This window comes from Lathyrus oleraceus, chromosome 6, assembly GCF_024323335.1.
Source record: "Lathyrus oleraceus cultivar Zhongwan6 chromosome 6, CAAS_Psat_ZW6_1.0, whole genome shotgun sequence".
Lineage (NCBI taxonomy): Eukaryota > Viridiplantae > Streptophyta > Magnoliopsida > Fabales > Fabaceae > Lathyrus > Lathyrus oleraceus.
Genome location: NC_066584.1, coordinates 208,596,200 through 208,668,288, shown reverse-complemented (window position 1 = coordinate 208,668,288; position 72,089 = coordinate 208,596,200). Strand labels below are relative to the sequence as shown.

General features: G+C 39.3%; 1 protein-coding gene and 1 long non-coding RNA gene across 3 annotated transcripts; both read left to right on the top strand.

Annotated features, from left to right (window-relative positions):
• Nucleotides 1-14,056: 14,056 nt before the first annotated feature.
• Nucleotides 14,057-17,429, top strand: LOC127094805 (uncharacterized). 2 transcript variants are annotated; one of them, XR_007792651.1, is made up of 6 exons: nucleotides 14,057-14,436; nucleotides 15,364-15,589; nucleotides 15,718-15,888; nucleotides 16,008-16,165; nucleotides 16,273-16,472; nucleotides 16,879-17,429. It is a non-coding gene; the product is annotated as an uncharacterized LOC127094805 (long non-coding RNA). The 2 variants fall into 2 exon arrangements; XR_007792650.1 differs by having other exon boundaries at nucleotides 14,060-14,436; nucleotides 16,008-16,148.
• A 23,153-nt stretch (nucleotides 17,430-40,582) lies between these two features.
• On the top strand, nucleotides 40,583-41,077 carry LOC127094806 (uncharacterized). Its single transcript, XM_051033583.1, has one exon. The coding sequence runs from the start codon at nucleotides 40,583-40,585 to the stop codon at nucleotides 41,075-41,077; it is 495 nt and encodes a 164-aa protein (XP_050889540.1).
• Nucleotides 41,078-72,089: the final 31,012 nt, after the last annotated feature.

Sequence of the window (72,089 nt, the reverse complement as noted above, 5' to 3'; positions counted from 1 at the left end):
GGAGGACTTCAGACAGGTGCCTGCCCAAGTAACAGGACAGGTCTTCCAGACTACATGAAGTCGGAGAAGTTATACCTCAATGCTTAAGCTATCAAGCAAAGCAAAAGCAAGTTCACAATGAACTATAGAAACTAAGGTACCTGAAAACAATCCAACACAATCAGTATACAATCCAAAAGTCAAACAGTTAATGGTCAACAGTCAACAGACAACTCAGACAAACAAGCAAAGCAATGCATCAAGCACCAATGTGCAAGCCACAAGCTTAATTCAAATGAGCTAAAAGCAACCTACAAAACAAGTCATGGTTAGTCAAGATAAACCAAATAGTCAACTCAAGCAATGTGAATCAATTCCTCAAGGCCATATGCTTCTTAACTTGCAAACCAAGCTCAAACATGAGAAGCAAACCACTAGGACAAGGCCTAGGGTCAAAATTGGAGAAATAATTCAAAACAGAACATGAAAATTGACATGAATCAAATTAAACCAATCAAGAACACAATCCAAGTGATCCCATATCAATAGCATCAATCAAGTTCATTTCATAAATCACATAAGGCAAAGCATGCAAGTTGAAAGCTCATCGAAGCAAACAGAATGAACCAATCCACATCAACTCAAAACTGATTCAATAAATCCCCAGAAAAATCATGGCTAAACAGAACACACCACATGATCAACATACCAAAAATCAAGGCATTTGGACAAGTATAAGTATGGCAAATAAATTCCATAAGGCAAGGCAAACACAAACAAGCTCAATTAGGGCACAAATAGATGCATCAACTTCACACAAGCCTAAAACAGAATCCAAACATGATAAATGTCTCAAACCAAAGGCACAATAAACTTCAAAGTGTCTAGAATCAATGTGCAAAATTCCAAGTTCATATGATAAACATCAAGCATTTCACAAATCATCTAAGTTCATGACTCATCAAAAGTCTAAACATGACCAATCAGCAAAGAAAATCTCAAACAAATTGGAAATGCACTCAAAAATTCTACAAAAATTCATGGTCAAACTTAACATCCAGAAGAATCATTACACAAAAACGCAGATAATTTGGCATTGAAATGGCATGGCAATGAAAATCAGAAAGTCAAGCAAGCAAAGGTGTGACACACATTGTCACACCTACATTAACCAGATCATAACTCAACAACCAGAAATGAGAAAAATACAAACTCTATACCAAAATGTCCATTAGGATGTCTATTTTAAGCACACAAAATTTCACAATCATTGGAGCAACACTCATCATTTCATGAAGTAAATGGCAACCAAGGTACAAGATAGCACATGTATACACATTCCCTAAGCAAAATTAAAATCCATGCAAGCACAATTTCTGGAAAAATCATCAAAATATAGTAGACATGATAAGGAACACAGTTCAAAAAATCTCAGGCCAATTGGATTAATATTCATGGAGATATGAATTTTTGAATGAATGAAAAAAATAAAAAACATGGAAGCATGGTACATGAATAGCATGGAACATATGAAATAAAATGCAAAAGGATTATGGATTTGGCTGAGCCAGGATTCGAAGTGAAGACGATTTTGAATTGAGGCGCCAGGTTAAATGCTGCGTTTCATTTAATTGAAACGCTGGCCAATGAGAAGCCGACACTTGGACCAACGCATGAAGAAAAACACCCAAACACATGCAGAGTACGCGGTGAGAGGATCAAACACGATTTCTGGACAGAAACCCTAACATTCATCAATGTTCATGCATGTTCTTGAGCTCAAGAACAAAAGTTCACAGAAATTGACAAAACTTATACCATTGGATAGATCCTTCTACGTACATTAACATGCTATCATCAATTTGACCTAATTCTCATTATCATGCACGGATCGAGCAAAAGAAATTTCAATCATCAAACTTAAATCCAACATAACTTGCTCATTTCTTGATGAAATTTAATGCCACAAAGCTCAGCATATTCAGCATGGAGAGATCTACAACATGCATATCATAATTTCATGAATTATGAGATTCAAATCCTAACCTTACTGAAATTGCAGAAATGAAACAGAGTGATTCAGGTCCTGTAAAGTCCAAACAGTTGCTCTCCAATGCTCATGTGAATGAATGGATGAAAAATCGATGCTCAATTGTGCTTGATAGTGCTGAAACCTTCAACTGCCATTGATGTGCATATGCTTCAACAGCTCCAAAAACAGCTCGAAAATGGATGAATCCTTGCTTCAATCTGGTTCAACTATGCTTATGAATGATGATTCAACCAAGAACAAGGCAATGGATTTGAAGAAATTTACAGAAAAAAGTGAGAGAGCAAAATGGTGAAAATTGCAAGTAGATCTAGATCTGAACCAAAATGAAATGTTAATCGTGTTTCTGTTATGATTATGCTATATATATGGTGGACTAATGAAGCTCTTAATCATAATTAACCAAATGCAAGTGTTATGCAAATTGTCCAATTCACCCTTATGCATGAAATGTAATGCTACAGTACACGAAATTTGTGCCAAATCCACTCAAAAGTCTGTTTTGGAGCCAAGGCAAGTGATTGGAAGTGAAAGCAATGCCTATTTTTCAAATTGTAATTTTCCCTCCAATTTTCAAATGAAAAATGCCAAAATTTTGTGATGGAAATGCATGGTTTTTTATGCATGTATTGGATAGTAGAGGTCAAAGCATGAATGTTTCAAAAAGAACCACTCCAATTGGCCTTATGGTTTAAAAGTTATGCATGTTTGAAGTTCAAAATCACTTAGCAAAGATTGATCCATATCTTTTCAACCACACATGAGAAATTCATGTTCTTGGACTTTTTGGAAAGGTGAGAGCAAGATCTTCAACTTTCATGTTGGACAAAATTTCATTTGAAGCTTGCTTGAAGATGTAAACTTGAGGAGAAGACCTTTCCATTTATGGCAATTTCAAATTACAGGTCACTTACTATTTTTGGAAACTTTTCATCTGACCTCAAATTCTTCATTGTTGATGTTTGAAATGTCAAATGAGACTTGTATGGACATGAATGAGGCCTCTCTAACCATCTCCCACCTTCAAATCCATGATTGAATTCACAGTTGACTTTGGTTGACTTTCTAGGGTTTCAGATGAATTGCATCTTGACTGATGACTTCTGAACGTCCAATCTTTGGTCAAACCACTTAAAAATGATCCCTAGGTCATATGAGCTCAATGAACCAACCCTAGGGCTTTGCCTCAATAGAAAATGCACTTGCTTGCTTGCACAACTGGATCTCCTGACCAGTCTTGACTAATGACTTGCACTAGGCAATGGACAATGCAATGCTATGCAGTGGACAATGCAATGCTAATGACCTAAAATGAAAATGTATGTACAAAATGGGAGGTGCAAATTTGAGGTGCTACAGGTATGACCCTAGTGAAGATAAATCTTCCACTAATGACAAACCTAAATCTCCGTTTTCTTATCACTACACACATACACAAGCACAACGTTTTAATAATGCTAGAAAACCCAAAGTTCCAAGAAACTCTGGAAAAATTAATCATAAAGGACCCAAAAGATTTTGGGTACCAAAGGATAAGATTGTTTATGTTGCAAATATCTTATGCAGCAGAGTTAAGACACCAGTCATGGTACCTGGACTCAGGATGCTCGCGACACATGACATGAAGAAAGTATATGTTCCAAAGCCTGGAACTTAAAGATGTTGGCTTCGTAGGTTTCGGAGGAAATCAGAAAGGAAGGATCAGAGGCTCCGGAACTATTGAACTCCACAACAAAATGGAGTTATATAAAGGAAGAATAGGACACTCCAAGAGATGGCCAGAACCATGATCAATGAAACAAATGTGGCTAAGCACTTTTGGGCTGAAGCAGTAAATACAACGTGTTATATTCAGAATAGAATCTCTATAAGACCTATTCTGGAGAAGACTCCATATGAACTGTGTAAGGGAAGAAAACCCAACATTTCTTATTTTCATCCTTTCGGATGCTCTTGCTTTATTCTGAATACTAAAGAACATCTGAACAAGTTTGATTCAAAAGCACAAAAAGGTATTATGTTAGGATACTCAGAACGATCTAAAGGCTACAGAGTATACAACACAGAAACCAAAATTGTGGAAGAATTCATTCATGTTAGATTTGATGATAAGCTTGACCCTGAAAAGTCAAAGCTAGTTGAGAAACTTGCAGATCTGGAGATTACTATTGCAGGTTCTGATGAAAAGACCAAAGCACCAAAAGTATCTGATAAATAAAGTCTAGATGGAACTAAAGCCCCAGCTATCCAAAAGAAATCAAGAAGTCACCCCAACATCTCTGAAGATTTGATTCTGGGAAACAAGGATGAACCTATCCGAACTAGGTCAACATTCAAGGTACCTGAAGAAATTCCTCTAGGACTAGTATCTCTGATTGAGCCTACTTCCTGTGATGAGGCACTTCAAGACGACGACTGGGTTCTAGCTATGCAAGAAGAGCTAGATCAATTCTCAAATAATGACGTTTGGGATCTTGTTCCTAAGCCCAAAGGCACTCACATTATTGGAACCAGATGGGTGTTCAGAAACAAATTAAATGAAAAAGGTGAAGTTGTCAGAAATAAAGCTCGACTGGTGGCACAAGGGTATAGTCAACAAGAAGGCATTGACTACAATGAAACCTTTTCCCTAGTCTCCAGGTTAGAATCTATTCGCTTACTTGTTTCATTTGCTATAAATCATTCAATCAAACTATATCAAATGGATGTCAAGAGTGCATTCCTTAATGGATATATATATATCAGAAGAAGTGTATGTCAATCAACCTCCAGGTTTTGAAAACTCAAATTGTCCAGAATATGTTTTTAAACTTAAGAAATCATTATACGGTTTAAAACAAGCTCCTAGAGCTTGGTATGAAAGACTAAGCAATTTTCTTCTGGAACATGACATTATTATAGGAAAAGTTGACTCTACACTCTTCTGTAAAAACATTAGTAATGACCTCATGATATGCCAAATATATGTTGATGACATTATTTTTGGTTCAGCTAACCCTTCTGTATGTCAAGAATTCTCTAAGCTAATGCAGGCAGAATTCAGAATGAGCTTAATGCAAGAACTAAAGTTCTTTCTAGGAATTCAAATCGATCAAGCTTCAGAAGCCACCTATGTTCATCAAAGTAAATACATTAAAGACATTCTGAAGAAATTCGAAATGACAGAATGCAAACCTGCTAAGACACCTATGCATCCAACTTGCATTCTGGAAAAAGAAGAAGTTAGCCAAAAGGTTTGTCAGAAGCTCTATCGTGGTATGATAGGCTCTCTTCTCTATCTGACTGCTACTCGTCCTGATATTTTGTTTAGTGTATGTCTCTGTGCCAGATTCCAATCAGATCCTAGAGAATCTCATTTAATAGTTGTTAAAAGAATACTTAGGTATTTGAAAGGAACTCCCAACATGGGCCCGATGTATGAGAAAACATCAGAGTATAGACTTTCTGGTTACTGTGATGTAGATTATGCAGGGGACAGAATGGAACGTAAAAGTACATCTGGGAACTGTCAGCTCTTTGGAAAGAACCTGATATCCTGAGCCAGCAAAAGGCAATCAACCATAGCTCTGTCCACTGCAGAAGCAGAATATATTTCAGCATCACTTTGTACTACTCAGATGCTTTGGATGAAGAATCAACTAGAAGATCTTCAAATCTTTGAGAGTAACATTCCTATCTTTTGTGACAATACTGCTGCCATCTGTTTAAGTAAGAATCCTATTTTGCATTCCAGAGCTAAGCACATAGAAATAAAACATCATTTCATTAGAGACTATGTTCAGAAAGGGATAGTAACTTTAAAATTTATTGATACAGACCATCAATGGGCTGATATTTTTACCAAACCCCTTGCTGAAGATATATTCTCTTTTATCTTAAAAAATCTAAACATTCAAAATTGTCCTGAACGAAATGTGCCTCTGAGATAGCAAAATAAGACTCTGAAGTAAACAACAAGATTCTGTATCTGACTCTGATGCTACTACCAGTTAGAAGTCATCAGAGTTAGAAATCTCTAGGAACCAACCCTTTGGTATTCCTGAAGATCAGATAAAGTAACACGTGGTACATCATGCGTCTGACCTTGGAACTTCTAGATAACTGTCTAGCAGTAATCAAGAAATAGACTCTTGATATCTCCTCGAGCAGTGTGCTGATTTTGGGATTAGACATCATTTATGAGCTATAATCATTCTCCTCCCTAACGTGCGTACTTGGTTAATGTGTTATTTGTTAAACTCTCATTTATGTGTCGTTTTGCATGCACCCTAATTTGTGTATATATATTTTTCACTAGCTACAATTGCACACTTTTACACTCACGAACTCACATAACCCTTTCTCTCAGTTCTCTCCTCTTTCAAAGGTTTTCTCTGCAGTTTTTTTACCAAAGTTCTTCAACTTCATCATCATCTTCAACCTTCTTCGTGGATTCTCAGCAATAGTCAGTATACAACTTCTCTCAACAGATGAACTCAACTGAGCAAGCACCAAGTTCCAGTCAACATAACCCTGCAACCACCGGCGTCGTTTCCACTCCTATCTACAAAGAACCTCACATTCTTGATCGTGAGCCTCACATTCATCTTGCAACTCCGTTTGACAAGCTGGAAGTTCTTTGTGAAACCTTGGTGGATTTTGACAACATGAAGCGCAATGGCGTCGACCACACTGATGAACTGAAGAAGCAAGGGTGGGAAAATTACTTTCAACGCCTCTATGGCCCAGTGTACACGAATCTGGTGAAGGAGTTCTGGTGGTTCACAGACTCTGATGATCACTACATTGTCTCCTACATTCTGGGAGTCAAGATAGTTATCACAGAGAAATCGATTGCTTCTCTTCTAAACATGGAGAAGACTGGAGGAAGACGCATCTACAACATCAACCCTAGGGCAAAGTATCTGTCCCAGGAGATAAACCCTACCATCTTCCAAAAGAATGTTGAAGGCAAGCATTCCAAGAACAAGGAACATCATCAGAACCTCGGGGTATGACTGAAGATTATCTTAGGCACCATCCATCATCGTCCAGCTTCAAACTCCTCTTACTACATCAGCACAGACCAGAAGTGCATCCTCTACTGCATTCACAAGGGTCTGAAGCTCTGCCTACCTGCACTCTTATTCAAATATCTCAGAGATTCCGTGAAAGATACCAGAAACAATATGAAGACAAGGAACTACATCCCTCTGCGGAGACTGATCTCTGATGTGCTGATCGAAAGTGGCCTCGTGGACCATCTTATTCAGCTCAGACTCATGGGAGACGTCATGATTAACACTGGCAGACCCCTGAATGCTCGCAATCTGAAGAGCATGGGAATCATTGAGCAAGTGAGAGCCAAACCAACACTTGACACCTCCTGGGAAGCACTTAAAGATCAGAGGGAGATTCCAAATGGACTCTACTTATTCTCCAAGATCGACCCTCCAGAGGTGATTTCTTACTATCTAGAGGATCTGTACAAGCAAGGGGTGGACATCACAGAATTCCAAGTGGACTGGTTGCCTGAGTTTCCACCAGACTTCCAGAAGAGGACGCGAGAGCCCTATGAGAAGACCAAGTAGGCGAAGAAAGCTAAGTTGGGAGAAACATCTAGATCAAGACCCCAGTGCCTTTGGTTGGCTCTCCAGGTAAGTATGTATCTTTCCCTCCCTCTGTAAAAATTAAGCCAATTGCTTCTTCTCCCCCTCAAACAAACCCCATATACACCACTGTTGACACTCCCCCCTCAACCACCAGACCCTCTAACCCACCATCTGAAAAATTCAATCTTGCCACCACAACTCCACTTGTTTCAGAAGCAGAAATGCTAAATGAAACCACTTCATCATCTTCATCACCATCTCCACAATCCCCACCTTACTACGACCTTTTATCTGACACTGAACCTTCTGACCCTCACTCCCCCACTCTGGCTCATCTCCAAGACCGTGCTCTGGCCTCTAAAAAGCCATCACATTCTAACCCTGAACCTGAAGTCACTTCTCCACCTCCGGAAAATCCAAACACAACCACTTCTGAACCTCCACCGTCAGAACCAACTCACCCTGAACCACAACCCTCAGAACCAACCCACTCTGAATCACAACCATCTGAACCACCACACTCTGAAATACCACAACCCATCACTTCCGCTGACCCAACAACTCCAACACTTAACCTAAGTGCCCCCACCTCACCCTCCCAAGCCTCTGCCAATGAACCAGAAACCACCATTCTAACCCTTGAAGAAGCAATTATGGTTTTTGCAGAGTCTTCAGTTGACAAGGTCAAGTCTCTGACCATCAACTCTAGTATCAGTGATGATCCCTCTGCTGTAAGGACTCATTGGAACAGAGTGATAAGTTGGATGACCTCTGAAGCCTTCAAGCTGAAAGACCTCACTGAGCAAGTCCGCAACGACTTCATCAGAGACGTTGAGATCAGACTTCAAGAGCGTCTAGCCAGAGAAGCTGAGGAACGGGTAAGACAGGAAGCTGAAGAGAAAGCGCGCCAAGAAGAACTTCAGAGGATCAGGGAAGCTGAAGCCAAAGCTTTTGCTGGTGCTGGTGATGAAGCTGAGGCAAAAGCCAAAGCTGACGCTGAATAAGCAGCACGCCTTGCTGATGAGTCTGCTGCCAAAGCCAGAGCTAATGAACTGACTTAGGGGGAGTCCTCCAATTCTGGATTCGTCCCTCTGGTCCTGAAGACTCTCAAAGAGCTGCAGAAAGAACAATAGGTAGTTTGAGCCAGACTGGATCAACAGGACCCTGTCAATGTAAACATTCAGAACATGTTGTCCTAGTTGCTCCAGAGGATGCCTCCACCTCCAAACCCTTAGGCACCTAGGATATTTTTGCTTGTTGCTTTCTATGATTTGCTTGTTGCTTTCCCTGCTTTGCTTATTGCTTTCTGTGTTTCGATGTTTGTTTCTTGCCTTCTTGCTTTCTGCTTTTTGTCTTATGTAAATGCTTATTTATATCAATATCAACTTTTTGCTATGTCTTTTTGATTCTGACAAAAAGAGGGAGAACTAAAATAACTCTGACGAAAACATATCTAATTCCTTTCAAGCACTGCAAACAATTTTCTCTAAAATCAATGACTTAAGATATGCAGGAAAGTAGCTAAAAAGCACCAAACCATGGAAGGTCCGGTAAGAACTTTTGAACTATCCAAAGATCTAACTCAGGGGGAGCCCACTGAAATATCTGATCTAAAAGTTCTTTAAATGTTTCATCTTCAATCTGAACTATTTTTTCATCATCAAAAAGGGGGAGATTGTAAGAACAAATTTGGTTCTACAATATATCTCTAAGATTTTGATGATAACAAAGGATGAAACCAAAATGGCACTCTAACAAGAATTTTTCTTAGTGTGCAAGACTCTGAACATTTACGCAGGATTCTGACCATACATCAGATACAAAATCACATTAGATACAAAGTATTAGATGATCAGATGCCACTCAGAAAGGAATACGTCCAGAAAGTTCTGATTCTGATCAATGCAGATACCAGCGCAACAGTAAGAAGTCAGAAGCTCTAACAAAAGACCACTCGATTCAGACTCTGATACTTAAGAAGTCTAGAGCACTGAGAAGCTCTGATGAAGTTAGACATAATCATCCTCTGAAGACAAACTCTGGTATATCAAGACTCTGATGCAGACTCACCAGTACAGAACGCGTAACCGAAAAGAAATCTCATTATGGAAAGAAAGTATTTAAAGAAAGAAATAATGAGGCAGACACAATGGTTTTAGAAAGAAACAATAGAAGTAATGACATTAATTATTCTTCAATGACCAAGATTCTGTCATCACTCCAACGGTCCTTCACCACAAGTATATAAAGGACGGATTACTTCTCTAGAGAGACACACCTGAGACACACAAAAATATCATTCATTCTCTCTCTTTTTCACGAGCTGCTGCTCTTACGTGAAAAACTCTTGCTCTCATATTTTCTGTAATACTTGCTTGTTGTTAGAAGCACTTTACATTATATTTACTTTTGCTTAAACTATTTCCTCAAGTGACTCTGCGTAGTCTGAATACTTGAGAGGGCTAAGAGATTATTCTCTTAGACGATTGGTTGTGTAATCTTTCAAGATTAGTGGATTAAGTCCTTTTTGAAGGCGAAATCACCTTGGCCGGGTGGACTGGAGTAACTTTGTTTTTCAAGCGAACCAGTATAAAATTTTGTGTGTGTTTTGATTTCTGAAAAAGTTTTTATTTCCAAAACAATTCAAACCCCCCTTTCTTGTTTTTCTCAACCTTCATGTGGTTCTCGTGACACCCAACGCGCGAAACGCAGGCGTACACGATTATCCACGAGTCTAACCTATGTGTATACTAAGCTCGGTTATAGAGCTTTCCTCTCATGTCGTCTAACCCATCCCAACAACAGCGCAATAGATATATCCATAACATAAGGCGAATAAAAATATGATAAATAAAGCGAGTAAAGCTATAAGGTAAACACCTAAAGCTAGTGAGAGAACAACCTAAACTAGGCTCGAATCCTTTTAGCGACTAGGAAGTACTTCAACAAGCAAAATCCCCAGCAGAGTCGCCAGCTGAAGCTAGCGGAAATATACCCGAACGTATCGCACGCTCGAACATACAACAGAGTCGCCATCGAACTTTATTTATCCGCAAAGGGAAGGGAAAAATCGATAAAACCCGGGGAAAAGAGATATGTTGGGTAAGGAAGTCGGTTATGCAAGGGGAAGGTATTATCACCCCAAACATCCATGGTACTCCATGGGAACCGTTTGGATTGTTCTCGCTCGAATAGGTGTTAGCTAAAGATTACTCGCAAAAGAATAAAGGGGAAAGGAAGGGAAATAGATAGAGTGCTCGGTGAGGATTGGGGCCCTCTGCCTACGTATCTTCATAGTGCAACGAGGAATTCAGAGCTTCGTAGTTCAAGGAACTAGATGCAGGAGGTGGAAAGAAATGTGGTCAAAGTATGGTCTGAACCAAAGCATAAGGTTGTTTGAATTCCAACAAGGGTTAAAACATGAACCCAAGAGTAACCAGGGATGAACCGACAAGTGATGGCATATATCACTTGTATCACTGTATTGGAACAACCGAAAAAGAGAGGAATTAGGTGTTTGGGATAAGGGCCAAACAACTCTTGGTTCACAAGGAGGTACAAGATGGAGAGCAAAGATATAGTGTGTTAGGCTCAAACATAAAGGTATATCACGTGGAATGAAGGAAGGTAGATTATGAGTGTATCGCGAAGTGAACGGAGTGAAGTGACCGAAGTCACAGAATTGGATATTTGGTAATAAGTAACTGAAGAAATATTGTTTGAAATCGAAAGGTGAAAGTGTATTGGAATCCATAAGAGAAGTGAGATTTCTACCATAGAGGGAAACAACCCTGACCGCGACAGGGTGTTAGCCAAAAAAGGAAGGAATTAAATGTTTGGGATAAGGGCCAAACAACTCTAGGTATGAAATGCGGACTATTCGTTAGACGTCCTAAAAAGGTGTATATGGAATCCCAAAGAAAGTGTATCTCGATGTCAGAGAGACAGTATGTCATTGGGTGAACGATTTATGATCGAAGGGTAGATAATGAATTGTGAAGAATATGAATGATGCCCTAAGGCAAAGGAGGAATAATTAGGAGTATGCTCGCCAAGGATTCGCATCCTCGTGCCTACGTATTCTCATTTTGCAATGAGAAAGTCAGAACAACCGTAGTTCAGAACTACGAGAATAGAAAGAGAGAGATTTGTAGTACTGGAATGCAAGGAGTAATGTATCACTGGCCGGGGAATTGGAGATTCGAGATCAAATCAAGATAGCATCTTGGATCCCAGAGAAGGATAGACTCTTAATCGAAGAGCGAAGTGGCGTGTTATCCGAAAAAGAATGTATTAAATGTTTGGGATAAGGGCCAAACAACTCTCGATTGAAGAGATAGATTGTCATCAGAACGTCCTAAAAGGATAGACAAGGAGTCCAAGGATAAGTATGATTGATCTCAAAAGATGGTATTGATAGAATGGAGAATGATTGATTAATAAATATGGTAGCTCGCGAAGAAACTGGGTTCTCCTGCCTACGTACCCTCATCGTGCAATGAGGAAATCAGAGCTTTCGTAGTTCATCCTACTAGGGCTGAAAACAAGATGATTGATGAGGAAAAAGAAATGAATGATTGATATTGAAGGATGAATTGACTTGATAGTTACTGGATGAAAATCACACTAAAGTCTATGGGTAAAGGTGGATACGATAAGCAACGAGCCAAATGTCTCGCACCCAAAGATATCCAGAATGAGTGTAGAAAAGCTCCAGTCTAATTCCTTCTTTACCACTTAAGGCTCGTGGCATGTGACCCTCGTCCTAAACTTCAAGGGAAGAGAGAAGAGTCTTTGTAGTTGTTTCTTGTGATGATGAAGACCTTATCAATCGTTAGATTCGAATTGCACTAAAGTCTATGAATGAAGGCATATACGATGAGCGATGGGTCATACGTTCCATACCCAAAGATACTCAGAATGGGGGTAGGAATACTCCAGTCCCACTCCTTCTCCATTACTTAAGGCTCGTATCCTACAACTTGATTCATGATTGGTAAGTTGTTGACGTTGTCCTTGCTTTTGTTGTTTTTGCTTTTGTTATGAAGAGAGTGACTTGTCAATCGTATGATTAGAATCATGCTAAAGTCTATGAATAGAGGCGAATACAATGAGCGTTAGGTCATACGTCTCATACCCAAAGATACTCAGAATGGGGGTAGGAATACTCTAGTCCCACTCCTTCTCTATTGCTTAAGGCTCGTATTGCACCTTTCTAACTTTGATTTGACAAGTGTTGAAGATGCCACCTTTGATGTGCTTGAATATTCCGCTGCTTGGTATGACTGAGGATGCCTTGATTGAAGATCTTGTCTTGTCTTGAGGCCTTGAGCTCCACAGCTTGGAAGAAAAGTCTTATTAAATGACCAATGGTCTTTTGGTCACTCAAATTAGACTATGATATTATACAAGTTCAAAGGGTTTAATTAATCAAAATTGCTTTTGATCAATTCAATCATGGGTTTTGCTTTGTTTTTAGGGAACTAGGTTAGGATCTAATTGAAGTTAGTAATTGTTAGAAACTACCCTATGGGATCATGCATTAGAAATTTGATTAAAAATTCTAAGTTAGAAGTCCTAAGGGAACATGTGCAAATTGGTCAAAAGGTTGATTAAAAGTCCTAGGTATAAGTCCTAAAATTGTAAGGAAATGATTAAAGTCCTATGTCACATTCTAATCCTAATGGGATCATGTCATTCTATCACTAAAATAACAAAAGTAAGCCCATAAGGGCAAAATGGTCATTTGCAAAATATGTCAAATTCTATGATCTAAAGTTGATTAGGTCCTAATGTGGATCTTAACCTAATGATGAGAATGGTGAAATTCTAAATTTAAGCAAATCATAATTGTTTATAATTTTAATCTAATTAAAATTCTAAGGAAGAATCATACTTAAATTCTAATGAAAATTCTAATTAAATTCTAATATCCTAATGAAAATCCTAATATGCTAATGATCAAGATTTAAATTCTAATTGTCAATGACTAACCTAATTCAACTAATATTGTGCTAATTAACCTAATTAAATTGTAAAAAAACAATTAAGAAAATAAAAGAAAAAGAAAACAATTAAATAAGGAGGTGTGAAATGGAAAAGGAGGTATAAACTGAATTTGGCTATGGGTTGCAGGATGAGCCCAATACATCTTTTTTGTGCAGGAAGCAAAAGTCTAAAAAATGGGTGGTGTGTGAAGTAAAAATGGGCATGGGTTGCGTCTGAGCCCAATGCCAACTCAAGTGTTTCCGGGGGGGTGTACGTTGGAAATGTGAGGCGAAATCTACAAGATGCCAATGGGCTTGGTTAAGCCCAGTTCTACTTATTTCCAAAGTCTTTGGGGTGTATCAGCAGTGCATGGCATGTCAAAAGCAAATTCAATGGGCCTTAAAGACTTAAGCCCAATACCTCTCGCTGTTGACTTGTCCAAGTCAACAGGTTGGAATGAAAATTCAAATGGTGCCTTTCTTCTTTGTCGTCCGTTCACCAATGGCTCACCGTGCCGGCGTCCTTCGCCGGCGCAGGTATTGGTTTACGACTAAGCAATACCACCAATGGATGCGCCACTGTATGCTAAACAGGAATATGGAAATGGAATTGGGAAACAGTCCCGGAGTTGGTTGAATCGAGCCTAATCATGGAAGAACCCTAACCTTCACATCTCAAATTAAATGGCGCTTGGCCCTAGTTAATCTCTAATACCATGGGGTTTCTACTTCCTATCCTCAATGCTACACTCCGGTACGCTCAAAGCAAGAAAACATCACAGAAGAGAAACAGACTTACCAAGAGAAGACGATCGGAAAACTTCAGCAGGTGAGTTCTTGATCTTGATTTGTACTCTCCTTCTTCCTCCTTTTTATTCTTCTTCTGAATTTGAGAATGGCTAAATGAGAATGCAGTGGTTTCGCTCAAGCGAAATTGACGTTTCGATGTGAAGCTTCAATAGCTTCTTTGAGAGAGAAATAAAGCTCTGGTGAGGGTGATGGAAGAGATTGCAGAGAGTGATTGCACTGAATTACAAAGGGTTTCCAAGGGTTTTTAAATTATGAATGATGGATTTCTTAAATAGAGCTTAGGTTTGGAAAGTGTTAGCTTTGGAATGAGGTTAGGAATTAGTTAAGGGTTGCTTGGAGTTAGTTAAGTGTGACTCACTGAGTTAACTGATAACTCAATTAGTTAATATTGACTCAGTTAGTTAGGTTAGCTTGATTCAGTTAAAAAACGGCTAGGCAGTTGGGTTGTGAAAAGTGCTCTTTGTTACAATCAAGTTTGTTATATAGTGACCTGTTATTAGAAGTTGATGTTAACCTATTAACAAGGAAATTACTCAGGCTACAATCTCTATTAGATTGTTATTTGTTTAAGTGGATTGGAACTTATGTAACAGAGCAGTTATGTGGATTTAGTGAAATACCCGCGCATGATATTCTGAACAGAACTCTGAATTACATGTAGAATGGCTTTGAAATCTCTGTTGTGATTGGTATCCATGCCGACCGCTAATTGCTTGGAATGAACCATGTCATGAATGTATGTGATGAATTATACGGTTCTTTCTTTTGCCATGGATTTGTATTGCAGGTTAAATTAAGTGAATTTGTTAGCAAGTATTAGTCCAACTTATGTGTTGGTGATGGCTCAGCGGAACGTGTCGACGGAGTGTTATGCCATTCAAAACTATTTCTCGTAAATTCTAGTTAGTAATAGGGGACTGTCTAACTTTTAGAAGTTTTTTTGCAGGGTCTGTGTCGTGGAGCGTCGGTACCTGGAACTGCCTGATTATTGACGCGATTTTCATCCGTTCGTAGGTTCCGTTCCTGGTACACACATGAGCAACACGGTGTTTGTATCCTAGCAACATTGGTTAGGAAGTTGGCGTCCGCCGTAATCCTGGAAGCATCAAATACTTCACGTTTGTTGGTCGCATACCTTTTCTTGGCAAGAGTTCAGATCTGAAGCAGCTCAGGTGTCTACTCTCTTCTTGCCAACCAGAACAACCCCATACTTGGAAAAGCTTCATGTTGCAATGCCGGTATTTCCAGTATTCCCATGGCGTATTTCTTTTGATAATGGTATCTTTCTCCCCCATTTCAGGGAGCAGTTCTGTGGGCAGCATAGCAAGGCGTATTTGCAGCATTGCCGGTGTTGGCATTTTGGTCGCGTTGCAGGTTGCACCGTTTACGCGAGTCGGACCTGATTGTCATACATTACAGACTGGTGCAACTTAGTCGTTCTGCATCAAGATGAACTATCATCAGGAAGACGGTTAGTTTTTTCTCTGGTTATGTATATGGCTTGGCAGGATGAACTGCTTTGGGTTTTTCTGTTACGCGTATGCCGCCATGGTGCGTTGTCTTGCTTGAACATTCCATTACCGTTTGCAGGATTTGTTTATGGTTGAAAATGCAGGCTGCATTGTTGATGCTGGTATGCCAAATGTTTTCCAATTGTTGGTGTATGGTGGCCGATTGTGTGACGTATGCCTTCCCGTAATGTGTGGTTCACTTGCTGTTGCAGAGTTTGAAGTTAGTGCCTCATAACAGTTAATTCTATTAGCTTTAGAAAAATGGTTTAGACATGCGAATCGTGATTATGGTGAGCTAGGTGAATATTCCACGGGTTAATTGTGGTTGGCCTTTTATTCTGCAGGATGCTTGGTTCTTTTTTGGTTCAGTTGGTGTTTTAAAGGTGGTTGAAGATTCTGTTATGGAATTCAATGCGGATCTAAGTCGAAACTCATGTTGAAGTTAGTTAGTCAGAGACTCAGACTTTAATTAGAGCTGAGTCCAAATGAAATGAACAATTCAATTCACCATCGCCTCTTGAAATGCACATGCTGTTAGTGACAGGTTGAGATTAATTCGAAATGCAAATGAGTTGTTAGTTGAAATCAAATTCAATTGAAAATGAAATGTACAATGCTTTGAAATGAAATTAATTGACTGATTGGAATGAAGTTTGTTGGTTAGTGATTTTGCTGATTGTTTTTTGGCGCGATGCGGTTAATCTATTAAGTTACGAAATTGATGTGAAAATGATAATTGGCAATCCATTTGAAATGAACTGACATATGAACCGTATACCCTGTGATGTTGTCATGGAATTCTGCAGAAAAATTAACCGCCCTTCTGAACGGAATTGGCAAGCTAACTCATATTGACCGCGATCTTTCTATTATTCATCTTGCAGATTGTACGGAGTTGGACTTTACTAGAGAAACGGGCCATATTAACGTGTTGCTGAACTTTTATGCAGGTGAACGGTTTTGCGCTTTGTCGGGCATGTGCAGGTGAAACTTCAGTTGCCGTTAGGAGATGCAAATGAATCTTATCTGTGAATTCGGAGTTGAGTTACAACATCCGGTTTTTCCTTGGCTAGTGGCTTTGTTGCAGATTTGATTGTTTGCTGCGTGTGTAGCTTTTATTTCCTGCAGCTTGTGCTTTACAGCTTTGATGTCGCGGCTTTTCGGTTATGGCGTTAGCAGCTTTGGCTTTAATTCAGATATTTGAGACAAACCTTTCAATTCGTGCACCTTCGGAAGAAGTGCTTCAGTGGGTGCCTTCGGCAGCAAAGTGTGATAACCATTTTTCATTGCCACAACCATGTTTACGGTATAGGTATAGAATATACATCTGTTTATGCTCCCTATGTCTCTTTCTTCACATTCTGGGTCCCATATGACTTAATGTGTAAATGAGCAGGCTTTGTAGAATTCTCATAATCCAATCACCATATGAATTAAAGTATAAATGAACAGTAATGCTGGATTCTTAAATGAAAGAAAAGAAGAATGAGCCTATTAGTAATCACGGCCCAATAAAAATAAAAAATAAAGAAAAGAAGAAAGAAATTCTAACCGATCAAAAATGAAATTCCAAAATTAATTCGGAAATAAAAAGGTTAATGATTTCTAGAATTAATTTGTTAAAAAAAAGACGAAATGTCTTCTAAAATGCATTCAACTCTCAAAGGCCAACTTGAACTTCCAAAAGTCAATTCGGGCACAATCGATTTGAACCTCCGGCATTAAGTGAAAATCAAGTTCGAACTTAAACTCAATTTGAAAATAGGATCAAGATACAATGATGAATGAAATGACCGTTAACGGTTTCAATTAATCAGCATGGTTCAAAAAACTGTTCAAAATGAAACATGAATGGATAATGAGTATGGTTTAACAAAGCTTACAGGTGAGCATGAATATGAACATGAGTTAGGGCTAGGAAATTGATCTTGGTTAGATGATTGACTTTGGTCAACTAGTTGATCAAAAAGTCAACTTTAATGAAAAATGTGTACTTTTGGGTGGATGATTGAGTGTAGACTACAATCTCCTGAACCGAATGACTTAGGTCAATGCTATGAATCAAACCAGATGAATATCAACCAGACAGCTGGTCATGCACAAGCTCCTAGAATAACAAAGTCATGAATAGGGTTTCAATCCATATGATATGTAATACCCTAATTATCAATCCAACCCCTGATTTTAACAAACACAAACCCTGAATCCATTATACCTGTTAGCGGATGTTAATCATTAATGAATGAATGAACATGGATGAGTCTGAATGAGTTTAGATGACTATCAGAAATAGAGGGCGAATTTTGGGGTACAACAGTTAGATTTCTAAATAATTAAATTTAATTGATTAAGAGTAGTTTTAGAACTTGATTAACCTTTTAGGTTCTAGTTTGGATATGGATTAGGTTTTAATTTGATTCCTAATTGAAAATTCATTTGAAATGACCATTTTACTCTTAGGGGTTTATTGTGTTGTTTTTTAGTCATATTATTGCATGATCCCCTAGGATTAATTTTGACATAGAGTTTTAATCAAGTTCTTTTGACCAACGTATTACATGTTCCCTTAGAATAACTTGTAACATTCTAACCCTTAGATCATGATTAACCTAGTTCCTCAAATCAAATCAAACCCTCGATTCAAGTTGATCAAAAGCAATTTTGATCAACTAAATCCTTTGACCTTGTAAAATCCCACGGTCTAAATGGAGTGACCAAAAGACCCTTGGTCACTTCATGAGACTTTTTATGTAAGTTGTGGAGCTCGAAGCCTTAAGTCAGACCTTCAATCAAGGCATTCTCTGTCATACCAAACAATGGATAATACAAGGCACATCAAAGGTGGCATCTTCAAGAGCTTATCAAATCAAAGTTAGAATGGTGTGGCACGAGCCTTAAGCAATGGAGAAGGAATGAGACTTGAGAATTTCTACCCATATTATGAATATCTTTGAGTATGGGACGAATGACCCATTTTCTCATTGTATTCACCTCTATTCATAGACTTTAGCGTAATTCAAATCATATGATTGGAAAGTCTCTCCTTTCATAAAGTATCATGCAACAAACAAAGGATTTCACTAACAACTTATCAATCATGATTCAAGTTGTACGACACGAGCCTTAAGAAATGGAGAAGGAATGAGACTGGAGAATTCCTACCCCCATTCTGAATATCTTTGGGTACGGGACGCTTAACCCAGTTACTCATAGTATTCACCTCTTTTCATAGACTTTAGTACAATTCGAATCGAACGATTGATAAGGTCTTCATCATCACTACAAGAAACGACAAATATTCTCCCCCAACAACTTGAAAGTTAGATGATAATTATATGCCACAAGCCTTAAGTTGTAAAGAAGGCATGAGACTGGAGCTTTTCTACACTCATTCTGGATATCTTTGGGTGCAGGACGTTTGGCCTGTTGCTCATCGTATCCATCTTTACTCATAGACTTTAGTGTGATTCTTATCAATCAACTGTCAAGTCTCTTCCACAATCAATCAATCTTCTTCTTTTTCCTAATCAATCATCTTGTTTTAAGCCCTAGTAGGCTACGAAAGCTCTGAAGTCCTTATTACACTATAAGGATACAGAGGCAGAAGAATCCAAATTCTTCGTGAGCTACCCTATTTATTAATCAATCATTCTTCATTCATCAATCGATACCATCTTTTTGAGATCAACTATACTTCTCCTTGGACTCCTTGTACATCCTTTTTGGAGGATATATCAGCAGTCCACCTCATCAATCAAGATTTGCTTGGATCATCCCCAAACATTTAATTCATTTTCTTTGGCTAAGACGTCGATTTACTCTTCGATTCAGAGTCTATCTCCTTCATGGATCCAAGATACCATTCTCCTTTGATCTCGAACTGTTAGTTCCCCAGCTAGTTATATATTGTCCCTTGTACATAATAATACTTTCTCTTGGGCCCCGCATACACCCTTTTAGGACGATATATCAGCAATTCATCTTGTGAATAAGAGTTGTTTGGATCATACCCAGACATTTAATTCACCTTGTTTTTGGCCTTACCCTATAGCGGCAACCATGCTAGCCCACGTATTGGTAAACGCCAGTTTCAGTCTTTGGTTCCAAGTTATTTCCATTTGTGGGTTCCTTTGATACTATTTTGTTGGTACAAGTTATACTTTTCATCACTTATCTCTCTCTTTGTTCTCGTGGTTCCACGAACTATGATTGCTCTGATTTTCTCATTGCATAATGAGAATTCATAGGCACGAGGATGCGAATCCTTGGCGAGCATACTCCTAATTATTCCTCCTTCTGCCTTAGGGTACCATTCATATCTTTCATGATCCATTATCTACCTTCGATCATTGAACCGTTCACCCAGTGACATACTATTTCTTTGACACCGAAATACACTTTTCTTGGGATATCCATATACACCCTTTTAGGACGATATAGCAGCAGTCCGCATTTTCACCTAGAGTTGTTTGGCTCGTACCCAAACATTTAATTCCTTCTTTTTTGGCTAATACCGTATAGCGACATCCATGCTAGTCCCCGTATCGGTTAGCGTTGTTTCCCTCTATGGTACAAATCTCATCTCTCCTATGGATTCCAATATACCTTTACTTTTGGTTTTAAACTATACCTCTTCAGTCAATGTTACTAGATACTTCATTTCTATGACTTTGGTCACTTCGCTCCATTCATCTCCATGATGCATCATATTCTACCTTCATTCACTCCATGTGATATACCCAATTCTTTGAGCCAAATACATTATCCCTTTGTGCTCCATCTTGCGTCATCTTGTGAACCAAGAGTTGTTTGGATCGCCCCCAAACACTTAACTCACCTTGTTTTTGGCATTACCCTATAGCAAAAGCCATGCTAGCCCACATATCGGTAAAAAACAGTTTTACTCTTGGGTTCATATTTTCACCCTTCTTGGAGTTCAAATCACACAGTCCTTTGGTTTATACCATACTTGATCACAATTATTTTCATCTCCCACCACTAGTTCCATGAACTACGGAGCTTTGAATTCCTCATTGCACTATGAGGATACGTAGGCATGATGACCTTAATCCTCACCGAGCACTTTATCTATTTCTTTCCTTTTCCCCATTATTTTGCGAGTAATCTTTAGATATAACACCTATTCGAGAGAGAATAATCAAAATGGTTCCCATGGAGTACCATGGATGTTAGGGGTGCTAGTATCTTCCTCTTGCATAACCGACTTCCTTACCCATCATATCTCTTTCCCCCGGGTTTTATCGATGTTTTTCCTTTTTTTCAGGAATAAATAAAGTTTAATGGCGACTCTGTTGTATGTTCGAGCTTGCGATGCATTCCGGTATATTTCCGCTAGCTTCAGCTGGCGACTCTGCTGGGGATGCTTCGTTGCTTGTAGTACTTCCTAGTCGCTAAAAGGAGTCAAGCCTAGTTTAAGTTTTTCCTTGCTAGTTTTAGGTGTTTGTCTTTATACTTTACTCGCTTTACATTATTCTCCATTTATCTTATTATTATTTCCATATTCTTACACTCTGGATATCTATATATGTTGCTGTTGGGTTAGGGTTGATACTATATGAGTGAAGCTCTATACTCGAGCTTAGTATACACACAGGATAGATTCATGGATAGTCGTGTACACCTGCATTTCATGTGTTGGGTTGTCACGAGAACCACACCCATACTAGATTCACTTGAAAGTACTTTTGTCCTGTGAGCATTCACTATGACAAGGTATTTTCATTTCGAGTCGATGACTCTGGGAGACCTTCTAGGGACCACCTTGGAGCATAGTCCATACCTGTGAGGGGGATATGGGTTTTTCTTGCAGGAAACCATAGACTCTACCTACCTTGATTCTCATATTGCATCGAACCTTTGAACTTACAACAAACGACATATACAAATTATTCAGAATGTATCAGAGTTTTGAATATGTGTGATCTATATCATTCCATCATACATTATCATTCATCATGACAAATATTTTTGCATATGCATTTGTTTTCCAGGAATCCAAGAGCCCAGTTTGTTGACTAAGCATCCGAGACAAAGCATGGCTTCCGAGAGAAAGTGAATTCATAGTTACAAGTTTGTGGAGCCTCAGTTGATTGTGTTGAGAGGATTGGGGGCATGTTTAGTTCTTGGGAACATATATGAATTCAAGAAGTCTTATGGCAACCTAGGAATCTTGAACACCGAAGTCAATACCACCGATGTGCACACCTTGGTGCAATTCTATGACCCGCCGTTGAGATGCTTTACTTTTAAGATTACCAGTTAGCACCCACATTGGAAGAGTATTATCATATTCTGGGTATTGGGATCAAGAACCGAGTGCCTTATGTGTGCACAAAGGAGCTCCCAAGTACCAAGTTATTATTGAAGCCCTCCACATTGGGAAGAAGGAAGTGGAGTTGAACCTGAAGCCTAAGGGTGAAACCCATGGTTTTACCTCAAAGTTTCTCGTGGATAAAGCTACTACCTTTTCTAATGCTGAGAGTTGGATGACTTTCAAGCCATTCTAGCTCTACTTATCTATGACATCGTTCTGTTTCCGAATATGGAAGAATTTGTGGATCTGGCTGCTATTCATATCTTCTTAACTCAGAATCCTGTTCCTACTATTCTTGATGATACTTACTACTCCATCCATGTGAGTACTCAGAAGAAGAAGGGAACCATCGTCTATTGTACCCCTTTGTTGTATAGATGGTTTATTTCGCATCTACCCAGCAAAGGTCCTTTCATTGAAAACAAAGATAATTTGAAGTGGTCCTAGAGGATCATGTCCTTGAACGCCGAAGATATTTTCTAGCACTCTCGAGTCTACAAAAATGTCAAACTCATCCTCAAATGTGGTGACTTCCCTAACGTACCTCTTCTTGGTACAAAAGGGGGAATCAACTACAATCCGAGATTGGCATTGCGATAGTTGGGATACCCCATGGTAGATAAACCTGATTCCAAGAGTGTAGAAGGTTTTGTTTTGCATGAAGGGGTTGATGACCCAGAGCTACTCAAAAAGATTATCAAGGCTTGGGGAGAAATTTGTCCTCAAGGAAGAGCAGAAATGGGTAAGAAGAACTGCATAGCCAAGGAAGCTTACACCAGATGGGTGAAAGACAGAGTCAAAGAGACATTGTTATCGTTTTCATCCGAACCATCCATGAGCATCAAGCCTCCTGAACTCCTGATCAATCATACTTCTGAAGTCGATGAGCTGAAAAGAACTATCAAGACCCTAGAGATAGAGAATGTGAATCTCAAATCTAGACTTTGTAAGATGTCCTTAGAGAAAGAGACTTTGAAGTTCAACATGAATCAGAAGAGAGATAGAGTGCGTCAGGCAGACGACGAGGTGTAGACGGAATTGCACAAAAGAATGAAAGTGGGTGAAACACTAAAAGTAACTTATGCTATCCTATCAGCAAAGAAGAAACAACTAGCAGAAACTCAATATCAGGCTTGTAAAGTGGAGCTTAATTACAAAAAACAGATCAAGAAACTTCAAGACCAGTGGAAAGCTTACAAGAAAGGGTTAAAGGATGAACAAAGCCGCATCAAGCAGCTAGAGGTCACTCTTCGTTAGAACCAGAGTGAGCTAAACCTGAGGTTTGAAGAGATCCATGAGCTAAAGGATCAAGCACAAAAAGATTTGGAAAACACCAACCTACTCAAACAAGAGAATGATCATTTGGAAAAGCACAATGGACATCTTCAAGGGCTTCTAGACCAAAAGGATACATTTGTGAGAAGTATTCTAGATGGACCTGATCACACTCTATTGCACAACCTCCTCAAAGGGCATGCAGTATTAGAGAGAAAGGCGTGCACATCTGCCCGAGTTCGTTGAACATGCCATAGAAATCTTCCCGAATTTGTTGCAAGAAGCTTTTGTCGAAGTGTTTTCGCATAGTGTCCCTTGGGTTGTATTTCATTTCATTTCTGTTTGAAGGACGATGTTTAATAGGCTTAAAGCTGAGATTATTGTAGCCCGTCGGGCAAATTCTTGATGTGTATTTGTACGTCACTTTCTGATATTGAATAAAAGAGTTTCTTAGTTATTGACTTCATATATTGTCTCTCTCTTTATGCTTTATGATTGCTTATGTTGATGAACAAACTCAAGGATTCCTTGGAAACTTTTCTTTATAAAAATAAATGTTGAAAATGAACAAATATGCATATGTCAAAACTTTTTACATACATTCATACATCCATGCATTTATTTGTTTAAGCCTCCAGAAAACAAAATGCTTACCCTCTCCATCTTTCCACATCAAATTCGATGACTCGTCATCGCTATTTTACCCGCGCAAATAAATCAAGGATCATGTCCGATTACGAATTTGATAACGTTGCCGTCAGGGAATCTCTCGCTCAGGTTCAAGGTGAGATGAACCTCTTCAGGGGAAACATGGAGACCATCTTGGAGATTCTCCAAACTCAGAGGGCTTCTACCTCTGCTAACCCTGCTGCTGCCAATGTTACCCATGCTGCTGGGATGACCAATGCTGCTGGGATGACCTTCTACTATGAATAGGCTTGATCTTGCCTATCCCTGGGGGATGCCCCCAAACTTTGCTACTCAGGTCGCTAATGGGGGTTCCTTTATCCCTTATCAAGCTCTTGCCGCCCCTAATATTAATGGGAATGTTGTCTTCCCATGGGGTGTGCCCTCGATTCAGACTCCTCCCATGGTTGATGCTGCCAACCCCGAGGACAACCAAGGTCAGGTTCCTGCTGAGACTCCTGACAATGAAGATGAATATCGAGGTCCGCGCCTCCACTTTCTGGTTCCTTACCAGGTTACTCAACCTGCGAACATGAACCAATTTCAAGCTGCTCCGTTTGTTTACCCTAGGGCAACTTCTGTGCCAATGCTGCCCTACACATCTAACAATCCCGCACTTCAGTATGTGTATACTGGAGCACCTCAGACCCCTAACGCTCAAGCTGGAGGGCAGTTCCCTCATATGGTGGATACTACTTTCCAAATAGTGCCTCACGGTTTCTCTTATCCGCCGGAGATGTTGTTTTCTCCTCAAAGTGAGCATGTTCAGGCGATGGCTCAAGACACTTCTCGACCATCCAGTTAGGTCGTCATCCTCACTGCTAGTCCGACTCGATCGGTGGATTACCAGTTGTTGGACGACAGAATAAGGGCTATCGAAGGTTTCTTTGACTTCAACATTGATGCGCGAGATCTTTGCTTGGTTCAAAATGTGGTACTTCCGTAGAAGTTCAAGGTGCCAGACCTACCGAAGTATAAAGGGCTAAGCTTTCCTCGAAGTCACATTACGATGTACTACAGAAAGATGGCATCGTACATTGACAATGATGATCTGCTAATCCACTACTTCCAAGATAGTCTGCCAGGAGCTTCTATGGATTGGTATATGGGTTTAGAGCGCACGAAGATCATAACTTGGAGAGATCTATCTAAAGCGTTACTAAAGCAATATAAGTACAATCTCGATATTGCATCGACAAGGCTGCAACTACAGAATCAGGCACAAAAATCCAGTGAGACTTTTAAGGAGTACGCTCAATGTTGGCGTGAGATGACTTCTAGGGTCATACCAGCTTTGTCAGATAATGAACTGGTCGACATCTTCATGGGTACGCTTCAGGGGATGTATTTTGAGAAAATGATTGGAAGTTCTTCTACTAATTTCGCAGATATGGTAACCATTGGTGAACGTGTTGAGAATGGGCTGAAATCTGGGAAGATCACAGGTACCTCCACTCAGCAAACTACGAATAAGAAGCCGCATGGGGGATTTAAGAAAAAGAAAGAAGGGGAGACAAGTGTTGTGACGACAAGTGTCCACCCTTAGTATTAGTTTCCAATGGATCCCATGCCATATTATCCGTATCCTTATGTTGCCGCTTCTCAGTATCAACAACCTCCATGTCAGTATCAACCACAGAACCACAATCAACAACCAGCATCGACTCAAAATAATCAACAGTACAATCGTGACAACAAGGGCCAAGGACGAGGCCATAACAACAGGAATAACTTTGGTAAACGTCCTCATCTTGATCAGATCCCGGTACCGTATGCTGAATTGGTACCATATTTGATTCATGTAGGGGCTATCGTACCAAAGGAAATCCATCAGCTTCTCCTCCCTATCATCCTAAGCACAATCCTAATGCCTCGTGCACCTTCCACGCCGGATATATAGGACACTCTACAGAGGATTGTTGGACCCTATAAAAAAAACCCAAGACTTGATTAATCAGAAGGTTTTGTCTTTCTCAGAAGAAAAGCCTAATTTGAAAACGAACCCTCTGCCTAATCATGGTGGCCCAGCAGTCAATGCTATTATTAAAGAGGAAACCACAGAATCTGTAATAAGGGCTGACAATGTAAAGACTCCGATGTCAGTTGCATTGAAGAATATTGAACAATTTGGGTTCCTAGTTGGTATATATGAAGATTGTGATGTGTGTAAATTTGATCCTGACAGTTGTGACGAGTTGAAGGGATGTGTGCAAGAGCTGATGAATCAAGGGCTAATACAATTTTCTAGAGCTAAGGCATTTGAAGAGATTGCAGTAATCAAACCTATAACTATCGTTTACAAGAAGAAGAAGGTTGAAGCTCCTCCAAAGAGGATTCAACCGACCCATATCCGTGTTCCTAGTTCGTTTCCGTATCAGAATACCAAGGCGGTGCCGTGGAAGTATGAAACAACGACGTACGTGGGAGGAAAAGAGATTCACATTCCTGACTCTGAAATTATTAATATAACTAGAACGGGAGGCATGACTCATAGTGGTCGTGTATTCGCTCCAAAATACACTCCCAGGGTGTCTCCATCACCCACAGTTATCCCGCCTAAGGAAAAGGTCCTTCCTACTCCTTCTCCGCAGGCAGGGGCATCTGTACTTGCCACTCCGAACATGACAATTGTTCCAGTACAAACAAAGGTTATTGTCGATAAGACTGCTGAATCTGAAATGTCTAAGGATAAAGGGCCGATGGTTGAAAACGCACAAGTTGAAGGTCATAAGAAAAGTATCACATTTTAGGAAGGCCAAGAATTCCTCAACCTGATCAAGAAAAGTGACTTCAAGATCGTTGATCAGTTGGGTCAGACCCCTTCCAAAATCTCGATATTGTCTTTACTGCCCACATGATGCAAGATATCACGGTCGATCAGTTTGACGACGTGGTTGCAAATATCACCGCCAACAGATACTTCGGATGTAATGGAGCAGAATTACCTCATGAGGGAAATACTCATAATAAAGCACTACATATTTCAATAATGTGTACAAACTCTCTTCTATCTCGAGTTCTCGTCGATACTGGTTCTTCGCTTAAAGTAATGCCAAAACCTACATTAAGTCAAATACAATTTAAGGGGGCCGAGATGAGGACTAGTGCACTGGTTGTTCAAGCTTTTGATGGCTTCTGAAGACAGGTTATTGGGGAAGTGGATCTGACTATTTGTGTTGAACCTCACCAATTCAATATCACCTTTCAAGTCATGGACATCAACCCGGCCTACAGTTGTTTGTTGGGTAGACCGTGGATTCATGCTGCTGGGGCAGTCACTTTTACACTACACCAAAGGTTGAAAATCTTGATTAACGACAAGTTGATTATAGTATGCAGCAAAAAAGACTTGTTGGTTAGTGAACTTTCTTCGTTCATATGTGTCGAGACAAATGGAGGAGTTGTCGAGATTACGCTCCACTTTTTAGAATTTGAAGAGGTCAATTCAGCTATCGCCAATCATGATCAATCATCTGCTACCATCCTATCTTCAGTCATAAGCGCCAAGTAGACTTTGGAGAAAGGTCCATTAGCCGATTGGGTTAAAGTCGTCAATATGGCAGAGAAGCGTGACAGATTCGGCATTGGCTATCGTCCGTCAGCTCACAAGGAAAGCCTGAAGAAGAAGCAGTTCAATCCGGTAAAATTTAGCAGCGCCGACTTTCAAAATGATGACACTGTGGCGGTCATTAGAGAATGGCAGCAAACCAGAGACTCCCAGTCTTGTACGTAGGTGTCCTCCAGAATTCAAGCTCACCAACTGGATAACTTCCGTGATTCCTATAGTGTATTCGGAGATAACGTAGTGCATTTTTTTCTCAATCCCTTTCCCTCTCCCGAGACAAGAGGATAGCTTGTAAGGGCCTCCATGTTTAAAAGTGTTACTCCCTCCGTCTCATAAAAAGTGTCTCATTTGCACTTTTTTTCAGTCTCAAAATAATTGTTCTTTTACAATATCAATGCAACATTTATTATTATTTTTCCACTATCATACCCCTATTTATTAGCTTTCACTTTATCCACCCACTCTTTTAACTATTATTAATAAAGGTGTTTTAGTAAATGGTATTAATTTTATTATCAAAATCAACACATCTAATCATTTCCTTAAGAACCGTGAATTGTTAAAATAGGATACTTTTTATGATATGGAGGGAGTAGGTGATTAAATAAAGAAAGTACTTTTTGCATGCAAAATTTGTGTTCCCTTTCTTTCAGTTATTTTTACTTTTTCACAAAAAACGAAATGGAAAAATTTCTTTTTCTTTTTCCACTTTATAAAAAAGCATACTAAAGATAAGCTCATAACATGCAGAGCAAACAAAACCATTGATAACAACATGACAAAAATCGGCTGTAAGTGTGGACTTCCAATTAACCAAGCTGAAGATGACAGTGAGGAAGATTGTGAATTACCGGATGAACTAGAATGACTCATTGAGCATGAAGAAAAAGAGATTTAGCCATACAAAGAACCAGTGGATGTCATTAATTTGGGTTCTAAAACCGATAAAAAGGAAGTAAAGGTTGGGGCATCTCTTGCCAAACATGTACACTCTGAGTTGGTCGAGTTATTGCACGAGTATGTTGACGTCTTCGCTTGGTCATATCAAGATATGCCAGGGTTAGACACCAACATCGTTGAACATCACTTGCTACTCAATCCTAAATGTCCTCCCGTCAAGCAAAAGCTTAGAAGGACCATAACCGACATGGCACTCAAGATTAGGGAAGAGGTTAAGAAGCAGTTTGATGTTGGATTTTTAGCTATTTCTGAGTATCCATAGTGGGTTGCTAATATCGTTCCAGTTCCGAAGAAGAACAGTAAAGTCATAATGTGCGTAGATTATCAAGACCTCAATAGAGCGAGCCCAAAGGATGATTTCCCTTTGCCTCATATTGATGTTTTGATTGATAATACAACTCAGTTTTCCTTATTTTCCTTCACGGAGGGTTTCTCAAGGTATAATCAGATAAAGATGTCATCAGATGATATGGAGAAGACAAATTTCATCACACCTTGGGGAACTTACTGCTACAAATTAATGTCGTTCGGCTTGAAGAATGCAGGGGCAACGTATCAATGTGCCATGGTAACCCTCTTTCACGACATGATGCATGAAGAGATTGAGGTTTACGTGGATGACATGATTGCCAAATCCAAAACTGAAGAGGATCACTTAGAAAACCTATGGAAATTGTTTACCAGGCTTCGATAGTTCAAGTTGCGTCTGAATCCGGCAAAATGCACTTTTTGGGTCCGATCTGGTAAACTATTGGGTTTCATAGTCAGTCAGAAAGGTATTGAGGTTGATCCCGACAAAGTTCGAGCCATCCAAGATATGCCGCCTCTCCAAATAGAAAAAGAAGTCTGAGGTTTTCTTAGTCGACTCAATTATATCTCCAGATTCATATCACATTTAACAGCTACCTACGAACCAATATTCAAATTATTAAGGAAGAATAAATCAATTGTGTGGAATGACGATTGCCAAATGGTATTCGACAAAATAAAAAATTACTTGCAAGAACCACCAATCCTCATACCACCAGTTCCTGGTAGACCACTTATTATGTACCTTACAGTACTTGATGAATCCATGGGCTGCATTTTGGGTCAACATGATGATACATGCAAGAAAGAACACTAAATATACTACCTCGGCAAGAAGTTCAATGAATGTGAGACCAGATACTCACTTTTAGAGAAGACTTGTGCGCTTTGGATTGGGTTTCTCGACGCCTGAGACAATACATGGTTTTCCATACTACTTTATTGATATCCAAAATGGATCTAATAAAGTATATATTTGAAAATCCTGCTGTCACTGGTAGAGTTGTTCGGTGGCAAATGTGGTTAACCGAATATGATATCCAGTATGTGACCCAGAAAGCAATAAAGGGGGAAACTTTTTGGATACATTAGTATTTAATCCTCTTCTACATAGAATACCTGAAAAGCTTCTACAATTCTTGTATTCAAGTTCAAGAAAATTAAATACGGGCAACTATTGTACCCCAAAATTTGCCCTTATCTTTTTCATCTTTCCATCCAACCACTTGACTTGGGGACCATTTGCATACATTCATAACTCATCCATATGTATCATTCATCCCTTAGTGGATCATTATAGATTCAAAGCTCTTGGCTTGTGAAGCTAAGGTTCATGTGTATGCATCAAACTTCAAAAGTATGACTTGGCTTGTGAAGCTAAGGTTTATGTGTCGATCAAACTTCAAAAGCATATGGGATGTGAAACCCTAATTGTTTGATTGTGGAGGTGTGGATTCAACAAGGTTTCATCAAAGCACTTATCAAGGGTTCCAAACCCTAGTTCTAAATGATATGATAATGGGATCCCATGGAGCTTCTTTGGGCCTTGTTTTGGCTATTAAAACCCTAATTAGGGACTCATACATTGGATAACTTGCTTGTGAAGCATCTTGTTTAATTCAAAGGGCTTATTGGAGGGGTATGCCTCATTGAAACCCCAATCAAGGAGGGTATGGTCTTATTGGGCCTTGTGGCTTGACTTTTCATCTGGTGACATCCAAGACCCAAATTTCTTGATCTTGGATTCACAAGACTTCATTATGGCATGCTTTGGCTATCTAAACCTTAATGTGGTATCATTCTCATTGGTGGGCTTCCTAACCCTAGTTACAACTATTGTGTGTTTCACTCAGCTTCTCATTCATGCTATGGCCTTGGTGTTGGTCCCATTCATCTATGCTAGAGTCTCTTGGTGCTAGCCCAAGATCTTGACCTCACAAACCCCACCTACTTCCATCCACCATCTGATCATGGTCATGATACCTTTGCTTAGACCATGGTTTTGTTTATGACCTAGTACTTTGCATTCCATTGGTCTTACTTAAGACTTTGTGGTTTTCTTGCATGTGTCATTTGTGGTCTTCGATGGAGTTTTACTCAAGCATTTCAAACATGGCTAAGTCCATTCACTAAATCCATTGTATCACATGATCATTCAATTCCAAATTCAAATCATTTCAAGTAACATGTTCATATACTAAATCAATTCATTTTCATTCAATTGGACAATCCCATTCATTATAATGTAAAAATCGGTCATTACATACAAAAAATGCAAAAATACATGTTGACCAAATGTTGACTTTGGTCAACAGTTGACTTTTTGGTCAAGTTTGACCAAAGTCAACTCATTCTTTTCCATCCTTAACCCTAATTTCTTTAAATCCTAATCCTAATCCCAAGGTTTCCATGTTGATTCTTGATGCACCATTTGCTCTTTTGTTTCAAATTCAACTTGGTGTCATCTTTGGCTACATGCTTTGTTTAGCCATCCACACCATGTTCATGAATAACAAATGAATACATTAACCAAGTTCTCAAAGCCAATGTTCATTCATGAATCTCTAAAATACAACATTAACAATCAATATGCTATAAAACTCCCATTGTACAAATCAAACTGCTTTCCATTTCACGGACTCCATCAAAGTAGTGAGTTTGGAAATCTCATCCTTAAGTTCTTTGTTCTCTTGTTCAAGATGCTCCATTCTTCTCTGGAGATTAGCACGAGTGTAGTAGTGATGAGTCAGCTTGACTGATACACAGAAGAAGAACCCATAAGACATCTGGCTGAAGAAAACCTATTGTGTAAATGATGCATGAAATTCAATGTTTTTTTATTTTAATTTTCAAGGAACGTATAAGGTCCTATTTGTAAATATTTCAATTAATAACAATAATAAAAAATAATAACAATTTTGACCATAAAATCTCTTTTTATTCATAAAATTTGGAAGCATTACACTGAGTAAAATTTCAGAAACCAAAAATACAAATACAAGAGAAAAGGAAAAACATCATCCTAAGGATCCCTAGCAACTGAATCAGATGAACTAGTCAAGGGAGTATACTTCCTTCGGATGCACCTGATCTCGGACTCAAAGGATGTCTACATCTGAGTTTTCTCGAGGATGAGTCGATCAACAATTTTCTTCCAAGCACAAAAGGCTGAGGAATACTGGAGGAAAGTAAATCCTCTAGATCTCTCTGTCTCTTCATTGCAAGCTCTTCAAGAACCCCAATAAGTGCATCTTTGTCTCTTGACTCAATCTGCAACTCCATATTCTTGCGGTTTAAAGTATGGAACCGCTCTTCCCACAAGTCTCTCTCTTGCTTCATCTTGGAGAGTGCATCTTCCAACTCCTCTACATATTGTTTAGGGAGAGTTGATGGCCCAACCATAACCATATACACAGGTCTTTCGCATTTGTATGGCATCTTGAGCTCCAAAGCTCTCTTCTTCACCCAAATAGTGTAAGCTTCCATAGCTACACAGTTGCATGGACCAAGCTCAGATCTTCCTTTCCTATGCACATTATTCCAAGCATACACTATTCTATTCTTCAAATGTTGGGGATCTTTACCCTATTGATAGAATATGCCCTCTAACTGAACGTTATTAGGTTTGTCTCTCAAGGGAACCCAAGCTGACGACGAGCCAAAGTAGGATGTAGATGATTCCTTATTATGTACCAATGAGAGGCATATTAGAGAACTCACCACAACTGTCAATAATATCCAAACTACCCAATGCAGAATCATACCAAACAATATCATCATTAGTGAGACACATGAGTCTCTGAGACCACCGTAGATATTGTCGGTTCTCCAAGAGGACTGGTGTCTATGGCAAGTGCGAAATAAACCACTTGTATAGAAAAGGAACGCAACACACAATAGTTCCACCACCCTTAGAATTTCTTAAATGCAAAGAGAAGTACGTGTCACCCAATAGAGTTGGAACATGATTCTCAATCAAGAACATTTTAATGGTGTTAACATCAACAAAATCGTCAATGTTAGGGAATAAAGCTAAGCCATAGATGAGCAAGACAAAGATAGCTTCAAAAGCGTTCATGCTACCGGATTGAGCAAAAGTAATAGCTCTTCCAATGAGAAAATCAGAAGTCAACCCTTGAATCCCTCCTTTCTTCATCAAACTAGCATCAATCTCAGATTTCTTCAAATGAAGAGCTTCGGCTATGACTTGAGATATGGGAATCTCCTCTAATCCACTGAATGGTACCTTGTTAAACACGGGCATACCCAATAGATGAGCATACTCTTCCAACATAGGCATAATATAATAATCCGAAAAAGTGAAGCATCGGTAAAAAGGGTCATAGAATTGGACCAAGACACTCAAAAGCCCTTCAACCATATCAATAGATAATACAGACAAAAGCTTCCAATGACGTTGCTTGAAATCCAAGGGATCTAATACAAAGGATGACAACTTCCTTCACTCTTTCAAATCAGGACATTTGAAACTGTACTTTTTAGTGTTCCTTCGTCCATAATCCATTGTCTGGAAAATATTTGCAAATAAGACCTTAGTTCCTTGAAAACTTATTGTTGTGATGAATGTAATGATGCGCATGAATACATGAATGCAACAACCACACACAAAGGGATCACACACAAGGCAAATACAAACAAAGGTCACGGGATGGATCAAGTCATCATCAAGATCAATCATCCATTTTGGTGGATTTAGGTTTTTCACCTTATCAACACCCAAGTTCTATTGATTTTGACAAGACAAATCGAATCAACCGAGAATCAAAGGGTTTGTTGTGAGTCACAAGCATGGTGTCAGGTTAAGAACCATCCCAAAGGAGTGTACTATGGATAAAACTTGTAGAGCATGTTCTAAAAAGTTCCCAGAGTCGTGATCCCATCTATCAGATACTATAAGTTTAGATGACTGGCTCATCAACCCATAGTATTCTCAAGAGAAACTCGTATGAATGTAGTATCATGTAACAATTTTTATCAAGTCTACACTTGAACAGTCTCCACACTACGTCCTAAAATAGGCCAAGTTGGGTTATATGTCTTATGGTCCTCAGCTTCTCGGACTCCCAGGTCGAAAAAAGTAATGTTTATCCATGACTTACTCGTGTGACATCAGTAATTCCAAGGGGATCTCCACTGAGTAGATGGGTCTCTAGACAACTCGTTAAGGACTACTCCACACGAGTTGAATATGACTATACCATCCTCATATCTTAATTGCACTCAAGTTCGGGTTAGAACTTATCTCACCACTCAGAGATCACCAAGCACAACAGACATATTATATCACACAAACAATATATACAAACAAACAAACATCAAATAACAATAAAATATTGCATACAAAAAAGTAGGCTAAACCCACTAAGGACTACTCTCTAGCAGAGTCGTCACTTTATTACTGTAGCAGCACATTCGTGACCATCGAGCTATGGATAAACTCTACGTCAATTGAAAAATCAGAGTCGCCACCGCGCCTTATTTGTTTCCAAAGGAAAAGGAAAAAGTACGAATAAAACCCAAAGATAAGAAGTTTCCAAATCAAAACTAATAAAATGCCAGAGATTACAGGTAAGGGGGTTGGTTACACAGAGGGAAGGTATTAGCACCCAAAGTGTCCAAGGTACTCCTAGGGAGCCCTTTTTTTTGTGCAAGTGTTTTTTGTTGAAAATATGTTTGATAAAAATGGAATGGGGGTATGAGAAAATAATTCATTAATTATATTTTTGTGTTTGACAAGACCTTTGGTCTTATGCCTACATACCAACATAAAAATGAGAGATCAAAACCCCGTAGTTCGTGGTAAAAATTTCAAAGAAGTTGGTGAATTGATTTTAACAAAATTTATAATAAAAAGGGCACAAAATGGCCAAAAGACTTGAATGGAGTTGTTAGTTCTTTTTGTCTTTTTGAAATTGAGGTCAATAAGATTAAGTTTATTCACAAGTTTGATTTAAGAAAAGTTTGAAAATTCAATGGCATAAGGCCAGAGTTTCTAATTATTAAAACATGTCTGAGATAAGAAACACAAGGAAAGAAGGTTTTTTTAAAATAGGAAGAGATTTTTAAATTAAAGAAGTTGGAGGAGATTAAGAGGCTACCCTAGACAAAAAAATTAAAAGTTAAGAGTTGAATATATATGACCAATGTGATGCAATCCACAAGATATGAATGTTAGATAGAAACCCATTTCCTTTGGACTTTTGAGCAGACAATAAGCATAAGCAATATCCAAGCAATTAATCATGAAGGCCAAGGCATCAAATAAAGATAGCCATAGTATCCCATCAAGCACTCCAATAGAAAGCAGTTTCCAATGTCTTCAAATGTATCAGATGAAATATTTCCTTGGTAAACTCATAAAAATAATCATCAGACATAAACAATAATAACAACATAACAATCAAACACAAAGATAAAATGATAGATGAACCAAGAGCACTCAAGGTTTGCATCATATGAAAGCCACAATCAAGGATAGCTCAGTCTCAAAATGATTGCATTGGCCAAGTCCTTTGAAGCATAGGGAATCTTGCCTAATTCTAAGTCTAAGACTTCAGATCAAGTCCACCAGTCCACCAACATATTTTTTAGATTTTTTGTTGTTATTAAGTATTTTAAGGTCCTAAGACCATAAACAGAAACAAATCACAAGCACACAATATATACAATCACAAGATATGACTCAAGTGAGCAAAATGAAAATGACCGAAACATAAACAAGTTGCATGAAATGTAAATGGCAATGAATGATAAAGGTACTGAAATTTAAATTTGCATTAAGTAAATGACTTGAAAGTAAAACAATTTTAATGAAATATTATTCAATTGTTAGTGAAGAGTTTAATTGTTTAAGTTATTCTTTGGAGAACACTCAACCGTTCATTCACAAGTATGAAGACATGAACCAAGACATCCTCCATGAGGAGGGCTCCAACTTGGATAAATCAACAAGTATACCACTAGCTCTCATGAATGGAAAAAAGGTCAAGTATTCACACAATGCCATGAAAAATGGGAGACTTACAATCTCACTTACTAGAATATTATGCCTTGCGGGACAAATTTATCTCTATGTTAAGCAATCATAATTAGATTTATGTAGAAGTCACAACTATCTAAGGTCGGGCAATACAGATATTGGTGTTAATGCATGTTAGAGACTTGGTACAAAGAACCAAGCTCCTAAAACATACCACATACAAAAATAAAGTGGGAGGGACCTATCTCAGTCTGGCTCATGTTGATTCATCTGACACAAGGTCATTGATGAACCAACTAGCATTTGACTTGAAGAGAATTCATGGGTCAATGATGGATTGGGGAAGAATAAGGATGAAGATGAAGAGGGGAGGGGAAATAGAAACCCAAATTGATCACAGAAGGAAATTCATCTGACGAATACTATCCATTCATCTTGAGGGATGAAATGTACATTTCATCAATCCCCTAAACCCAATAGTATTGATTAAATAAATATTCAAATCAACCATGATCAAGTCCAAACAGAAAGTCAAACATCACAAGCTCAATCAAATGGCTCAATAATGTTTTTAAAGAATTAAACAATTAAAAATCAATTTTAAAATGAATTAAAATGCATTTTAAATGGACCAAACCTCAAATCCCTTCAAACGTGCATCAAAGGGAGTCAAACAAAGCAAGGGTCATGATTAAAATGTGAGAGAAGGATCATATGACCCAGGATGTTCTAGCGCAGCATCGGAGCCCTAACTCCGGTCATCTTCTCCGATGGACCTCACCAGTCTGGTCCACCATAAACTTCCATAAAAATGAAAAGTAAGTACACTATTTTAAAGAGAAAATCACCAGGAATTCAAATCTGACCTCAAAATTCTCCAATTCCAAGTATATTGAAAGATACATGGAATTGAAAATTGGGTAGTATGAACTGAGTTGCTTCGATTTGACCTTAAAGAAACTCAATCTTGTTGCCTACATTGGTAGCTCTTCAGACAACCAAAGATCAATCAAAATGGTGGAGAAATGAGGGAGAATCGAAGAAAAGGAAAATATGAAAATCCACCTTTGGTTTGCTTCAATTGAGCTCGATCTTACTTTCAATTTGGCTTGGCTTGCTTCTATCCACTTGCAGGAGATGATTTGGATGCAAAAATGGCTTGAACCCTTGGAGTTTCAATCCCAAAACAGAAGGGGAATTCAAACTCGATTTCAAGAGAAATCCTCAAGGTGTTCTATCAATGGAGGATGAGGGTGTTTGTAGATCAAATCTCGGTCCAAAGGTCCTTGATTCTGAGAAGAATGAGTTGCATTTATAGGTTTGGCAATTGATTTTCACACACTTTCATTCAAATGCCAAAAATAGCAACTCTAGTGTGTAAGCTTGCATGAGTGTGTGATAGGCCTAAAGAATGATTGGAATAGGTCCAAAATAATGTATAAACCAACCTGAAAGAATAGCATGAAGTCATGCATTAGTGAAATGGAAGTTGATCATGGAACTTACCAAATGAAGCCATGCATTACACCCATGCGCAAGTCCTTCAAAAATGCTCCAAATGCCACGATCTTAGATGCTTTGGAAAGGTAACATGAAAGGGAACAACTTTGTTGTTGAAGATGTTTCCATTTGGAGCTTAGGTCATGATGGATTTTGAGGTGGAAGTTGGAGAAATCAAACATAGTTGAAACTTTTCTAAATTAAAAGTCAAATGACCACTTTTTCTACCTTGAATAACTTTTTCTATGAGATTCAAATCAAAATTCTCCTTAATAAAAGTTGTAGCTCTTCAAATTATCTTAAATTTGACACCATTTGAATCTTGAATGAGCTAGTTACGGATTTTAGAAGTTGAGGAAAATTGTTTGTTCAATGACGATGGCCCAAAATGACCTATAATGTTTCCTCTTGGTACATGCCCTTGAAAGTTGAATTTGACATTTCTCAAAGAAGACAAGTTGGAGAAGACATATTGAATTTGATCATGAAACTTAGATGGCCTTCATATCACAAAAATATAGCAAGTTATGGTTCTTGGAAGTTGGCCTTCTATCTAGGGCACAAACAAAATGACGTATAATATTTCACCATAAAAAATGACTTTCCAAGAAAAATTAGCTCTTGATGTCAACATGAAATTTATTTGGAATGGAATAAAGAGTAACTTTTATCTTGTAATAATTTTCATATGAAAAAATTGTAGGAGATAGGGTCTAGGGAACCCTAGATTTGACCAGTTGACTTTCTCTGGTCAACCTCTTTGAACCAACTTGCAAACTTGAAGTTATTTTGATATTTGGGAATCATGGAGAATCATATATGCTTTAGATGATTGATAATTAAGTATCCTTTTAAATATTTGATCAAATGTTGAAGAAAATTGTTGAGGAAGTCACACAAGATACCTAGATGAATTAGGGTTTCAAAGGCAAACAAGCTTCAAACTCTTGATGAATCATTGATCAATTTAACAAATAAAGAACATGGGGATCCATATATGATGTTTATAAACATGGTTCACATTTCTTTGATTGATCCCTTGCATTGAGGGTCTCAAACCCTAGATGTGAGCTTGATGAGGCACAGATGGATGCACACACTACCTACAAGAGAAACAAATCTACACTAGACATATTTTTGGTATTTTGGTTAGTAAACAAATAAAAACAAAGCATGATACAATCAAATGTGCTTGGTGATCTCTCCCAATGCAAACCCAATGAATGAGGGGTGAGAAGGATACCAAGGTGTGATCCCAAAGCCAATGTAAAATTATGAGATAGCATGAGGGATCTTAGGGTCAAATTTGGGGTCTTACAGCGAGGTAAGGCCGCAATTGGGTTTCCTTTTAACGCAGAAATCAAAAGAAATTTGCATGCAAGACTCAGACAAGTTAGATTAGCAATATTTGAATCAGACAAAGAACAACCCTCAGTTCATTCAAATTCAGAGTCAGAAAGAGAGGTTGAAACAATGGGTGAAAATCCACCACCACCAGAAAGAATATTATGTGACTATGGAATGTTAAATGCACTGAGTGGTAGGTTAACAATTGTGAATCAACCGGTGAATATGCTAAAATTTCAGCTGCATCCCATTACTATTAATCAACTTGAGAGGAGACCTTTTTTTGCGAAAAATCAATGAAGATGCAAATAAGCATTTACAAAGGTTTCTGACTATGAGAACCACTTTAAAGATAGGTGGGCACACTGAAGAAGAAAATAAGCTTCGTATTTTCCTTTTACCCTATCTGAAGATGTAGAAGCATGGTTATACTCATTACCTGCTAGGAGTATTACCACCTAGGAACAAATGGAAACCGCTTTTTTGAATGAGTATTTTCTAGCTTCAATTTTCCTCTGGAAAAGATACGACATCATGAACTTCAAACAAAAAGAAGGTGAAACACTTGGTGAATCATACAAAAGATTCAAGAGGTTACTTGTTGCTTGCCTGACACACAACTTGGATCAGACGAAGCAAATGCATATTTTTATCAATGGTCTTCGATTGAAAACAAAACAATTGATTGATACAATAGCCGGTGGCTCATCAAAATTTTCAACAGCCACAGGTATTAAAAAGATCATTGAGGCAATAGCTGTAAATGAGCATTTGGATTTATATGATAGGTATTCAAGCAAATCTGAAAGAGTTATTGATCTGAAGCTTGAAACAAATAAAATAAGGATAGAAGACACAATTGCTGCAGAAGTAGAGAAAAACTCAAGGCCATGAATATTGGTACACAACAGGTAGCTCAAATTCAGCCAGTCCAGAATGTAAGTTGTGAAATTTGTGGAGGACCTCATTCGAATGCATACTATGTTGCAACTGCAAAGAAAATAGAGGAGATAATTTTTTTGAGGCAGAACAACCCTTACTCTAACACATATAATCTAGGGTGGAAGAGTCATCCTAACTTCTTCTGGAAAGATCAGAAAGGGAATGTTCAACAGCAGGCTCAAAGTCAATACCATAATCAATTTCAACAATCACAACAAAAAGCTCCCAATAAAGCAGGCTGTAAAATAGCCATTGAAAAGATGGCAGCTCATAATGTTCAATTCCAAGAAGGGACCAAAAATAATAAGAGAAACACCACATCTTCTATAAAAAATGTTGAAGTACAAATGGGGAAAATAGCACAACAACTAGCCGATTTCCAAGCACCAGGTACACTATCTAGTGGAACTGTGATAAATCTAAGAGAACATAATAATGGGAGTGCTGTTGTAACCAGAAGTGGTAAGTCTGATGAGAATTTTGAGAATAAACATGTGGAAGAGGATAAGTTGCTGGAAGTGGATTTAGAAATAAGAGACCATGTGAAAAAACAAGAAGAGGTTGTTGTATTACTAGTTATGGAGGAAGATGCAGAAAGATCCTAAACAAACCATCAGATTCCCATATCCTCAAAGGACAAAGAAGAAGAAGAAGAATGAGAAAAAATTCGAGAAATTCTTGGAGATATTCAAGAAACTTGAGATTAACATTCCGTTCTCCGAGGCCTTGGAGAAAATGCCCTTATACGCCAAATTCATGAAAGACATCATCTCAAAGAAGCGTCCCACCAACACTGAGCCTATTCTTTTAACTGAAAGTTGTAGTGCTATTTTACAGAGGATGAAGATACCAGTGAAAAAGAAAGATAGAGGATCAATTACTATTCCTTGCACTATAGGAAATAAAACTTTCAAAAAAGCACTTATTAATTTGGGAGCTAGTGTCAATTTGATGGCTTTATCTATTTACAAAAAATTGGGTATTGGCACGGTTCAAGACACTAGGATGACACTACAGTTTGTTGATCACTCAATTAAGAGACCTTATAGAGTGGTGGAAGATGTTCTGGTGAAGATACACAAACTTGTCTTCCCGGTAGAATTTGTGATTCTTGAAATGCCTGAAGATGAAAAGATTCCTCTCATTTTAGATAGACCATTTCTAGAGACAGGAAGATGTATGATAGCCATAAAAAAAGGAACAATGACTCTAGAAGTCTATGATGAATAATTGAAGATTGATGTCCGAAACACTATGAAATACAAAGATGATGTTGGTATCAGCCATAGTATAAAGGTAATAGATTAAGTGATTGCTCTGGGAAGTCCAATGAAGACACCACAATTACCTTTGGAACGGGTCTTGAGCCTGTCAATTTTAAAAAATGATGAAGAGAAGGATGAGACAGAATCCAAAGTGCTAGCCATGATGGAAGCACAACCTCATTGGATTAGATCCAAACCACGTCGGTGTGAAGATCTAAGACCACCACAATCCGGACAAGAAAAACAAGAACTCAAGAAGGGTACAGAGTTGAAACAACTATTGGAGCATCTCAAATATGTTTTTCTTGACACTAAAGAGAAATGCCCAGCTATCATAAGTTCTAGTCTCACAAGTTTCCAAGAAGCAAAACTCATCCAAGTACTTAAAAAACACAAGAGTGTTATTGGATGGGCAATCAAAGATTTGAAAGGTATTAGCCCGACAATTTGCATGTATAAGATACTGATGGAGGATGATCACAAGCCAGTTATCCAACCACAAAGGAGACTTAATCCCGAGATGAAAGAACTGGTTTGCAAAGAAGTTGTGAAGTTGTTGGATGTGGGTCTTATTTACACTATATCCAATAGCTCATGGGTGAGTCCTGTACATGTAGTACCTAAAAAGGGGGGAACAACCGTCATCATGAATGGAAAAAATGAGTTGATTCCCACAAGAACTGTCACGAGTTGGAGAGTGTGCAGTGATTACAGACGGTTGAACATTGCAATAAGAAAAGACTACTTTCCTCTCCCATTCATTGATCAAATGTTGGAAAGGTTGGCTGGTGATGACTACTATTATTTCCTAGATGGATATTCAGGATATAATCAGATCGCAGTAGCTCCCAAAAATCAAGACAAGACAACGTTCAAATGCCCTTATGGTATCTTTGCTTACAGAAGGATGCCATTTGGGTTGTGCAATGCACCCGCTACATTTCAAAGGTGTATGACATCCATTTTTACTGACATGCTTGAAAAGCATATGGAAGTGTTCATGAATGATTTTTCTCTTTTCGATTCTTCTTTTGATAACTGTTTAACTAACTTGTCTCTTATGATAGAAAGATGCCAACAGACCAACCTAATTCTCAATTGGGAGAAATGTCATTTTATGGTGCGTGAAGGCATAATCTTGGGGAACAAAATTTCCCAGAGGGGAATAGAAGTTTACAAAGCAAAAGTGAAGGTAATATCAAATCTCCCACCTCCTGTGAATGAGAAGGGCATCATAAGTTTCTTGGGACATATAGGTTTTTACCGCAGGTTCATAAGAGACTTCTCTAAAATAGCCAAACCATTGACTAGTTAGCTTGTGAAAGACAAGTCTTTCGTGTTTGATAAAGAATGTGCCAATGCTTTTGAAACATTGAAGAGTAAGTTAGTGTCAGCACCAATGGTGATTACACGCGATCAGTCTCTACCATTCGAACTCATATGTGATGCTAGTGACATTGCAATATGGGCATTATTAAGACATCAAAGAGATAAGTTGTTACATGTGATTTATTATGTGAATCATGTCTTAAATCCTGCTCATACAAATTATGCAACTATCGAGAAGGAGTTTCCATGTTATAGGATATGAAATCCATGATGCAGTAGTTGATGTTGCATTTCCCCCCACCTCCTTAATAAGGGCACTATGAGTCACCATTCTCTCTCTCTCTCTCTCTCTCTCTCTCTCTCTCTCTCTCTCTTATTCTAAAAAATTGAGGGCAATGCTTAGTTCAGGTTTGAGGGAGGTTTACTATTTTATTTTTACTAATTTAGTTGTTTATTTTGGTTGTTTCCATTCATTATCTTTTGTTTAAATGTTTTAAGTAGTACAGTTTCTTGGTTTCAGTGCTTGAATAAGTGACCAATGTAGTAATAATGGAAGAAAAGAGTCACTCAGACGAAATGCTTGGTTGCTTTCAGTGGAATTACCCCCAAAAATGTTGATACTTCTGAAGATGATTGAACACAACTTTCTTGAGCTCGACTAATAGAGGAACCTTGTGCATCCCAAATTAAGAGGGAAGTTGCATCACACTAGAGGTATTATGGATTTTGTTAGCTTTACCCAACATGGTGATAGTAGAAAAGGGAAAACACAAGATTTATCATGAGAGATAATTCAAGTATGTCTCTATCACTCAGAGTTTGCATAAGTTCTCTTTGAATATCACTGCATTATTAGACACACTGAGGAAAGTTGTTTCTTTTAACCCTGAACCTTTTGAGCCACCCATATTAATTATTATCTTTTGTTCACCCAACTTGATCCTGTATCCCTTTGTTTGTATATATCACCACATCATTTTAACCTTTGGCCCAAACACTTCGATACCCTGTTCAGAGTGATTGTTGTGTTCTTTAAGTTGTGTTTCATTTTAAGTTTGGGGTAGCCCCATAAGAAGCTGAATAAGGTGAGTGCGAAAAAAATATAAGAAAAATGATGATTGAAAAATAGAAAAAATAGAATATAGAGAATCCGATGGAACAAAGAAAATCACTCACCAAAGGAAAATACTCAGTTGGATACAAATAGAAACAGAAGAGAAGAAGAACTAAGCAGTTGAGTTGAAAAATAAAAGAAAAGAGAAATGTCAATGGTACTTTAGAATAAACACAATGAAAAGAATGATAACATCGACTATGAACCCAAAAGTAATTTTCTACCCTTTATGTATCCCACCTTAACCCAAGCCCCGTTACAACCTGAAAGACCTCAAAAGTGTGTGTAGTGTGCAGGGGAGATGAAAGGAGAATTCATTCAAGCTTATGAGTCAGTATTGCTTATTATGAAATTGTGAGTGCAAACACTTTAACCACAAGAGTCTGGGTGAGAGTGTGAAATAAGCTGACAAGTGAAGTAGTACTTCTATATAGAAGTGTGGCAGAACAATTAAATGCGGAGAGCAGGGGACCCTGAAGGAAAAAGCATGAGCAAATGCGAAAGATCTCAACGGTATTGTGGTAAAAGTTGAATGTTCAACTATTTTTGGGGTGACATAATGTTCATTTTGTCTTGCACATTGCTTGAGGACAAGCAACAAAGCTAAGTTTGGGGTTGTGATCAGTCACTGTTTATGCTATATGTTCTGTCACATATTTGGCAAAAATCCAGGTAAACTATAGGACTTTGTTCTTAGTTAGTGGTCTTTTGAGTTAATTTCTTATACCGATAGTTGATTTAATTGTTTCATCATTTTTTAAGTGTTATTTCTATCTTTCGTATTGTAATACCCCAAAATTTACCCTTCATTTTTCCTGGAAGCATACGCTTTACACCTCATGCATGCATTCATTTTTTAGGTTATTTAGCATTTGCATTTCATCATGGCAATCAGAATCGGATCCAAGAAGCTTGAACATCATCCAGGACACTTTGTGGGCTCTATTTGAATGATCAATCAACACAAGGGAAAAACTTGAGTTACTTCCAACAGGGGTCTATTCGTCAGTCAAAACGTTAATCTTGAAGGAGCAAAGGTTTGTTCATGAGCTGTCATGCTCGCTAGGCGAAGCCCACGTGTCTTGAAAAAAAAAACGAAAAACGAAAATAAAATAAATAAATAAATAAATAAAAGAAAAGAAAAAATATGGGACTTGGACCTCTCTCATTTGAGCCCACAGGTCCACAAAAATCAGGTTATAAATTCAGAGTTTCAGTGAAACAAAATTAATTATATTCCTCTTACCCTGTCTGGGAAAAAGATAGTGAGAGAAGAACCCTGGGAAAAATATAGTGAGAGAAGAACCCTGGGGAAAAATATAGTGAGAGAAGAGCTAACAGAGTTCAGAGCATCCTCCAAACCCTGAAGGGAACTCAACTGCACAGAATCACATCTGCCTCACATAAACCCTAAAGATTGTTTTGTAAACCTCACGGGTGCAACTCAATTTCAATCAAGCTCTCCAATCAGGTTTGCCCTTATTCCCATTACCTTTGAGCTTTGAATTTGATACTCTGAATGTTTGAGGTATTATGGGTGAATTTTATACCCTTTTGATGCATGCCTTTTTTGTGAATTTTAATGGCATGATTCATGTGGTTACATTTTGATTTGGGGGCAACCCTTGGTTACCCTATTTTTTTGTCTCTAACCTGTTTGTTGAGTTTTTGTGAGGGCTCATATGACTTTTGCAGGGATAACTTGCGTGGTTTTCCACTTTATTTGTGGGATACCCCCTGGAGGTTCATTCCGGTTACCTGTACTGACCCACTTTCTTTGATGGTGTTTAGCTTGGAAGGATCCCTGGGTTTCCCATTCCTCTAATTGCTGTTACTTCGGATCTTTATCCGCGTGGTACTTTTACATTTTCCCCGCATTTTACTGCTTTCTTAGCTGGAAGACCTCGATAGGAGGCAATGTTTTTGTGTGTTTTTTGTTTTTTACAGGTTCCTTCATCCAGGACTCTTTTTGCATGAGCATCCCAAACCCTAACCCTTCATTGATTTTTATTCTCCTAAACACACGTTTACTCCTTCTACTACAGGCGAGTAAGTCTCCAAAGGTCGAGCATCCGGTAGATTGCGTAGTAACGTCGTTCGTCCAAAACCCAATCCATAACCCCGTAGTTAACCGAACTACGACTTGCTCTGATTCTCATTACATATGAGATACGTAGCCATAAGACGCGATGTCTTAGCGAACACACATCCCCCCAACCCATAGGTCAGCCGAGCTACGAAGACTCTGATTCTCATATTCAGATGAGATACGTATGCAGTGGATGCGACATCCGCGCGAGTCATTTTCATTTAACCCCTTTTTTAGTAAACAACACAAGATAAACTCACACCCTTTAGACAAGAACTACAAAAGTGGATCCCGTAGAGTACTACGGATGCGTAGGGGTGCTAATACCTTCCCTTCGCATAACCGACTCCCGAACCCAAGATTTGGTTGCGAGACCTTGTCTTTTCCTTTCCTCTTTTCAGGTTTACTTCGAGCATTTCCTTTCCCTCCTTTGGGATAAATAACGCACGGTGGCGACTCTTCTGTCATTTTCTTTCGCCGGTTGTTTTTTTGCACACTGTATTTTTCAGGTTGCGACAGCCGGCGACTCTGCTGGGGACCCGGTTTCCCTAAGCGAGTCCCTCATAGCTTTTGTAGTTTGTTTGTTTATTGGGTGTTCATGCTTTTGTACAGTTATTTATTTACCTGCTTTACCTTATTGCATTGTGTACATATCATTGCTGTATCTGTTGGCTGGCTATGGCTGCTTGGTGATCTTTGTGAGATGAGTTCTATATTCGAACTCGAGTGCACTTAGGATAAGAGAATGACATAGTCTTGTCGACTTGTGTGGAGTTATTCCTTAGCAAGTTGACTTGCAAGCCCATTCACTTGGTGGAGGTCATGTTGAGATCAATGATGTCACACAAGTAAGTTGTGGTTAGACATTACTTTTTCCAATATAGACCTTAGAAGCCGAGGACCTTAGTTTACCAAACCCATCTTGGCCTATTCGTAGAACGTAGTGCGAAAGTCGTTCAAGTGTAAGATTTGATACGATTGTTACGCGATACTACACTCATAAGAGTCTCTCTTGAGAATATTTTTGGAATACGAGTAGTCGTTCCTCCGATAATATCTGAAAGATGGGATTATGACTATGGGAACCTTTTGTAGAACATGTTTGGCAGGTTTAAACCTTAGTACACTCCTTTTGGGTGGTTCTTAACCTAAACTCCATGCTCGTGACTTGCAACAAACCCTTGATTCATGGTTGATCCGATCAGGTATCCTTAATATCAATGAAAATTGGGTGTTGATAAGGTGTAAACCATAATCCACCAAAATGGGTGGTTGATACTAAGGATAACATGATCCATCCCATGACCTTTGTTTGGTGTGCTCTTAATTTCTCTCCAGACAGTGCAACCTGACAGATGTTCAAGCAGATACAGCGATCCTGATTCCCATGCCACTGCACTGCATTCACATCATTTTGCATCACATCATTTTGCATTCATAATCATTCACACATGTTTATCCATTTCTGTGGGGTTTATATCTTCTACTTGATTCTAGTCGGAATTTTCTTGGTTCTCATCAACGGCTTAGTCTTTTTTTTACATTGTTTATCTATTGAGAGACTGGAATCAAGGGGGTAGAATACCTTTGGAATTGATAAACATGTCATTGCATTTACATATTCATTAGCATGTCTTGCATAACAGGTACCGCCACAGTGTTCTCACTTTGTTTGGTGTTTCATCAGCAGGATAGCTGACCCAGGCATTCACCGGTACGGTACCCGCAGAAACCAACAGAGAGTAATGGAGAGCCTACAGGCAGAGTTCGCCGAGATGAAAATCCGCATGAATCAATTCATGGATGTGGTTCAAGGGGTGACTCAGGGATAGCAAGAGCTCAGGCAGATGATACAGAGGAATCCCCCTGCTTAACCAGAGACGGTGACTGATCCTCTAGCTGGAGAGGCTAATGGACCCAATAGACCGGGGCCTATCTCAATCCTACATGTCACCTCCGGTCAACAGCCCGTTCATGATGACCAGGACGATCAGTTCCCCCTGCTGCAAGAAGACTTTGGTATGGGTCATGGTGTGGACCCCATGTTTAGAAGATTGGAAGAGAGGTTGAAGGCAGTGGAAGGACAGAATCCTCTGGGAGTAGATGTTGCTGACTTGGGTCTGGTCCCAGGTGTGAGAGTGCCACCGAAATTCAAGGTCCCGATATTTGATAAATACAATGGGAACTCTTGCCCGAAGACCCATGTGCAAGCCTATTTCCGTAAAATGGTTGCATACTCCGATGACGAAAAGTTGCTTATGTACTTTTTCCAGAATAGCCTAGCTGGGGCATCCCTGGAATGGTATATGAGGCTAGACAGAGCCCACATCCATTACTGGAGGGATTTGGCTGAGGCTTTCGTGAAGCAGTATCAGTATAATGCAGACATGGCTCCGGACAGAACTCAACTTCAAAATCTGTCTCTTAAAAGCAATGAGTGCTTCAGAGAATGCACTCAACGCTGGAGAGAAACAGCTTCCCGTGTTCAACCTCCTATGTTGGAGAAAGAAATGGCTAACATGTTCATGAACACTCTGCCAGGACCTTATTTGGAGCGCCTGGTGGGTTGCAATGCCTCCAATTTTGCTGATGTAGTCTCTACCGGAGAGAGGGTGGAGAATTACCTGAGGACATACAAGACCCAGAGTGGAGGTGGATCCTCATCAGGGGTGAAGAAGCCGTTCATTCAGGGACAGAAGAGGAGAGAAGGGGATGCAAGTGCCATATCTTCTTATCAGAACAGGGATAACCGGAGGAATAACTTTCAGAACTATCATCAGCAATCGTATGTTGCGGCTGTGACCATTCCAGCTGCAGCACCACTACAACAACAACAACCACAACGTCAACCAGCTCAGTACCAACCACAACAACCGGGTAACAGACCCGCCCATCAACCGAGGCCAAGGACGATGGACCGACGTTTCGACACTCTTCAAATGTCGTACGCTCAGTTGCTTTCTAGTCTTCAACAACTACAACTTGTGCAGTTGCGCACTCTGACTCCTTCCGTTGGTAGGCTTCCGGTGGGTTATGACGCCAACGCTAGGTGTAGCTTCCACTCTGGGGCACCTGGCCACAATATTGAGAACTGCAAAGCTTTTAAGCACGTAGTTCAGGACCTCATTGATTCAAAGGCCGTTAACTTTGCACCAGCTCCTAATGTCGTCAACAATCCCATGCCCCAACATGGTGGAGTCAACGTTAACATGGTTGAAGGAGAAGTCAAATTAGTCTCTGCGGTCAACAATGAAGGATGGGATAGTGATTGCGACATCGATAATTGGGTGCGTCCGAGGATCCCAGGTGAAGTTCTCAACAATTGGTCTTCTGAGGAGATTGTCCAAGCCACTTGTCTGGAGGAGTAATTTTCTTTATTTATTCATGCATATCCAAGTCTTACGTTCCGCCAGGGCGTAATGACTCATTGTAGGGCTCATCTATGTGACACTTGCATTTTTTTATCATAAATAAAGGACGTCTTTTTGCATTCAAATATTTCGTTCCCTGTCTTTCTATTTTTGCAGTTTTTCAAAAAAAAATGGCAATGTTTTGTTTAGTTTCCACTTTTTTTCTTTTTTTTTCACACTCATAAGCACATACCATCACTCATGCAGATGCACATCACCGGATCCTATTGATAACGGTTCTGCTATGGCTCGCTTCGACTTTGAAAATCCAATCTTTCAAGCTGAAGAAGAGGGTGATGAAGACTGTGAACTCCCTGAAGAACTTACCAGGTTATTAAAACAAGAGGAAAGGGTCATTCAACCGCATCAAGAGTCTGTTGAAGTGATTAATCTCGGCACCGAGGATGCCAAGAGAGAAATCAAGATAGGGGCTGCTTTGGAAGATAATGTGAAGAAAGGGTTGATTGAATTGCTGCAAGAGTATGTTGACATCTTTGCTTGGTCTTATCAGGACATGCCAGGGCTTGTCATAGACATCGTGGTACATCGCTTGCCGCTCAAAGAAGGTTGTCCTCCGGTCAAGCAGAAGCTCAGAAGAACAAGACCAGAGATGGCTGTCAAGATAAAGGAAGAAGTGCAAAAACAGTTGGATGCAGGGTTTCTAGCAGTCACAAATTATCCGCCATGGGTTGCAAATATCGTTCCGGTACCTAAGAAGGATGGAAAGGTACGGATGTGTGTTGACTACCGGGATCTGAACAGGGCTAGTCCTAAAGATGATTTCCCCTTACCTCACATTGACGTTTTGGTGGATAACACGACTCAGTTCTCGGTATTCTCCTTCATGGATGGCTTTTCTGGCTATAATAAAATTAAGATGGCACCAGAAGACATGGAGAAGACAACATTTATAACCCCATGGGGCACCTTCTGCTACAAGGTGATGCCGTTTGGTCTGAAAAATGCCGGAGCAACATATCAGCGAGCGATGGTGACTCTGTTCCATGATATGATTCATCATGAAATCGAGGTTTGTGTTGATGATATGATTGCCAAATCTCAGACAGAAGAAGAACATTTGGTGAATTTGCAGAAACTGTTTGAGCGTTTGAGGAAATTCAAGCTGAGGCTTAATCCGAACAAGTGTACTTTTGGGGTGAGATCTGGAAAACTACTGGGTTTTGTTGTTAGCAGAAAAGGGATTGAGGTGGATCCGGCCAAAGTGAAAGCGATACAGGAAATGCCTGAGCCAAGAACAGAGAAACAAGTCCGTGGTTTCTTAGGGAGGTTGAACTACATTGCAAAGTTCATCTCTCACCTAACAGCCACGTGTGAGCCAATATTCAAATTGTTGAGAAAAGATCAGGCTATCAGGTGGAATGATGATTGTCAAAGGGCATTCGAGAAGATAAAAGAGTATTTGCAGAATCCTCCTATCCTTGTGCCTCCGGTCCCGGGGAGACCGCTGATTATGTATTTGACAGTACTGGACAATTCCATGGGTTGTGTTCTCGGTCAACACGACGAGACAGGTAGGAAAGAGCATGCCATCTACTACCTGAGTAAGAAATTCACAGATTGCGAGTCGAGATACTCAATGCTTGAAAAAACATGTTGTGCACTTGCATGGGCTGCTAAGCGATTGAGACAATACATGCTGTCTCACACAACCTTACTGATCTCCAAAATGGATCCAGTCAAGTATATATTTGAGAAGCCAACTCTCACCGGAAGAGTTGCTCGTTGGCAAATGGTACTGACAGAGTACGACATCCAGTATACTTCCCAGAAAGCCATCAAGGGGAGTATTCTGTCAGACTATCTTGCTTAACAGCCGATTGAAGATTATGAGCCGATGAAGTTTGATTTTCCAGATGAAGACATCATGTTCCTCAAGATGAAAGACTGTGAAGAGCCAGTTGTTGAAGAGGGACCTGATCCAGACGAAAGGTGGACTTTAATGTTTGATGGGGCCGTCAACGCCAGAGGAAGTGGAATTGGTGTTGTCATTACTACTTCAAAAGGTGCCTACATGCCTTTCACACTTCGTCTGACTTTTGAGTGCACCAATAATGAAGCTGAGTATGAAGCTTGTATCTTGGGTATTGAGCAAGCCATTGATTTGAGAATCAAGACTTTGGACATCTTCGAAGATTCAGCTCTGGTAATCAATCAAGTGAATGGTGATTGGAACACTCTCCAGCCTACTCTGGTCCCCTACAGAGATTACACGAGAAGACTGTTGACTTTTTTCACAATAGTAAAGCTGTGCCATATACCTCGTGATGAGAACCAGATGGCAGATGCTCTTGCTACTCTATCCTCCATGATCACGGTGATCCGTTGGAACCATGCTCCCAAGATCGACGTGATGCGCCTTGATAGGGCCGCGTATGTGTTTGCTGTTGAACTGGTAGTTGATGACAAGCCCTGGTATCACGACATCAAGTGCTTTCTGAAGAATCAAGAGTACCCAGCAGGGGCATTCAACAATGATAGAAAGACTTTGAGAAGATTGGCAGGCAGTTTCTTCTTGAACAAAGACGATGTTCTATATAAGAGGAACTTCGACATGGTTTTGCTCAGATGCGTGGACAGACACGAAGCAGACATGTTAATGCAGGAAGTTCATGAAGGCTCCTTCGGTACTCATGCCGGCGGACATGCAATGGCTAAGAAATTGTTGAGAGCAGGTTATTACTGGATGACCATGGAATCTGATTGTTTCAAATATGCTCGGAAGTGCCATAAATGCCAGATTTATGCTGATAAGGTGCATGTGCCGCCGAATCCTTTGAATGTGATGTCTTCGCCGTGGCATTTCTCTATGTGGGGCATCGATATGATTGGAAAGATTGAGCCGACCGCTTCCAATGGGCATCGCTTCATCCTTGTTGCCATCGACTATTTCACCAAGTGGGTCGAAGCAGCATCGTTCGCGAATGTCACCAGACATGTGGTTGCCCGATTCATCAAAAAGAAATCATTTGTCGCTATGGGATTCCCAAAAGAATCTTTACTGATAATGGTTCTAATCTCAACAACAAAATGATGAAGGAGTTGTGTAACACCCCAATAAAATAAAATAATTATTTAAATTAAGTTAATAGTATATTATTAATTTAATCAAATAATTGGATTATTTTATTATTGGAATATTATTATTGGATTTTTAATATTATTATTGGAATAATATATAAGTGGGAAATAAGGGAAGAGTCCCATTGGAGTAAAAAGGTTTTTACGTGAAACACAGAGAAGCGATTGTGAAAGAGGAAAAAGGGCAAAGAGGCAGAGCAAGAGGAAGAAGGTTGGAGAAGAGAAGAGCTTAAAGCTTGAGATTCGCCGGATTAACTCAGGTAAGGGGGGTTTATCGTCGCTTAATGGGGATTATGGGTTAGCATGTAATGGGTAGTGATAAACCGTTGAATTGACCCTAATTGGGATTGTCGAATGCTGAAAATTGTGATGGATATGTTGTGTAAAAACTGAAATTGAACCTGTAATTGAGTGTGTTGTAATTTTCCTAACGTATAGCTTTTTACGGAATTGGAATCGGAGGTCCGGAAGTCCTCCAACGGCGGAAAATGCGGAGAATTCTGCATTCTGCTTTGTGTTAGCGCAGGAACTGCTGTTTTGTCTGCGTTAACCGGTTAACCCAGGGTGTTAACCGGTTAACACTGTTACGAATTGAGAATTAGTGCTGTTTTGCCTGCGTTAACCGGTTAACCCAGGGCGTTAACCGGTTAACACTGTTAAGTTTTGGGCAGTAAGCGTGTTTTGCCTGCGTTAACCGGTTAACCCAGGGCGTTAACCGGTTAACGCTGTTGCAGAGTGGAAAAAGTGTTAATTAAAATGTTGTGTGCCTAATTGGTGGTTGCCTATATCGGTGTGTGATATAGTAGGGATTATTTCCCGCTGTTTTGAGCAGTATAGGTATTAGTAGAGTGTGCTAATACTGTGTTTAATTATTTGACATGATATGATGTTTTGATACATGTGTCGATGATGTCTGATGGTATGCATAATGCTGTGAATGTATATATTGTGCATGTATTTGTGAATGGACTGTTGTATGGCTTAGAGTGTGAGCATATGTCCATTGTGGATTGTTGTTGATGTTGCATTGCTAGATGATTAGCGTGCATAGCATAGCCCTTGGGGTTGTAGCTAATTCCCATGGTGAGGAATTAGTGAGTGAATCATTGTGGATTTGTTGTTGATGTTTGCATGCTAGATGATTAGTGTGCATAGCATAGCCTTTGGGGCTGTAGCTAATTCCCATGGTGAGGAATTAGTGAGTGAGTCACTAGGTCTCAAATGAGTGGGACTAGTGAGCTTAGTAGCCGTATCTGGATTTGATCGGTGAGCTTGAATTATATGTTCAAGAAGAGTCAGTACCGCATGTGTGGAGTCTCATTGCATAATGTATGTATGGCGTATAATATGAATGGATGTATTCCAATATTATACGTGTGGTTGCGTTTACATTGAGTATGAGTATGATTGAGTTGATATTGCCGTTGCTGAATGTGTAATCTGATTTGGGTGATGAAATGTGTTATTTACTTAACATGACATGATATTTTATAATGCTTGTTATATCGATTGAGGAACTCACCCTTACAACTATTTTTCAGGTAACGGGCAATGAGTTGAGTAGAAGCTAATGCTTGGAGTCTAGTGTAGTCTCCTTAGTGGGTCGTGCTCTGATAGATGTAACATCGGGATGGGATGTTTTAACTCGTTTTAAATGTTTTATTGTTGGTTATGAACCATTTTACATGTAATGTTTTACATGATTGATGAGATTTCTATCCGTTGCGTTTTATGCAAATGCTTATGTTTTGAATTAATAAAAGAGCATGACCGTTATATTGGTGAATGGTGTGGAATATTGTGTGACACCCTTAAATTGCATATTTACTCTGATTGACATATTGTTATTTTAATTAAATATTTGGGGTATTTTAGAAGGGTGTTACATTAGTGGTATCAGAGCATAGTCGGTCGAGTCGAGTCGTAATTATTCTGTTTCCCCTGTACGGGATAGGTGTTGTGTAACCCTATCAGTACTTATTGTTTTAGCTTGTTGGGTTTTCAGAATAGAGATGGCTGGAAGAGGTAGAGATGATGCTGCGATTGCTGAGGCTCTGGGTATGCTAGCTGGAGTACTTGGAGGAAATCCGAATGTTGTGGGAATGGGAGCTGCTCGTCAACTGAGTGAGTTCCAGAAGAACAATCCTCCAATGTTCAAGGGAGCATACGATCCAGATGGTGCTCAGAAGTGGTTGAAGGAGATCGAGAGGATCTTCCGAGTGACTGAGTGTGCCGATAACCAGAAGATCAGGTTCGGTACGCATATGCTGTCAGAGGAAGCTGATGATTGGTGGGTTGCTACCCGCACTGAGTTGGAAACTGCTGGGAATGCTGAAATCACTTGGGCTGTGTTCAGAGAGAGATTCCTGAGGAAGTACTTTCCAGAAGATGTCAGAGGAAAGAAAGAGATAGAGTTCTTAGAGTTGAAGCAGGGTAACAAGTCTGTTACGGAGTATGCTGCTAAGTTTACAGAGCTGTCAAAGTATTATACTCCCTATAATGAGGCTGCTGGGGAATTTTCGAAATGTGTGAAGTTTGAGAACGGGTTACGTCCCGAGATCAAGCAGGCTATTGGATACCAACGGATCAGAGTGTTTTCTGACTTGGTTGACTGTTGCAGGATTTTTGAACAGGATTCCAAAGCCAGAGCAGAGAGCTATCAGCAAAGGGTTGATAGGAAAGGCAAGAATCAGAATGATCGTGGAAAACCGTATGCAGCTGGCAAAGGTTTTCAGAAGCAGAGTGGGATGAAGAGGCCTAGTGGGGGAGACTCTAGTGCCCCTGCTAAGTGTTATAGATGTGGTCGGGCTGGACATCGTGTCCATGAGTGTACCAGTGTTGAGATGAAGTGTTTCAAGTGTGGAAAAGGTGGTCATTTGGCTGCAGAGTGTCGGTTGAAGACTGTAACTTGTTTCAACTGTGGAGGGTTGGGTCATATCAGTCCACAGTGTCCTAAGCCGAAGAAAGAGAATCAGTCAGGAGGCAAGGTCTTTGCTTTATCGGGTTCTGAGACTTCTGCAGATGATCGTTTGATCCGAGGTACGTGTTATATTAATGGCTTTCCTCTTGTAGCTATTATTGACACCGGTGCTACTCATTCCTTTATATCTTTGGATTGTGCTGTGAAACTTAAGTTAGAGATATCTGAGATGCTTGGAAGTATGGTGATTGATACTCCTGCGAAGGGTTCAGTGACTACTACTTCAGTTTGTTTGAATTGTCCTTTGAGTATTTTTGGTAGAGACTTTGGGATAGACCTTGTGTGTCTTCCACTAGTGCAGATTGATGTTATCTTGGGAATGAACTGGTTGGTGTTTAACCGAGTTTCTATTAACTGTTTTGATAAGACTGTGATATTTCCTGAGATTGAAGAAGGAAAGAGTTTGTTTCTGTCAGCCAGGCAGGTGAATGAGGAAGTAGCAGATGGGGTGGAGTTGTTTATGCTGTTAGCGACTCTGGAGGCTAAAGATAAACTGGTGATTGGCGATCTAGCAGTGGTGTGTGATTTTCCTGATGTGTTTCCTGAAGAAGTGAATGAATTGCCGCCAGAGCGTGAAGTTGAGTTCTCGATTGATTTGGTACCTGGTACTAGACCGATATCGATGGCTCCGTACCGTATGTCTGCTGTTGAGTTAGCTGAATTGAAGAGTCAGTTGGAAGATCTGTTGGATAAGAAATTTATTCGTCCGAGTGTGTCACCGTGGGGTGCACCAGTGTTGTTGGTTAAGAAGAAAGAAGGTACTATGAGGTTGTGTGTGGACTACAGGCAACTGAATAAAGTGACGATCAAGAATCGGTATCCTTTGCCGAGGATTGATGATTTGATGGATCAGTTGGTTGGTGCGAGTGTGTTCAGCAAGATAGATTTGAGATCTGGGTATCATCAGATACGTGTGAAAACTGAGGATATTCAGAAGACTGCTTTCAGAACAAGGTATGGACATTATGAGTATTCTGTAATGCCTTTTGGTGTGACTAATGCGCCTGGAGTATTCATGGAGTATATGAATAGGATTTTCCATCCGTACCTAGACCAGTTTGTTGTGGTGTTTATTGACGATATTTTGGTGTATTCGAAATCTGAAGAAGAGCATGCTGAACATTTGAGATTGGTTTTAGGAGTTCTACGAGAAAAGAAGCTATTTGCTAAACTGTCAAAGTGCGAATTTTGGCTAGAAGAGGTTAGTTTCCTTGGTCATGTGATTTCAAGAGGTGGTGTTGCTGTTGATCCTTCTAAGATAGAAGCGGTATCTAAGTGGGAAGCTCCTAAGTCTGTTGCTGAGATTCGAAGTTTCCTTGGATTGGCTGGTTACTATAGGAAATTCATTGAGGGATTTTCTAAGTTGGCGTTACCGTTGACGATGTTGACTAGAAAGGGACAAGCGTTTGTTTGGGACTCGAAATGTGAAGAAGGTTTCCAAGAGTTAAAGAGAAGGTTGACTACTGCTCCTATTCTGATATTACCGAGTTCGTCGGAATCATTTGAGGTTTACTGTGATGCTTCATTGTTGGGTTTGGGTGGTGTGTTGATGCAGAATAAGCAGGTTATAGCTTATGCTTCGAGACAGCTGAGGGTTCATGAGAGGAACTATCCGACACATGATTTAGAGTTGGCAGCTGTGGTATTTGTTCTGAAATTATGGAGGCATTACTTGTATGGGTCAAGATTTGAGGTTTTCAGTGACCATAAAAGTTTGAAGTATTTGTTTGATCAGAAAGAGCTGAATATGAGACAGAGGAGATGGTTAGAATTTCTGAAGGATTATGACTTTGGTTTGAATTACCATCCGGGTAAAGCAAATGTAGTGGCTGATGCGTTGAGTCGGAAATCATTGCATATGTCTATGTTAATGGTTAGGGAATTGGATTTGATTGAGCAGTTTAGAGACTTGAGTTTGGTGTGTGAGAGTACTCACAAGAGTGTTAAATTGGGAATGTTGAAGTTAACAAGTGGTATTCTGGATGAGATCAGAGAGGGTCAGAAATCCGATGTGTTTTTGGTTGATAAGTTGACTTTAGTGAATCAAGGCCAAGGTGGTGAATTCAGAGTTGATGAGAATGGTGTTTTGAAATTTGGTAATCGGGTGTGTATTCCGGATGTTACCGAACTTAAGAAGAGTATTCTGGAGGAAGGACATCGTAGTGGCTTGAGTATTCATTCTGGAGCTACGAAGATGTATCATGATTTGAAAAAGTTATTTTGGTGGCCGGGAATGAAAAGAGAAATTGCGAGTTTTGTTTATTCCTGTTTAACTTGTCAGAAGTCAAAGATTGAGCATCAGAAGCCGTCTGGGCTAATGCAACCGTTGGCTATTCCAGAGTGGAAGTGAGATAGTATCAGTATGGATTTTGTTTCTGGTTTACCGAGGACAAGTAAGAATTGTGAAGCTATTTGGGTGATTGTTGACAGATTGACAAAGTCGGCTCATTTCATTCCGATCAGAATGGATTATCCGTTAGAGAGATTAGCCGAGTTGTATATTGAGAAGATTGTAAGTTTGCATGGTATCCCGTCGAGTATTGTTTCAGACAGAGATCCTAGATTTACATCGAAGTTCTGGGAAGGTTTGCAGAGGGCTTTGGGAACTAAGCTGAGATTGAGTTCTGCATATCATCCGCAGACTGATGGTCAGACTGAGAGGACGATTCAGTCACTGGAGGATCTTTTGAGGGCTTGTGTTTTGGAAAAGGGAGGTGCTTGGGATTGTTATTTGCCTTTGATTGAGTTTACCTACAACAATAGTTTTCATTCGAGCATTGGTATGGCACCGTTTGAAGCTTTGTATGGTAGGAGATGTCGGACACCTTTATGTTGGTATGAGTCCGGTGAGAGTGCTGTGGTTGGACCGGAGATTGTTCAACAAACTACGGAAAAGATTAAGATGATTCAGGAGAAGATGAGAATTGCTCAGAGTCGTCAGAAGAGTTATCATGATAAGAGGAGGAAGTCACTTGAGTTTCAAGAGGGAGATCATGTGTTTCTTCGTGTTACTCCGATAACTGGGGTTGGTCGAGCTTTGAAGTCGAAGAAGTTGACACCTCGATTTATTGGTCCTTATCAGATTTTAGAGAGGATAGGGGAAGTAGCCTATCGTATCGCTTTACCGCCGTCGCTTGCGAATTTGCATGAGGTTTTTCATGTGTCTCAGCTGAGGAGGTACATTCATGATCCGTCGCATGTAGTCCAAATAGATGATGTACAGGTGAGAGATAACCTGACTGTTGAAACATCACCTATGAGGATTGAGGATCGAGAGTTGAAGCAGTTGCGGGGTAAAGAGATTGCCTTGGTGAAGGTAGCTTGGGGAGGACCAGCAGGTGGCAATGTGACTTGGGAACTGGAGAGTCAGATGAAGGAGTCTTATCCGGAGTTATTCGCTTGAGGTATGTTTTCGAGGACGAAAACTCTTTTAGTGGGGGAGAGTTGTAACACCCCAATAAAATAAAATAATTATTTAAATTAAGTTAATAGTATATTATTAATTTAATCAAATAATTGGATTATTTTATTATTGGAATATTATTATTGGATTTTTAATATTATTATTGGAATAATATATAAGTGGGAAATAAGGGAAGAGTCCCATTGGAGTAAAAAGGTTTTTACGTGAAACACAGAGAAGCGATTGTGAAAGAGGAAAAAGGGCAAAGAGGCAGAGCAAGAGGAAGAAGGTTGGAGAAGAGAAGAGCTTAGAGCTTGAGATTCGCCGGATTAACTCAGGTAAGGGGGGTTTATCGTCGCTTAATGGGGATTATGGGTTAGCATGTAATGGGTAGTGATAAACCGTTGAATTGACCCTAATTGGGATTGTCGAATGCTGAAAATTGTGATGGATATGTTGTGTAAAAACTGAAATTGAACCTGTAATTGAGTGTGTTGTAATTCCCCTAACGTATAGCTTTTTACGGAATTGGAATCGGAGGTCCGGAAGTCCTCCAACGGCGGAAAATGCGGAGAATTCTGCATTCTGCTTTGTGTTAGCGCAGGAACTGCTGTTTTGTCTGCGTTAACCGGTTAACCCAGGGTGTTAACCGGTTAACACTGTTACGAATTGAGAATTAGTGCTGTTTTGCCTGCGTTAACCGGTTAACCCAGGGCGTTAACCGGTTAACACTGTTAAGTTTTGGGCAGTAAGCGTGTTTTGCCTGCGTTAACCGGTTAACCCAGGGCGTTAACCGGTTAACGCTGTTGCAGAGTGGAAAAAGTGTTAATTAAAATGTTGTGTGCCTAATTGGTGGTTGCCTATATCGGTGTGTGATATAGTAGGGATTATTTCCCGCTGTTTTGAGCAGTATAGGTATTAGTAGAGTGTGCTAATACTGTGTTTAATTATTTGACATGATATGATGTTTTGATACATGTGTCGATGATGTCTGATGGTATGCATAATGCTGTGAATGTATATATTGTGCATGTATTTGTGAATGGACTGTTGTATGGCTTAGAGTGTGAGCATATGTCCATTGTGGATTGTTGTTGATGTTGCATTGCTAGATGATTAGCGTGCATAGCATAGCCCTTGGGGTTGTAGCTAATTCCCATGGTGAGGAATTAGTGAGTGAATCATTGTGGATTTGTTGTTGATGTTTGCATGCTAGATGATTAGTGTGCATAGCATAGCCTTTGGGGCTGTAGCTAATTCCCATGGTGAGGAATTAGTGAGTGAGTCACTAGGTCTCAAATGAGTGGGACTAGTGAGCTTAGTAGCCGTATCTGGATTTGATCGGTGAGCTTGAATTATATGTTCAAGAAGAGTCAGTACCGCATGTGTGGAGTCTCATTGCATAATGTATGTATGGCGTATAATATGAATGGATGTATTCCAATATTATACGTGTGGTTGCGTTTACATTGAGTATGAGTATGATTGAGTTGATATTGCCGTTGCTGAATGTGTAATCTGATTTGGGTGATGAAATGTGTTATTTACTTAACATGACATGATATTTTATAATGCTTGTTATATCGATTGAGGAACTCACCCTTACAACTATTTTTCAGGTAACGGGCAATGAGTTGAGTAGAAGCTAATGCTTGGAGTCTAGTGTAGTCTCCTTAGTGGGTCGTGCTCTGATAGATGTAACATCGGGATGGGATGTTTTAACTCGTTTTAAATGTTTTATTGTTGGTTATGAACCATTTTACATGTAATGTTTTACATGATTGATGAGATTTCTATCCGTTGCGTTTTATGCAAATGCTTATGTTTTGAATTAATAAAAGAGCATGACCGTTATATTGGTGAATGGTGTGGAATATTGTGTGACACCCTTAAATTGCATATTTACTCTGATTGACATATTGTTATTTTAATTAAATATTTGGGGTATTTTAGAAGGGTGTTACAAGTTGTGCCAGAACTTCAACATTCAGCATCACAATTCTTCCCCTTACCGCCCTAAGATGAACGGTGCTGTTGAAGCGGCAAATAAGAACATAAAGAAGATTGTGAAGAAGATGGTCGTTACGTACAGAATTGGCATGAGATGCTACCCTTCGCCTTGCATGGGTACCGTACTTCAGTACGTACATCGACCGGGGCAACCCCTTACTCCCTTGTGTATGGTATGGAAGCAGTCCTACCTGTTGAAGTGGAGATTCCTTCTCTAAGAGTCCTGTTGGATGTCAAGTTAGACGAAGCTGAATGGATTCGGACAAGGTTCAATGAGTTAAGTCTTATCGAAGAGAAGCGAATGGCAGCCATTTGTCATGGGCAGTTGTATCAAAGTCGGATGAAGAGAGCCTTTGATCAGAAAGTGCATCCTCGATGCTTCCAGGTCGGAGATTTGGTGTTGAAAAGGATCCTTCCTCCTCAGACAGATCACAGGGGCAAGTGGACTCCTAACTATGATGGACCGTATATTGTCACCAAGGTTTTGATGGTGGGGCCTTAATGCTTGCAACGATGGATGGTGAAAACTTCACTTCCCCGGTGAACTCAGACGCAGTTAAAAAATACTTCGCATGAAATAGACCCGCTGGACAATAAGAAGAGTAGTCCAGGCAAAAATGGGCATCCCGGCGAACCAAGAAAATGAAAAAGGTTCGGGCAAAAATTAGGGATTAAAAGTGAAAAGATTGTACACCCGGTAAGTTGAAAACCTAAAAAGGCAACTTAGGCAAAAATGGGTATCCCGGTGGATTGAAAACCCAAAAAGGGCGATCCAGGCAAAAATTAGGGATTAAGCGAATGACTGCATTCTGAGTAGTTCTGAATCCCATCTCGTGTCAATGACTGGAAACTTTTGAAGGATAGGAAACAGTCCAATCACTCTTTCAGAAAGCTGATCATCTGGAGGATCTTGAAGACGAGCAAGTCATAGCAGAATTGGAACCCAATAGAAATCCATTTCACATTGCCATTAGATTAATATCTGTTTTTATCTGTTGTGCGATTACCTCTTTCCAGGGATTGCTTCCTGATGTAAATGCCTATTCAGAGGCCGTTCAATCAATAAAATCATGTTATTTAGTATATCTCTGTTTTCATTTTCATTTTTCTGTTTTGTTTGCAAAAATGACGTCCGAATTTTTTGATAAACATTACATCATGACACATAAGAGCTTTACAGGTACATGCTTAATAAACATTTAAAATTGCTGTAAATTTTAAGTGTTTTGGATCGTCTATTCAGGACAGGTACCCTCGGGGCATTTCCTTAAAATCCCCTGCAGATGATCGTGAATGTTTTCCACCAACAGACGAATTCGGTATCTTATCCCTGCAGAGCTGATCAGAGCGTCGGATTCTTCAATCCCCAGCAGGTTCTCACCACTGTACCTCCCCCAAAGTGGTGGTTTCATATTATACACTCCCCAGTAGAGTTGACAGTGTCAGACTATATACCCCCAGCGGAGTTGACAGTGTCAGACTGTATCTTCCCAGCAGAAGCGGCTGCTCCTCAGGGTTCGAGGCCAGATCGATAATCCCAATGCCAGATCCATGGTTTCTTTCCTTGAAGCAGAACTTCGGTACCGTATCGGTGTTTTCTTCCCCTGCTGAGTCATCTCTCGCAGATCGTGGTTTCCAGAACCACTATCACTTTCCCCAACAACAGGTTTTCAGTGCCATTCTCTCCCCAGTCAGAATCTCGGTATTTCGTCATTGCTAGAACACCGTGTGGCGGGTCATTTCCCCATAGAGTTCTTTGCGCTATGCATCTCCAGCAGCCTTGCTGGGGTCCAGAAGATGGTGATCATTTCTCCAGCAGATCCCCTTGCCTCAGCTTGGCATTCTACCAAGCATTTTGCATCCTTGCATGTAGAATCATATTGCATTGCATCCTCCCAAATCGCGTAGCATTTCCATTTTCATGGAACATTACGCCATTGAAAAATTCAAACATACGCATGTAAGCATAAAACATTCTCGGTATCCCAAGTGATAAGCCAGAAGTTGTTTCCAGTACTCAGACTGAAGATTGTTCATGACTTACCTTTGTTATCCCCAACAAGTGTCATTGGCCCATGCGCCGCCTCTATTATCGTTCCCTATTTCTACCGATGCTGACAGGCATGAAGTTTCCGGTATTTCGACCGAAGTGGCGTTCAGGCCAGTTTTCCGATGTCCAGATCAAAGAAGTTTCCGACGTTCAGGTCAATGCAACTTGTGGCGTTCAGGCCAGTTTTCCGATGTTCAGATCGAAGAAGTTTCCGACGTTCAGGTCGATGCAACTTGTGCCATTCAGGCCAGTTTTCCGATGTTCAGATCGAAGAAGTTTCCGACATTCAGGTCGATGCAACTTGTGGCGTTCAGGCCAGTTTTCCGATGTTCAGATCGAAGAAGTTTCCGACATTCAGGTCGATGCAACTTGTGGTGTTCAGGCCAGTTTTCCGATGTTCAAATCGAAGAAGTTTCCGAAATTCAGGTCGATGCAACTTGTGGCGTTCAGGCCAATTTTCCGATGTTCAGATCGAAGAAGTTTCCGACGTTCAGGTCGATGCAACTTGTGGCGTTCAGGCCAGTTTTCCGATGTTCAGATCGAAGAAGTTTCCGACGTTCAGGTCGATGCAACTTGTGCCATTCAGGCCAGTTTTCCGATGTTCAGATCGAAGAAGTTTCCGACATTCAGGTCGATGCAACTTGTGGCGTTCAGGCCAGTTTTCCGATGTTCAGATCGAAGAAGTTTCCGACATTCAGGTCGATGCAACTTGTGGCGTTCATGCCAGTTTTCCGATGTTCAGATCGAAGAAGTTTCCGACATTCAGGTCGATGCAACTTATGGCATTCAGGCCAATTTTCCGATGTTCAGATCGAAGAAGTTTCCGACGTTCAGGTCGATGCAACTTGTGGCGTTCAGGCCAATTTTCCGATGTTCAGATCGAAGAAGTTTCCGACGTTCAGGTCGATGCAACTTGTGGCATTCAGGCCAGTTTTCCGATGTTCAGATCGAAGAAGTTTCCGACATTCAGGTCGATGCAACTTGTGGCATCAGGCCAATTTTTTGATGTTCAGATCGAAGAAGTTTCCGACATTCAGGTCGACGCAACTTGTGGCATTCAGGCCAGCCTCTCGGTGTTCAGACCGATATTAATAATCTCATATCTCCCGATGTTCAGATCGAAGTCATTTTCGGTATTTAGACTGATGAGCGGCATTCAGGCCATGGTTATTTCAGTGTTACCATTTATTTTGGTATCCAGGTTAACATTCTTTTTCGGTATTCAGACTGACTCTCACCGTACCAGACGGATTCTTCTTTCAAGACCACCTCTTTGCCGATTCTGACAGGCATTGTTACTTCACTTCACTTCAGTGCAAATTTTCGGGCTTTTATTGTATTCAATCCCTTGATACCTCGAAAGCACGAAAGCCGCTGCTATCTTCTTTCCAGGTCTCCAGTTGATTGAATAGGGGCTGCTGTAATACCCCAAAATTTACCCTTCATTTTTCCTGGAAGCATACGCTTTACACCTCATGCATGCATTCATTTTTAGGTCATTTAGCATTTGCATTTCATCATGGCAATCGGAATCGGATCCAAGAAGCTTGAACATCATCCAGGACACTTTGTGGGCTCTATTTAGATGATCAGTCAACACAAGGGAAATACTTGAGTTACTTCTAACAGGGGTCTATTCGTCAGTCAAAACGTTAATCTTGAAGGAGCAAAGGTTTGTTCATGAGCTGTCATGCTCGCTAGGCGAAGCCCACGTGTCTTGAAAAAAAAACGGAAAACAAAAAAAATAAATAAAAATAAAAATAAAAAATAAAAAAATAAAAGAAAAAAATAAAAATAAATAAATAAATAAATAAATAAAAGAAAAGAAAAAATCTTGGACTTGGACATCTCTCATTTGAGCCCATAGGTCCACAAAAATCAGGTTATAAATTCAGAGTTTCAGTGAAACAAAATTAATTCTATTCCTATTACCCTGTCTGGGAAAAAGATAGTGAGAGAAGAACCCTGGGAAAAAGATAGTGAGAGAAGAACCATGGGGAAAAAGATAGTGAGAGAAGAGCTAACAGAGTTCAGAGCAGCCTCCAAACCCTGAAGGAAACTCAACTGCACAGAATCACCTCTGCCTCACATAAACCCTAAAGATTGTTTTGTAAACCTCACGGGTGCAACTCAATTTCAATCAAGCTCTCCAATCAGGTTTTCCCTTATTCCCATTACCTTTGAGCTTTGAATTTGAATACTCTGAATGTTTGAGGTATTATGGGTGAATTTGATACCCTTTTGATGCATGTCTTTTTTGTGAATTTTAATGGCATGATTCATGTGGTTACATTTTGATTTGGGGGCAACCCTTGGTTACCCTATTTTTTGTCTCTAACCTGTTTGTTGAGTTTTTGTGAGGGCTCACATGACTTTTGCAGGGATAACTTGCGTGGTTTTCCACTTTATTTATGGGATACCCCGTGGAGGTTCATTCCGGTTACATGTACTGACCCACTTTCTTTGATGGTGTTTAGCTTGGAAGGATCCCTGGGTTTCCCATTCCTCTAATTGCTGTTACTTCGGATCTTTATCCGCGTGGTACTTTTACATTTTTCCCGCATTTTACAGCTTTCCTAGCTGGAAGACCTCGATAGGAGGCAATGTTTTTGTGTTTTTTTTACAGGTTCCTTCGTCCAGGACTCTTTTTGCATGAGCATCCCAAACCCTAACCCTTCATTGATTTTTCTTCTCCTAAACACACGTTTACTCCTTCTACTATAGGCGAGTAAGTCTCCAAAGGTCGAGCATCCGGTAGATTGCGTAGTAACTTCGTTCGTCCAAAACCCAATCCATAACCCCGTAGTTAGCCGAACTATGGCTTGCTCTGATTCTCATTCCAGATGAGATACGTAGGCATAAGACGCGATGTCTTAGCGAGCACACATCCCCCTAACCCATAGGTCAGCCGAGCTACGAAGACTCTGATTCTCATATTCAGATGAGATACGTATGCAGTGGATGCGACATCCACGCAAGTTATTTTCATTTAACCCCTTTTTTAGTAAACAGCACAAGATAAACTCACACCCTTTAGACAAGAACTACAAAAGTGGATCCTGTAGAGTACTACGGATGCGTAGGGGTGCTAATACCTTCCCTTCGCATAACCAACTCCCGAACCCAAGATTTGGTTGCGAGACCTTGTCTTTTCCTTTCCTCTTTTCAGGTTTACTTCGAGCGTTTCCTTTCCCTGCTTTAGGATAAATAACGCACGGTGGCGACTCTTCTGTCATTTTCTTTCGCCGGTTGTTTTTTCGCACACTATATTTTTCAGGTTGCGACACGTATGTTACGATTTGGTTGTGTGCCTTTACTATTTTTCAAGTCCAAACAGATGTTCAAGTACGATCAGATGCAGAAACCAAGAACAATCGTAAAGAATCAGAGAAGTGTTCCCAAGCTCTAGTAGGTCTGCTACGGCCCCCTATAACACCTTCTATGGCCCCCATAGCACCTGCTACGGGCCGTAGCAGGGAGGCCTCAACCAGAAGCCAAGTCCATCCAAAATAAGGGCCCACTACTGCCACCCATAGCACCTGCTACGGGCCGTAGTGGAGGGTCTGGAAGCAAACCCAACATTCACAAAAACAGGGGCCTACAACGGCCACCCGTAGCACCTACTATAAGCTGTAGCAGAGGGCATGGGATAAGATCATCAGGAACAGGGGCTTACTACGGCCACCCGTAACACCGACTACAGGCCGTAGCAGGCACGCATGCAAAAAACTAATTATTTCTTTTCTTTTGTCAATCTTAAGTGAATTGCATTTTGGTCAATTGAAAATATGATGTTATTGACTATTGTGGATCTGTTTGAGGAGAAAGAGGAGAGAGGAGGACTTTTCTTTTTAAGGGAGTTTTTTAGACAAGAAAAAACACACTTTTGGGGAAGCAAAAATCACACGTTTCAGAATTGGAGAAAACCAGGTTTTGGGGGAGACAAGATTTTCATGAGCGGAAGCAATTGAAGATCAAATTTCATCTGAAAACTTATAATGTCTATATTTTATCATTTGATTTCCTTGAATACTATGAGTAGCTAAAATCCCAATGTTAGGGGGTATCTTTGATTTGAAGTTGTAATGACTTTGAGTTTATATTTGCAATAACAATATTGCTTTTCATTCTTAATTTATTCTCGTGATGTTCTTAATGCTTTTCCCTTTCGGAACAATTGAGATTGTTATATGATTATCAATTAGGTTGGACCGCCATTGGTAATGCTTTCATGAGATTATTCTACAATAGATATTACCTAGGACTATGGACACCCTGTAGAAACCAAATTGTTCTTGATATAATACTGCTTAATTTCACCGGTCAATTTCTATGGACTTAGAGATTATGTATGAATGATTAAAGGTTTTCTCACTAAGACATCAGGAGAAAACACCCTTAAGAATTGCTATTAATTAATTGATATTTGTTGTTACAATAGTGACTCAGAGTTGTTACAGGGAGAAATCACACATATACCTGTAAGACCCCAATTTTTACCCTAAGATCCCTCATGCTATCTTATCATATGCATTGGCTTTGGGATCACACCTTGGCATCCTCCTTACCCCTCATTCATTGGGAGATATCACCAAACACTTTTGATTGTATCATACTTTGTTTTTCTTTGTTTACTAACCAAAATACCAAAAATATGTCTATGTATAGCTTTGTTCCTTTTGTAGGTAGTGTGTGCATCCATCAGTGCCTCATCAAGCTCATATCTAGGGTTTGAGACCCTCCATACAAGGAGATCAATCAAGATATGGTTCACAATGTTTATAGACATCATGTATTTCAAGGAATCATCAAGAGTTTTGAAGCTTGTTTGCCTTGGAAACCCTAATTCATCTAGGTATCTTGTGTGACTTCCTCAGCAAGTTTCTTCAACATTTGATCAAATATTTCAAGGGATACTTCATATTACATCACCTTATACGTATATGATCCTCTATGAATCCCAAATATGAAGATAACTTCAAGATTGCAAGTTGGTTCATGGTGGTTGACAAGAGAAAGTCAACTAGTCAAAACTGGGGTTCACTAGACTTTATCTCCTAAACTTTTTGTCATATGAAAATGACTCCAAGATAAAAGTTACTCCTTATGATATTCCAAACAACTTTCATGTTTAGGTAAAAATCTAATTTTTCTTGTAAAGTCATTTTTTGTGATGAAAGATTATAGGTCATTTTGTTTGAACCTTAGTTAAGAGGTCAACTTCCAAAGACCATAATTTGCTCAATTTTTATGTGATGAAGGCCATCCAAGTTTCATGATCAATTTCAAGATTTCCTATCTAACTTGTATTATTTGAGAAACTTTAAATTCAACTTGCAAGGGCATGTGCTAAGAGGAAACATTATAGGTCATTTTAGGCCATTACCATTGAACAAGAGATTTTCCTCAACTTCTAAAATGCATAACTCCTTCATGCCAAATCCAAATGAGGTAAAATTTGTGACTAAATTAAATAGGTTTGAAAGAGATACAACTTTTATGAAGGAACGTTTTCCATTTGAAACCCATAACAGAAGTTATTCAAGGTGGAAGAAGTGAACATTTGACTTGGGAGTTAGGAAATTTTCAATTATGTTTGATTTGCCAAACTTACACCTCAAAATTCATCATTATACAAGCCTCAAATGGAAAAGGGTTCAACATGAAAGTTGTTCCCATTGATCCCACCTTTCCAAAAAGTCCAAGATCACCTCATTTGGACTAATATTGATGGACTTGCACATGAGTTATTCACAAGGTTCCATTAGGTAAGATTCATGGTCAAAATTCATTTCCTTTATGCATGGTTGTGTGACATCATTTAAGGTTGGATAGAATAGAATATTGGATCATTTAGAATCATTTGATGGCCCTATCACACGCCCATGCATCCATGCAAGTGATATTTCTATTTTTGGCATTTTGATGGAAGTGTGTAGAAAGCAAGTGCATAGCTTATAAGTACAACCCCTCTTGCTCAGAATTGGGGATACCTTGCCCAAGCTTTGATCCTGCAACCATAACACTCACCATTAGAGGATAAACTTGAAGGTTTTTAATTGAAAATCGAGTTTCAATTTCACTTCAGTTTTGAAGTTGAAACTCCAAGAATCCAAGCCCTTCCTTGATCCAATTCACCTCCTACAAGCATCTGAAGTCAAGTCAAGGCCAATTGGAAGCAAGATTCAAGCTCCCTCGAAGGTGATTTTTCATAAACTTCATCTCTTCGATTCTCTCTCAATTCTTCACCATTCTTTTTGATTTTTGGTTGGCTGAAGTCCTTCCAATGTAGGCAACAAGATTGAGTTGCTTTGATGTCAAATCGAAGCAACTCAGTTCATGATCCTCAAAATTCAAATCCATGTATCTTTTAATATACTTGGAATTGGAGAAAATTGAGGCCAGATTCGAGATCCTGACCATTTTCTCTTTGAAATAGTGTCCTTGTTTTTCATTTTTCATTGAGATGAAGTTGGACCAGTCCGGTGAGGTTCACCAGAGAAGATGACTGGAGTCCTAGCTCCGGTGGTGTGTTGGCATGCCTCCTGGCCATCAGATCATGTTCAAACGTTTTAATCTCAGCCACTCCTTCACATTACCACGCGTGTGATGCTTTGACTATGGTGCATCATGGATAACGCGCGCGTGGCCATCAGGTCTGCCACCTGAATTAATGAGGGAGATATGATAGCCCTCATTTTTTCCAATTTCTTTTTATTTTCTGAATTTCTTTTTAATTGCATTATTTTATTTAATTCATAGAAATTTCATTTTTTATCCAAAAAATATGGGACTTTCACCCAAATTCTTTAAATATTTTTCTCTTCCATATTCTGAATTAAAATTATTTTTGGGATTAATTTTCATATTTTTCATGAATTAAATGCTTTTGTGCATATTTTTAATTGTTTAAAAATACTTCTCACTTTTTAAAAATAGTGAAATTTTTTGTCTAAGGTCCTTTGACCTTGTTTGACCTAGGATAAATCCCTTGACCATTTATTTGGTGTTTTGAAAGGATTTTAGGTTTTGAAGAAATTAAAATGTATTTTAATTCATTTTTAAATTGATTTTTGATTGATTAAATGTTTAAAAATATTGTTGAGCCATTTTTATCGTCTTGTGATGTTTGACTTTCTGTTTGGGCCTTGGTCAAGGTTTATTTGACTTTTGTTGGATCGCAACCATTGGATTTAGGGGATTGATGAAATGTACATTTCATCTCCCAAAGTGAATGAATGGTTTTGATTTGATGAAAATCCTCCCTTGGACAATTTGTGTTTCTATCTTCCCCTCCCTCTTCATCTTCATCCCTATTCTTTCCCATTCCCTCATTTAACCAATGAAATCTCTAATGTCTAAAGGCTAATTGGTTCATCAATGACCTTGCGTCAGATGAACCATACAAGTATGACTGAGATAGGTCCCTCCTTTTTGATATTTTCTTTAGTGTGTGGTATGTTTTAGGAGTTTGGTTCTTCATACCAAGTCTCTAACATGCATTAACACCTAAATTTTTATTGCCCGACCTCAGATAGTTGTGACTTCTACATAAGTCCAATTACAATTGCTTAACATAGAGCTAAATTTGACCCTCAATGCATAGCATTCTAGTAAGTGAGATTGTAAGTCTCCCATCCTTCATGGCATTGTGTGGAGACTTGACCTTTTTTCGTTTCATGGGAGCTAGTGGCATACTTGTCGAATTATCTAAGTTGGAGCCCTTCTCATGGAAGATGTCTTGGTTTAAGGATTCATACTTGTGAATGGATGGTTGAGTGTTCTCCAAAGAATGACTTAATCAATTAAAAAACACCACTAACACTTGACTAACTCTTGACTAACCTTTGAATAACATTTGACTAGTTCTTGTTAATATTGCTTTACTTTCAAGTCATTTACTTTATGCAATTTAAATTTCAGTCATTTATCATTCATTTCCATTTCCATTCCATATAACTTGCTTATGTTTATGTCATTTTCACTTTGCTCATTTGAGCCATATTTTATGATTATATATATATATATATATATATATATATATATATATATATATATATATATATATATATATATATATATATATATATATATATATATATATATATATATATATATATATATATATATATATATATATATATATATATATATATATATATATATATATATATATATATATATATATATATATTGTTTGTGTGCTTTGGTTTTGATTATGATCTTAGGACCTTAAAACACCTAATAACAACAACAAAAAACCTAAAAAAACATTTGGTGGACTGTTGGGACTTGATCTGAGCTTTTGGACTTAGGATTAGGCAACATTCCTACGCAAAAGGACTTGGCCAATGGCAATATTCTGAGACTGAGCTATTGTGAGTTGAGCCTTCATCTGATGCAAGCTTCGGGATTTATTTGAATTCATCTACTACTCTTTCTTTGTGCTTAATTGTTATTTTGATCTTGTGTTTGATGCTTTGCTCTGAGTTGATCAAGGAATAATTCATCTGATACATGGGAAGACAAAGAAGACTGCTAGCAATGGGAATTGCTTGCTTGGATGTGACTATCTTTATTTGATGCCTTAATCTTCATGATGTTTGGATATTCCTAATTGCTTATTGATTATTGCTTGATTCAGAAGTCCAAAGGGAAATTGGGTTTTCTATATGACATTCTTGTCTGTTGGATTGCATCCCATTGATCAGATCTTTTCAACTCTTAACTTTTAAATTTGTGCTTAGGATAGCCTCTTCATCTCCTCCCACTTCTTAAATTTCAAAATCTCTTCCCCTTTTCAAAAACCTTCTTTGCTTGTGATTTTAAACTTAGACTTTGTTTTAATGATTAGAAACTTTGGTCTTATGCCATTGAATTTTTAAATCTTTTCTAAATAAAATTTGTAAATAAACTTAATCATATTGACTTAAGATTTCAAAAAAAAAAGAAAAAGAACTAACAACTTCATTCAAACTTTTGGCCCTTTGTGCCTTTTCATTTAAAACTTTTGTTAAAAGCAATTCACCAACTTTAAAATTTTTACCACGAACTACGAGGTTTTGATCCCTCATTTTTTATGTTGGTACCTAGATATAAGACCGAAGGTCTTGTAAAAGACAAAAATATAATCAATGAATTCTTTTCTCATCCCCACGCTCTATTTTATCAAACATCTTTTATTCCAAAAACATATGCGCACATAAAAAAGGGTTCCCTAGGAGTATATAGGTGCTAACACCTTCCCTATGTGTAACCAACCCCCTTACCTGTAATCTCTGGCATTTTATTAGTTTTGATTTGAAAACTTCTTATATTTGGGTTTTGTTCGTACTTTTCCCTTTTCCTTTGGAAACAATAAAAGCGTGGTGGCGACTCTGGTTTTATTGACGTCAAGTTTATCCATAGCTTTGTGGTCATGAATTTACCGCTACAGAAATTAAGTGGCGACTCTGTTGGGGAGTAGTCCTTTGTGGGTTTAGCCTACTTCTTA

What these genes read in the sequence shown, in the direction of transcription:
- LOC127094806 (XM_051033583.1), top strand. Translation starts at nt 40,583, where the DNA reads ATGCCCTTATACGCCAAATTCATGAAAGACATCATCTCAAAGAAGCGT.